This window comes from Lactuca sativa, chromosome 4 (genome assembly GCF_002870075.4).
Source record: "Lactuca sativa cultivar Salinas chromosome 4, Lsat_Salinas_v11, whole genome shotgun sequence".
In the NCBI taxonomy this organism is placed as follows: Eukaryota; Viridiplantae; Streptophyta; class Magnoliopsida; order Asterales; family Asteraceae; genus Lactuca; species Lactuca sativa.
In genome coordinates this window covers 82,490,080-82,562,168 of record NC_056626.2, presented here as the reverse complement: position 1 = coordinate 82,562,168, position 72,089 = coordinate 82,490,080, and the positions used below count along the sequence as shown (strand labels likewise).

At 35.0% G+C, this 72,089-nt stretch overlaps 1 protein-coding gene and 1 non-coding gene across 2 annotated transcripts; both read left to right on the top strand.

The window, feature by feature from the left end:
* Positions 1-17,063: 17,063 nt before the first annotated feature.
* Positions 17,064-17,170, top strand: LOC111895003 (small nucleolar RNA R71). The gene has a single exon (XR_002851392.2). It is a non-coding gene; the product is annotated as a small nucleolar RNA R71 (small nucleolar RNA).
* Positions 17,171-35,506: 18,336 nt separating this feature from the next.
* On the top strand, positions 35,507-51,823 carry LOC111894999 (squamosa promoter-binding protein 1). The gene is made up of 2 exons (XM_023891089.3): positions 35,507-36,048; positions 51,456-51,823. Exons 1-2 carry the CDS (start codon positions 35,708-35,710, stop codon positions 51,568-51,570), a joined length of 456 nt encoding a protein of 151 aa, XP_023746857.1. The 5' UTR covers positions 35,507-35,707; the 3' UTR covers positions 51,571-51,823.
* The last annotated feature ends 20,266 nt before the right edge of the window (positions 51,824-72,089 follow it).

The window sequence follows — 72,089 nt, the reverse complement described above, 5'->3', positions numbered from 1 at the left end:
CTGATTTTCTAATGTTTTTTTTTGAAAATTTTCTAATCTTTGTTTTGTTTTTATTTCTCCCCCTAAATTTGTGCATAGGAGAGAAACGAAAGTAAATGCGCAAATTTACACTATCATAAAACAAAAATTAGTCTTTAAAGTGAATCAGCTTAAGAAAAACTCAGGAGTATAGAGAAGAAAACTCAAACCGTAAGTCACCGATTGAATTTGCATCCAGAAGGTCTGAGAGCAGCACGCGTAAACTCAAAGCAGATCCAAAAATTCTTCATGTCATTAAGCACTAACCCCGTTTGTGATCTCTTCCTTTCTTCCTTTCCCGCAAAGGACACATTCCCCAAACAATGTTCTGAGTGTTGGACAGTTTCCTGGAACAGCTACTACCAACAAACCGAAGTCTGATGATATGCCTCCATAGTTGCTCCGACACAGATCGGGATCAGTTGGTCTTTGGAACCCAGTCCATTTTGAATCTGGGTCGACCTTTGTCATCCTTGCACGGTACTCTCTCCCATGACATATCCTGTTTATCACAAACAGAAGATGAAGAAATATTAGAGCCATTAGTTGATTTGGGAGAGTGAGCCTTTGGAACCCATTTGTAGTTGGGTTTAACCCATTTCTTTTTCGATCTGATGGGTGACTCAGTACTTGCTTTGGAACTTGATGTCGGCCATTGAGATGACTTTGATTTTGGCTTCACGGGAGCATCTCTTTGATTTGGCTTCTTGGCCGACAGTCCCTTCTGGCCCTTGGGATTCTGATTCTTGTCCTTTGGAGTTGAATTCTTGGCCTTCTTGGCATTCCAGTCGTCAATGTCTGATCGTGATCTCGAGGGGTATCTTTTGGAGTGTCTCCCTCTTGGCGCGTTCTGCCAGCCTTGCGCGTAATAAAGAACATATGTGCGATTTGGACAATTTCAAGCAATGTGACCAGGTGTTCTACAGTGAAAACATGTCTTTTTCTTCACTGTGAAGTTGTTTCTTTCTGCCCCTGGTGGCGTATCTTTGCCTTGTCTCTTGTTGTTCCCACATGCACACTTGCAACAAGAAGTCTGCTGCGTTGGAATTGGTGGCCTGTATTTCTCAACGGCATGTTGATCAGAAGCAGTTGAGTTCGAAGCAACAGATTCAAAGTTCAAGGAGTCATTGGTTTGTTCAGTAGTGCTCTCCTTGTTCTCATCCTCTGTTACTTTGCCTGCACAACAAGTAGCAACATTAGTATCTTTAGTATTAATAACTCCTCCTTACACAAATTCAGCTGGTTTGCCATATCGAAGATGTGCCTCCCTGTCAATTTCTTCATGTGTCATAGGGATGGATGTGTAGTTATGATTGAAAGGTGGAGGAACACTATCATACCCAAAGACCCTTGTTTTGATTTTCTTTGAATTTTAATTGGGTTTCATATAAGGAACACTATCATACCCTGACATCTGTTTTTCCACACTTAATTTTTAAAGCGTCAACTTCTTCAATTACAGCAGCAAGATGTCTCTTAATATAATCATAATTTTCACACTTGTTGCTATGCTCTTCCTGAAGTTTCCTAAAGTCCTTGGTTTTTGCTTCTAATTCAGCCTTCAGGGGTTTCTGTCCTTTCCTGAGTTGATATCCTTCATATCTCAGGTCCTCAACTTCTCTTTTAAATAAATCAATTTGTTGCCGAAGAAATTTAATCATGGCTTCACAAGCTGGAGTACATGTAACTTCAGTGACCTGAATGTTTTCAGAACTCATTGTTTTTCTACACTTCAAAGCATCAAGTTCTACAATTACATCAACAAGACTAAGATGATTGAGATCTTTTGTGTTCTTGATGATAGCCACGTTCATATCCCACGATTTCGGAAGTGAATTCAGCAGCTTTTTGTTTATCTCGGACTTAGTCAAGAAGATCCCGGCTATATTCATCTCAGTAGTGAGTGTAGTAAATCGCTGCAACTGAGTTTCGAGGGTTTCTCCAGGGATGTAATCGAACATGTTGAAGTTTTGTCTTAACATCTCCTGACGACTCTCTTTTATGTTTTCCATTCCCTCGTAAACTTCAAAAAATGGCTAGCCGAGATGGTAAGGCACTTGGTTTGAGAGTTGGAGGTCGCGGGTTCGAAACCCAGCACCCTCAAAATCGCGTCTTATTTTTTTAATGAAGCCCTGATGCGAAGCTTGCTGCTGAGCCAAGCCATCCAAGCCGAGCCGCACACGTTCGATCCGCAAGCCGATCACCGAGTCGTACCAAGCCGCAATCCGCCGACCACCGAGCTGAGGCCGCAAACTCCGGCGACACATTTCCGGCCGTAAACACCGACGACCTGTTTCCGGCCGTAAACTCCGACAACCTTTCAAAGACAGTAAACTCTCCTTCAAAGACCGTAAACTCTTCAGAAATCGTTGTTCTTGACGAAAAACATCGTTTTTTCACCCTTTTTGCTCCAAAACTCGATCAAAAACTCGTTTTTAGGAAAAACGCGAAGAACAAACCCCCCTTATTTTTGCGAGATCTATCCAGAAACGCAAAAATCTATTCAAAATAAGATCAAATAAGCTCCAAATCTGAAAAAAAAATGATTGATACAACCAAGCTCTGATACCAATTGTATGTCCCTAATTTTCCTGTGTATCAATCAGATCCGTTTGATGGTGCGGAATCCCAATCAAACGGATGATGTCAGATCAGATAGAAGAGAAGGAGAATAAGAAGAAGATTAATCTATGATGTATTTAATGAAATGATTGAAGCTCCATACACATAGTTCACACACACACTCTTCTCTCTCTAGTTTCTCTCATACCTTAGAATGCACACACTTAAGCTCCTTGGTGTTCATCCCATTTTTCCTCACACCCCTCACCCCTATATACATACACTTGGGCCGCAAACTGGGTTTACGGTTGTAAATACTGGGTTTATGGCTGTAAACTCTGTTTACGGTCGTAAACACACTTCCTGACCGTAAACTCATAAAATATTACAGAAAATTACAATCTCCTAGAAAAGCAAAGTATAAACCAAAATATTGACCCAACAAATACATACCTTGTTAATGTAGCTTGACTCCATGAAGCTTGAGAGCCTAGTGCCCCAAATGTGACACCTTAAATGGTTCCCACAACATCACCAACACATGGAATAACCATGAGAAGAAGACACATGAACTCTAGAAATCGGCTTGCCCTCTTGAGTATACACTAGTGCCAATTTCACCAACCAATGGGGTATTTATATAGTGTGGCTATTAGGGTTACACCATGTAACTCATGACTTTACCCATTCCTTATGCTCCATGGGTTTTAACCTCCATGGAGTATCCATGGTTCACCACATGGGTTAAACACAACATAACGAATCTTGGATCATAAGCCCACATATATAAGAATTAATGATTCACACAATCAATCCCCATATATTTAATTAGTCTCTTTTGATCACTAAATTAAGTCCAAATTACTAATTAAATAACATGATTTCATTATAATATATTAATATGTCACAAATGTCCTCTTCTCACAAATGGTCTATCTAAATGTTCCGATGCCATGCAACCCAAATTGACCATGCCGAGTCGGGTCAAGTACATGCCAATTATAGTTATGGACTTAGACACTAATCCAACAAAAATGTGGTAAAGATGAGGAAGGAACCAATGGTAAGAATAGAATCGATAGTAAGGATGGGGAAGGAAGCAATGGTATGAAGGGCACAAATGGTAATGATGGGGAAGAAAGCAGTGGTAAGAAGAGAATGGATGGTGAATATGGGAAACGAATAAGAGCTAAGAAGGTAATTATCAAGGAAAGAAATAATTCTGAAAAAATTATCAAGAAAAAACTAGCTACAAGGGTTGAGGGTAAGAATGGGGAAGGCAACACTAGTGACAAGCCAATGGAACTTGACTAGGAATTAAATTCGAATGTCTTTCATTATGTACTTGTTTTGTTAGGATCAAATTGTGATGCTTCGAACGAAGTTTAGACGTTTGGTGTTATGATTCAACTAGTAGTTATTCCAAGCATACGAGTCGAAGTTTATCCATTCCTTTTACCTCATAAGGATAAAAGCGATATATGTGGGCCCCTCGATGATTTAGTGATGACACCCCTAAGTGCTTCGCCAAGCCTGGACTGATTTGATTTGTTCAATTAGTCAGTTGTCATAAATCGAAAATCGGGAAACAACAAATGGACAGAGAGAATGATTATAATCCATGTCTCAATCCATATGATATCTAGAATGGAGGAATATATGATCACTTATCTAATGGACGTGTCATTCATTTGTTCAGAGTTCGACAACGAATTTTTAGAGCTACGATTGTTGGTCGGGTTATGAAGTCGTACTTGCAATAATAGTTATTACACTTATCCAAGTGGGAGAATGTTGGATTAGTGTTTGAGTCCATAACTATAATTGGTATATACTTGACCCGACCCGACATGGTCCATTTGGGTTGCATGGCATCGGAACATTTGGATAGACCTTTTGTGAGAAAATGATATTTGTGACATATTAATATATTATAAGTTCTAATATATTAATATGAAATCATATTATTTAATTAGTATTGATCAAGAATTAATTTGAAATTAATTTTGTGATCAAAAGAGACTAATTAAATATGTGGGGATTGATTATGTAAATTATTCTTTCTTATATATTTGGGCTTATGATCCATGATTCCTTATGTTAGGCTACATCCATGGGGTGACCCATAAAACCCATGGAGCATAAGGAATGTGTAAAGACATGGGTTACATGGTGTAACCCCAATGTGCACACTATATAAAGACCCCATTAGTTGGTGAAATGGGCACTAGTGTATACACAAGAGGGCAAGCCGATTTCTAAAAGCCAAGTATCTCTTCTCATGGTTATTCCAAATGTTTATGATGTTGTGTGAACCATTTGAGATGTCACACTTGGGGCACTAGGCTCTTAAGCTCCATGGAATCCAGCTACAACAAAGAGGTATGTATTCTATCTAGTTTTGTTATCCTAGTACATATGATTGTATGCTAGTTAGGGTAATACCTTGGAAAATTGATATTTGCATGTATAATAGAGAAAACATAGATCCAATGTATTTAGGGTTGCATGTACACCTTAGGAGTGTTAGAATGCTCACAACCCAACAATATCAAGGACCCAAGAATTAGTATGTGTTGAGTTATTAGACAGTATAGTGTAAATACCTGCATGTGTGGGTTTTACTTTCCCATCCTTAACATCATGCAAGTACTTGGGGCAGCTTCGCTTCTAGTGCCCCTTATCATGACAATAGAAGCATTCAACTTCTTTAGGGTAGGAAGAGGGAGTAGCAGGACCACCTTTGGTTCCACTTGAAGTGTAACCATCAAGAGACTTTCCTTTGTGACCCTTTGAAAGGGTATTCCTCTTCTTCCCTTTACCTTTCTCAATTGCCAGGATAGGGGTGGTGGTAGGAGTAGGAGTGGTAACAACCGACTTACCTTTGAGACCACTTTTGGCGATCTTAAAAAGTCCTTGAAGCTTGCAGGGTGTGACCTCCTCCTTGTTCATATGATAGGTCATTTGGAACTGATCATAACATCGAGGTAAGGAATGTAGTATGATGTAAATAGCCAACTCCTCAGGGAAGTTCACATTTAACTTTAGCAAACAGTCCACAAACCTTTGCATTTTCTGCATGTGGCTCGTGATGGGTTCACCATCCTTCATTCAAGTTGTTATCACGGAAGAGATGATTTCATACCTCTTTTGACGAGCACTCTGATGGTATCTATCCATCAAGTCCATGTGTATCTCAAAAGGGTAAAAGTCCTCATAGGACTTTTGGAGTTCAACTGTCATTGTGGCCGACATGATACATCCGAACTTGATGGCATCTCTCTCATGAGTCCTAAAGTTAACGATCTCATGTGGGGTAGCAGAAGACTCATCAATTTCCTTCAGCTCCTTGTCGAAGACGTATTCCTTGTCCTCGTAACGTGTGACCATCCTGATGTTCCTGATCCAATCATTAAAGTTGGAACCATCAAAGATGACTCTCCCACAAAGATTCATTATAGAGAAGGAGTCGGTAGGGTTTGATCCAGAAGCCTTGTTGGAAGACATCTGAAAAGAAGAAAAGACAAGTTTAGATTAGATAAAGAGTCCTTAATAAGACACCCAAATGAAATATTAAGGCTAGGACCCAACACAATATTTTATAACTTGGAAGAGGGATGCCGTAATCCAAGCTATAATATATTTGAAGGTAGGCGAATGACGATTTACCAATTTCCACCATGAAAAACGAAATAAGTTATTAGGTTTTAATTGGATTGAAACTCCTAGATCTTTTTAGATTCATTGAACTTTTCAATGGCATGTTTAAATCTCGATTGTGCCCTTCAAGTTTGTGACTGGGATGCCGAGGATCACAAAACAAGTTGTGAATAACCATGCAAATTAACTTGGTACCTTAATTTTATCACCTAATCGATGTGCCGGTTAACCACACGCACTCCACCAATCTATGATAAACATTAAGTTACCCTTTGCCACTCTTACTAGGAGTAAGTCCATCTTAGTGTGCCGGTTAACCACACACGCTCCATTAATGACTTGGTAAGGTAAAAAATGTAATTTCATGGGTTAGCACCAAATTCAAATTTTCCTAAAGTAACTAAGATTGGGAATTTATAAAATGTTTAGTTACTTTATATTTATCATTATACTTTTAATGATAATTATAGTCCTTGTCCTACCTATTCGATTAACGACCCTCCACCAGTCAAGGAAGCGGTGGATGAGAGTGGACACCCATTAAGCTGCCATTTTATAGACAACAACCTTATACCCCCCTTATAGAGCAGCTTCATGAAAGAGGCCTACTAACGATAAGACTAACTAGATCTTATATATATATATATATATATATATATATATATATATATATATATATATATATATATATATATATATATAGTATAAGGGTTGAATTCCGGGAAACTTCGTTTCTAATTCCCTTTCTCGTGGCAGTAGAAGCAAGTAGCCTCTTTAGGATCAAAGGTAGGGTGAGCGTCAGAACTGGCTTTTCCTTTGGGTCTATTGCTTGAGGACCGAGCTTGAGACTTTCCCTTCCAATTCTGTTTTAGAGGATCTTTCCTCTTCTTCCCTTTTCCTTGCCCAATGGCCAAGACAGAAGCAGCAGCATGGGTGGAGGCAACAATTTTTCCCTTCATTCCTACTTCAGCAGTTGGCAGGAGGTTCTGAAGTTGGGTGAATGTGGTATCTTGGTTGTTTAGATGATAAGTTAAGATAAAATAATCATAATAAATGGGCAATGACTGCAAGACTATATCAATAGCCTATTCCTCATCAAAGTTCACATTGAGCTTTAGAAAGCGCTCCACGTATCATTGCATTCTTTGCACGTGGCTATTGATGGACTCTCCATCTTTCATCTTTCTAGTGATGAGGGACTTTACTACCTCATACTTTTCTTTATGATCTCGTTGATGGTACTTTTCCATCAATTCCTTGTTCATCTCGTATGGCCAGTAATCCTCGTAGAACCCTTGTACCTTAGGAGTCATATTCGCTACCATGATGCATGCCACTTTGGTTGCATCATTGTAGTGTTTCTTATACTCAGCTAGTTCTACGACAGTAGCTTTGGTTTCATCAATCTCGAGAAGTTCCTTTTCGAGCATATATTCTTTGTCCTTGAAATGAAGAGCCATTTTGATATTACGCATCCAATCATTATAATTGGTGACATCAAAAGTAACTCTCAAGCAGATGTTCAAAAACAAGAAGTAGTTGTTGGAGGAGTTGTTGTTTTTGGAGGAGGAACCAGTAACATCGTTGGGAATAGACATCTGAAAGACAAGAAGGACAAGTTTTAGGCTAGGATCCAACTAGATAATTCACAAATTAGAAAAGGTATGTCGTAATCTAATTTTGAATTAAATCAAGGTAGGTAAATGACGATTTACCAATTTCACCACAAAATGAAATTTTGAACGAATTAAGTTTTTAATGAAATTCCTAGATTTTTTAGATTCATTGAACTATTCAATGGCATGTTTAATCTCGATTATGCTCTTCCATTTGTGACCGGGATGCCGAAGATCACAAACAAGATGTGAATAACCATACAAATTAGCTTGATACTCTCGATTTCATTTTAAAGTGTCAGTTAACAACATGCGCTCCATTAATCAATGATAATTTATGAGACACCCATTACCATTATTTATTAGTCTCATATTAGTGTGTCGGTTAGCCACATACGTTCCACTAACGACTTATAAAGTTTAATGTGCAATTTCATGGATTAGAATCAAATTCACATTTTCCTAAAGTAACTAAGATTGATAATTTAATAAAAGAATTTAGTTAATTTATAATTCATTATACTTATTAATGAGAATTATTTTTCCTATCAAACCCATTGGGCTAACGACCCTCCACCAATCAAGGAAGCGGTGGGTGAGAGTGGACACCCATTCAACTACCATTTTATAGACAGTTTCCTTATACCCCCTTATAGATCGGCTTCGTGAATGAGGTGTAGTAGCGGCTCGACTGACTTGGTCTTATATGTATAGTAAATATTAAACATTTAATTTCACATATAGTATAAGGTGTATTTTAAATATTTCAAAATACTAGGTTTAATTACTAAATTTCAAAAATTAAACGTTTAATTTAAATTTAAAATTGAACCATATAATTTAATAATTTTCCATTAATTAAAACTTTAATTAATCTATTAAACCAATTTGAGGATTACCCAATTAAATTAGTCAAGATAATTTAACATAATTATCTCCCTCGAAATTTTGAAAATCATGGGAGGATAAATCAAATTTTATAATTAGCCGATTAATCAAATAAGGAGATAATTACCAAAAATAAGATAACCCTACCGTAAACCCTAATTTTCAAAAATTTGCTTATCTTGGGGAGGAAGCAAGGATTTCAATCCTTCCAATTTTAAAATTCATGAGGGTTAAGGAAACCCTAATTTCAAAATTTCTAGGGCAAGGGAAAACGTTTAAACCCTTTCCAAATTTTCGAAACCTAGGGTTCCAGAAACCCTAATTTCGAAAATCCCTAAGTCCAAAAGGGTTTAATTGCCATAAACGCTAATTGATCAAATTCAAACAATGGTAATCAAATTCAATAGAAAACAAGCAAAGGCTCTGAAACCACTGAAGGGTTTTGAGCATAACAAACAAAAACCTATGTGTGCATGCAACCCTAATTCAAGATCTATGTTTTCTCTAATTGAACATACAACTTTTGAACATCAAATGGAAAACCCTAATAGTACTAGTATATTTTTGAAATCTATAAAATAGGGTTAGGAAAGCATACCTTGATTGTTATATAGCAATAACAATGAAATCCTAGTCTTCTTTGAACTTTGAGAGCAAGTGTCACAAGTATCACGCCTCTAGTGGTTCACACCCAAACAAGCATGAGGATGAGAGAGGAGAAAGGAGAGGGAGGGCTAGGAATTTTGGATATTCCTCTAGGGTTTCAGATGGCTGAAATTTCTCAGGCTTATGGGTCTATTTATAGTGTAGATAGGATGTCCTAGATAACCCTGATTTGAATATAATATTATTGATTCAAATTAGGTAATTATCCACCTCCTTAATTATCCACATGGGATATTCTAGAAACCTTAGAATATCCTTAGGAAACCGCCCAAGCCTTCCTTAGGAAGGTTCTGGAACCTCTTTGTCAACTATTGAACAATTGTATTTTAGCCCCTACACTTTTAATTACTTCTTTTAATCCCAAAATTACTTCCAATTAATTTTTGATTAGATATTAATTAAATATTACTATTTATAATATATTATTCTCATAATATTAACAAATTACTTATATCAATTTATTAATCAAATAATAAATTCAACCTCTCTCCAAATATCATCCTGTCTAGTTGCTAGTTGTGAGGGCAACCTAAAAGGACTATGTTACTATCAATTCAAGTATATACCAAATATAGTTATCGGCTTAGACACCTAATCCAACAAAAACATCCAAAACAACTTACTCTATTAATTTCTTAACCCTTAAGTACAGAGCTCTGATGTGCACAAAAGTACTCACTAATTTTAATATTTATAACCTAACAAACTTAACTATGCACTTATAGGCAGTGTACCTAGTCAGATTACAGTATAGCTTGGGTAAGTCGGGTGTCGATCACAGGGAACGGTGTTCTAATTAATTTACGTACTATTAAATTAACCTAATTTATTAACAAGTTTAATAAGGGTTTTTATCTGGTTTTACAAGATCAGATGAACTTAATTCAAATTCAATAAATAAAAACACACTCTTGTTTAGTTTTGAATCCATTTCTCTCTTATGGCTAGCTAATGATTACGGATTATTAAGTTGGTTTTTAGTTGTATTAGTAATTTAGTTCTATCTTACCAATAATTAACTAATTCATGTCAAACCATGTATGTTCACACATAATTAAACACAGAACTAATTATGAATGTAAATATGCTATGTAAGATTTGTTGTATAAACGCAATTATGGTCACAATACACGTTCTCTAGCACAGCTAAGCTTTATTTATTCTAATTGCTAACTAAGATTGGTCAATCCTAGCTCTAACAATTCAATGTTCACTAAATTATTAGGTAAACATGTTCATGCAGTTTAATGGTCACTAAGCTACACAGAACATGCAATCAAGCAATTGGATAAACGAGTAATAGCATGCTAGGCTATACAAATCAAACACAAGCAATTTCTTTACCAACTAAATTCAATCCATAAACATATAACTATTCATAAGTTCAAAGCTTCATCTAGCTAAACAAGAGTAGCTAGATTCAGCTGCTCATCATAGCAGATAAATCAACACAGCTAAAACTAATGAAAGACATGTTCTTATTTAACTAAAATATAAACCTTTAATTCTTTTGGTGTTGAAAACCCTCTTCCAGAACCTTTCTTTCGTTCTTATTCGTCTCCTGGAACTCTTTTTCTTCTGCCAAAAGCTTCTCTTTTCGTAATAATCAGGAGGACTTATATAATCCTCAAAAACCCGCGCCACATCGTGGCCAGATGTGCTACGTCGTGGGCTTCAAGCAATCCGTATCCTTCAAGGAAATCCTCCGCGTCGCGATGTTTATCTTTTGGAACACCCATGCCACGTCGTGGGCTTGATTGCCACGTCGTGAACTGAGTGTTTATCGTGAATTTATTCTTTTCTTGTCTTTCAAGCCTCCCATGTTCCACATTTTGGCACTTTTGGTCCCTTTCTTCGAAAATCCTTTATATTGACTGAAAATAACAATTTAAAGTCATAAGTATCATTATTCTAAACAAAAATGTACTTAAATATTGCCTAAAAATAAGTATAAATATGGCAATATCAAAATACCCCACACTTAGGCTTTGCTTGCCCTTAAGCAAATTTCAACTTAATTCTTAATTACTAGCACCACATAAAACAATCCGACTCTAGTTCAGCCATTATGCCAAGACCTTAACGCATGCTTTTGTGTCTAAAATTTTCCTAAAGTACCCCCCCCATACTTTAAATACTCACAATCTTCATAAACACTCGCCCACTTTTTCCGAACAATGCTCATTTTATGCAACCCTCCGAATCCATCCTCAGAAAACCTCATTATCCTCAAGGTATTTTTAGTTGAGCAACCTAAGCATACATAATCTAGAATTACAATCATTGATACCACTATGGAGCTCTTTTGGAATTCTTCATTTCTTTGACATTTGATCTCTTTGAATTCACCACCTTATTTGATTTGATTTCTGGTATCTTCAACTTTTGAATTTCTTGGAATTTTGATCTTTTGATCTTCACTTTATTTGCTCCAAAATTCTTCAAACTTTACTCGTAATTCTCTTTCTCTCTTTTTTTTTTATATGTAACTCACTTTTTTTCCACTCATAACCTACATGCTTAAGCAGAGGCGCTCAACCTCAACCTTTATTGGCTAATGATAATAATTTTCCTGGATACATTTCAGGTTTAGGCTGCTAAACATATTGCATCCCTCAAACCAAGCAGGGTTGTGTTTTTGTTCCATGATTTCACTAAAATAAGGGAGGCCACAAATGCACTATAACGTGTATTGGCTCAACTAAACATTTGAACTTTCATCGGATCATCCCACATAATACTAGCAATTATAGCTCTACTTAATATTACTAGATTCAATTATTCAAAATTTTCAAAATTTTCTAGCAATTTACTTTTTCTACCCCTACCCCACACTTATTTGATACAATGTCCTCATTGTATTCATAAAAATAAATAAAAATTAAAGAAACGGGAGAAAAAGGAACAGACTCCCTGGGATAGTGGTGTGAGCATCTCCAAAAGTGTGGAAAACGTGCATCTTGAATATGGACTCCAAAAATAGAAACTTGGTGTAGAACTGGTTGAATACGTAAATAAACCTCGAACATGACTCGAAACTTCAATTCTTCAAAGTGGGTCACGTCGTGGCAGGTAACTGGCCACGTCGTGATATGGGTTGAAACCGCGAACACCAAAATGCTGAATTTCTTCAAACTGTAAGAGTGCCACGACGTGGCACAAGGATTCCACGTCGTGGAAACTGGGCATCAGCAGAAAATGGCTTATTTGTTCTAGTGACTCTAGCAACTTTGACCAATGGCTAACTGGTTTCAGACGCTTCTATGCAAATATATTTCCCAACTACACCCCACACTTATCTTGAACTGTGGGTTTCGACTCACGACTCTAAGCTTCCTTGACTAGACAAACACGAATTGGAAGTTAACCTTTTATGCTCCTTAGAATTCCAATGCCAATCTGAAAAAAATGGACAACCCAAAAGAAAGAAAAAGTAACATCATAGTTTAATAATGTTTTACATCACACACCAAATTCATCATAAAAAAAACTACTTAAAAACAAAACAAATGAAATAAAATCAATCATCATCTTGATCTTGTGCTCCACTTGGCCCTGCCCCATCATTCTGCGGACGCCATAGCTCCTCCCATGTCGGAAAATAGGGATACTGTGGTGGCATAGAAGGTGGTCGGGTCACACCCAAATGCGAATAAATACCCTCAGTAAGCTGGGTATGGTAAATGGCATGCCCCCGTAGATTATCTAAATACGTTCCCACCCGACTCTGAAAAGGGTCGGTGGGCACTCCTTGCACATACTACGAAGCAGTACGCTCTCGCTCGACTTCACCTCTAGCCCGTACATTCCGACGTCGCGGTCTGGCTGGTGGTTGCTGTCCCGGCTGCACCTCCTCCTGCTCGTCATCTATTGGCGGTATAACAAAATGACCCCTGATATTCACCACCACTCGCATCACACCCAAGACTTGAATGGTCAAGTCTGTGTCCGGGAATCGAGTAAGATTCCTCACAAAGTCATGGGTCAAAATATGATATGACCTAGCCAGGCGAGTAACCAAATGCCCCCCAGTAATCGGGCTCCGAGGCCTAGAATTGGCCGCTTTCTTTCCCATAAACCTCGCCAACATATAAGGTAAATCACAGCAAACTCCCGGGGTAATAAGAGTCCATAAATAAAATAGATTCTGAATGGGGACCTTATCACCATGATGCTTGTGATTTATTGAAAAAGTGATAAGGCGGTGCAAAAATCGGAAAACGGGATTCCGAATTTATGACTCACTCGAGTCACGAGTGTTGTACTCATGGTTAGAAATGCCCCGCCAAAACTGTACATCCAAAGTACCCGGAGCAAAATCCCGCACACATCCAAGCAAGAACGGAATGAAAAACGAAGATTGCGTCTCGACTTCCGTATAGAGCCCCATACGCCAAGCAAATTCCCGAAGACTACACTCTCGATATACACCACCCAAACGAAACACAAGTTCCCGGTTGTAGGTGAAATCAAGGGTGCGTTCCTCGAAGCATACGGTAGAGAAAAACTCTACCGATAATTCCCGGTACACGGGTTCTTGAATGGCAAATAAATTCCTCCACCCATGACAAGTGAAAGAAAATTGGTCCCCTTCATAAGTCTTCGACCAATAGCGTGTCAACTCTGCAACCATTCCCACTCCACCAAGCCATCCCCAATCGATAATTGGAGCTATTTCAAACTCCCTATTATATAACCATCCAAACCGATTCTCGTAGGTAGTTAACAACGGTCGGGGAATGTTTTGAGGAAACTGGTATAAGGGATGTATGCTTGCTACATCTATCGGGTTTTCCTCCTGTTGAACAGCTCGTCGTGGTCCCATTTCTGCAAACAAAAGAAAACCAAAGCAGCAAACAACCAACACATTAAACAATTTAAAACTATTTCACAGAAGTCACGACATGGCCAGGCTGCGCCACGTCGTGGGTCGCGTTGGTCACAGATTCAAGATCGGACTATATGCATGTTGTATCTACCAAAATCAATAGTTGGGGTTTGTTCCTATGACCATTTAAGGGATATTTAATCTAAAATTAACCACAATATTCAACCAATTTTGTAAATCATATCAATCCTAATCATGAATACTTGAAATTGGAAGAAGTAACTATAAAATAATGAGTAAAACACATACCAAGTAGATTAATTGGCAAGATCTTGTAAGGAAATTGGAAGTAGAATAAGAAATTGGTTGTAGGGTTATGATGTTCCCGTTCGTTCGGCAGTCTCCAAATGGGGAGTGACAATTATCGGTCAAAGGGTTTTAAGGAATTGGCCCCCCCTGATTTTTAAAGGCCACGACGTGGCTGTCTATGCCCACGTCGTGGACCTTAAGTCTGCTTCAGAATCGTGTGTTTTCATTTCAACCCACGACGTGGCTGGCTATGCCCACGTCGTGGAAACTACCAGATGCAAAATTTTAATAAACTCTAACATATTAACTAATTACTTTGCATATCATTCATTATTTAAAGGTCCCCACAACTTATTCTTTACTAATTACTAGTTATTAGATGATGAGTTGATGTTTTTACTAAATAAAAGCTAAGAAAGAAAAGAAAGAAAAGAGAAAAAATTTAAAAGGAAAATGCAAACCAAACTCGGGTTGCCTCCCGAGAAGCGCTTCTTTTTCTTGGAGTCTTGAGCTGGACTCTGTGCCTCCTACGTTGAATCTTCGGAAGAGTCTACCACCAGAATCTTTTGTTCCTTAAATCGTTGTTTGTACGCTTGAACTCTCCTTTTATACGCCTTCTTTGAATTTTCCTTTTTAGCTTTTCCATCTTCTTCAAGCTTGCGTTTTGTGCCCTTCATTTGTTCCTTGCATTCCATAGCATTCTCCTCCTCTTTCACCATCGGCTTTGTTACTCTTGAAGTGACTTCCTCTTCATCACTTGTCATTTCCTCGTCCTCTTCGCTTACCCAAGAAGGCGGGCTCTTGTAAGCTATGACTTCAATCACATACGGAACAGATGCCCTTGGTTTGGTCCTCTTGACTTGATGAACTACCTTTATCTCTTCTTCCATAAGCTTTCCCAGTTCTTCTAGTTCATTCTCTTCATTAATTGTGAACACCTCTTCTTTATTTTCTTGAAAGTCATCTTTTATCCCAAAGACTTCTTGTTCATCTCCAACCCTCAAAATGAGCTTGGACTCGCGGATATCGACTAGGGCTCCAGCAGTGTTAAGCAATGGCCTGCCAAGGATTATTGGAACATCCGGATCTTCTTTCATGTCCAAGACTACAAAGTCTATTGGAAAAACAAATTTTCCAATTTTTACCAAAATATCCTCCACGATGCCGCGAGGTTGTGTCACCGAACGATTTGCCATGTGAATCTTCATTTTTGTAGCCTTCATCTTCTGAATCTCCAATTTTTGATAAAATGAAAAAGGCATTAGATTAATGCTAGCCCCAAAATCGGTTAAAGCATTAACCTTCATTTTGTTCCCAAACTCACATGGAAGAGTGAGGCGTCCAGGATCCCCCATCTTTTCTGGTGTTTCTCCCAACACAGCTTTTGAAGTTTGTTCACTTAGAATCACTGTAGACTGCTTCTTTAACTGATTTCGCGTATCTATCAAGTCTTGCAGTAATTTCTAGTTCTCAGGGGCTTTGGATAAAGACTCGACAAAGGGGTATTAATTGGGATCCCTTTCACATGCTTTACGAACTCCAAATGCTCATTCTCCAGTTGACTGAGGGTAGCTCGGGTGGGAAATAACAGAGGTGGATGATAAGTTGGACTGGGCTCAAAGGATTTTTTATCAGACTTGCGCCACGTCGTGGCCAGAGGAGTGTCACGTCGTGGCGAGTCTGGTTCAGCACTTTCTCCATTTTCGATCCTTGATTTCTTGGGCTGCTGCGATTCTTCTTCCAATGCCTCTAGGAACTCAGATATTGCATCTTCTTCAGTATCGATGGCCATTACATGAGATTTGGTCTTTACTTCGGGATTCTTCGGGGACAATTTTTCATGGACTAGAGTGGCTAGTTGACCAAATTGTACTTCAAGGTTATGAATGGAGGCTTGCTGGTTCTTTATCAAAGTTTGTTGCTCCATGATAGCGGAATCAGTGGCATCGTGTCTCTTTTCTGAAGCCTCCATAAACTTCATCAAAATGGTCTCTAGGTCGGGTTTCTTCTCGGCCGGTGACTGCTGCTTTTGATAAAGGCCTCGACCTGTCTGCCTATATTTCTCTTCTTTTTGCTTCTTATACTCTTCATATGGCAGCCACTCCTTCTTCGGTTTCCTCCAGTCCTCATCAAATTTATCCCCACTAGAATAGCACACTTGAGCTCTTCTGTTCCCAAACTCATCTATATTGCAGTCCTTGGTCAAGTGTGGACCACTGCATCTCTCGCACCCCACTCTTATGGCATGTATTGACTGGTCCATTTGTGTTATCCTGCGATCCATGTTATTGAGCATGGCCATGACAGTTGCAATTTCTTCAGTTTGGGCCCCTCCACAGCCTTTGATTCCATCTTGCCTTGGGTTGTGGTATTCGCGAGAGTGTTTCGCGAATTCTTCAATTAGCTCCTTAACCTCCCTTGGATTTTTCTTTGTCAACAGTCCTTGAGAATCAAGGAGTTGTCTTGTCATCACATTGACCCCATCATAAAAGATTGACATCTCTTGCTGCACATTTAGGTCATGTTGAGGGCAATTTCTGAGCAAGCCCTTGTACCGCTCCCATGCTTCGTATAGTGACTCCCCCGGCTGTTGCTCAAAGTTAGCTATTGCCTTCTTGAGTTTCGCTATCTTGGATGGCGGGCAAAACTGGTCCAGGAATTGCTCACGCATTTGAGCCCAAGTGGTGATTGTACCCGGTGGGAGTGCTTTCAACCACTCCTTAGCAGCTCCTTTGAAAGTGATGGGAAGCATCCTAAGCAAGACTGTGTTTCTGTTGACATTTGGGACATTGAAGTAATCCGCAATGTCATTGACTTCATCTAGATGCTTAAAAGCATCCTCATGATCTTTCCCGAAAAATGGGATGTCCTTCAGTGCGGTCAATATGTGTCCCTTCAGCTCGAATGTGGCAGTGGCAGGTATTGCGGGTTGGACTAAACCGGGACCCATATCCTCTCGGATCCGCTTCTTGTAAGCTCCCATGGACATTTCTTCAATCGCTGCCATCTCGTTCCTTGGCTCGTTCTTGGGTTCGTTTGTGTGTTCTTCAAATTCTGGCTCGGTCTCGCTTTCGAACTCGGTCTGGACGGGATCTTCCAGTGGTGGCACCAAGTGTGTGTTTGAGCTTCTGGTCATCAACTCCTGCAACTTGCTAAACTAAAAACGTAAAACTGAACTAAAATAAGAAAAACTAACTTCAAACTAAAAAATCTAGTTTTTAACTGTCCACGTCGTGGCCAAAGTAGTGCCACGTCGTGGATTCTGTGAATAACAGAAAAAAAATTATTTTGCTGAAAAATTAACTTTTTGTGGGTTTTTACTCCACAAGAAGGATCGATCAATTTAATGCAAATAAATAAGCTAAAAACTAAGCCGTTCCCCGGCAACGGTGCCAAAAACTTGATGTGCACAAAAGTACTCACTAATTTTAATATTTATAACCTAACAAACTTAACTAACTATGCACTTATAGGCAGTGTACCTTGTCAAATTACAGTATAGCTTGGGTAAGTCGGGTGTCGATCACAGGGAACGGTGTTCTAATTAATTTACTTACTATTAAATTAACCTAATTTATTAACAAGTTTAATAAGGGTTTTTATCTGGTTTTACAAGATCAGATGAACTTAATTCAAATTCAATAAATAAAAGCACACTCTTGTTTAGTTTTGAATCCACTTCTCTCTTATGGCTAGCTAATGATTACGGATTATTAAGTTGGTTTTTAGTTGTATTAGTAATTTAGTTCTATCTTACCAATAATTAACTAATTCATGTCAAACCATGTATGTTCACACATAATTAAACACAGAACTAATTATGAATGTAAATATGCTATGTAAGATTTGTTGTATAAACGCAATTATGGTCACAATACACGTTCTCTAGCACAGCTAAGCTTTATTTATTCTAATTGCTAACTAAGATTGGTCAATCCTAGCTCTAACAATTCAATGTTCACTAAATTATTAGGTAAACATGTTCATGCAGTTTAATGGTCACTAAGCTACACAGAACATGCAATCAAGCAATTGGATAAACGAGTAATAGCATGCTAGGCTATACAAATCAAACACAAGCAATTTCTTTACCAACTAAATTCAATCCATAAACATATAACTATTCATAAGTTCAAAGCTTCATCTAGCTAAACAAGAGTAGCTAGATTCAGCTGCTCATCATAGCAGATAAATCAACACAGCTAAAACTAATGAAAGACATGTTCTTATTTAACTAAAATATAAACCTTTAATTCTTTTGGTGTTGAAAACCCTCTTCCAGAACCTTTCTTTCGTTCTTATTCGTCTCCTGGAACTCTTTTTCTTCTGCCAAAAGCTTCTCTTTTCGTAATAATCAGGAGGACTTATATAATCCTCAAAAACCCGCGCCACATCGTGGCCAGATGTGCTACGTCGTGGGCTTCAAGCAATCCGTATCCTTCAAGGAAATCCTCCGCGTCGCGATGTTTATCTTTTGGAACACCCATGCCACGTCGTGGGCTTGATTGCCACGTCGTGAACTGAGTGTTTATCGTGAATTTATTCTTTTCTTGTCTTTCAAGCCTCCCATGTTCCACATTTTGGCACTTTTGGTCCCTTTCTTCGAAAATCCTTTATATTGACTGAAAATAACAATTTAAAGTCATAAGTATCATTATTCTAAACAAAAATGTACTTAAATATTGCCTAAAAATAAGTATAAATATGGCAATATCAAGCTCTAAATATCAGATGTAGATAACAGTGATGTCTTAATGGATAAAATTTCCAACTTTATCCATTGAAACATATCAAATCAACCAGATCTAAAACCCTAGTTTCATAGAAGTCCAAAATCCCACTTTCTTCATGTATGGCGTAAAGAGAGCCCTTGCATGCACTCTCTACTCCATCATTACTATAGATTTGAAGTAGAATACCATCTAAAGATCATGGAGTTGTCCAAACGCCATAGATCAAACCATCTAACAGACTAAAACATCAAATAAAGCACTAAAAGTCCAATAAGTCTTAAATCCAAAGGTAAAATACCAAAAAACAAGGAACTTTATGAGTTACAAAGGTCCACAAACTAGATGAAGGATGATCTCTTCAAAACCATGTATTTGAAGAATACCACACTCAAAAGCCACAAAACACCATAAAAATAGATGAGAGGAGAGAAAATGAGCTCAATCTATGAAAAGAGAGGCTATGGTTTGCTTGTAAAGAGCTCTTGATGATATGGAGGCTGAAAAATGACCTAAAACATGGAATAATGCCTTTAAATACGGAGCAAAAACCTTATTTTATGGTTTTGGGTTGCACAACTCACCGCGTTGTGGTGACATGTTTCCAAATTCCATTCTTGCTTAAAACAATCATAACTTCTTCGTCCTAAACTAGTTTTCAGTGATCTTTATATGCACACGAAGGTTTTAACAATCCCCATAATTCTATCAAATTACTTTTGACTTAATGAATACCAAATTTAATTCATTAATACATGAAAAAAAAAGTCTAAAATACCACTTTTCCCATTCTACCCTTTTTAGGCTCAAATACAAACCAACATTATCAATATCTAATAAGGTCTAAACTTTATTCCCTTGAAGCCCAATACCACTACTCAATTAAATTACAGTCTGCTATCCTGAAATTAGAAACATCCCAAAACTGGATGTTGCAATATGGTATATACAAATAAAAGTATTTATAGAGAGGTAAATTGTGGGCTAATTGGAATAAGTAGATTCTTTTTAAGTTTATCTATAGTAATAATATTTTCTTATCAAGGCAATATAATACCCAAGACCGAAATTGGTAAAATTAGTCAATGAGTGAATTCCTTACTTGACTAAGTAGAAATTTTAGATTACATTGGAAAAGTGGATCTATATTATAAGCATTGATCATGTAAGAGACTTTTGAGTTTAAGACTGAAATAAAACTTCAGTAAATTTAAGTTCGAAAAGACGGGACCTTTAGTTCTTGATGATTTTGTTGACGTAGTCATTCCTAAGGGGTTGGTCATTGCAACGTCCTCAAATTAAGCATAGATTTTTTGATTTATTAAAATGAAAATAATATTTTTTGAAAAATAAAAGAAAGTAAAACAATTGATTAAACAAGAAAAATAATTAAAATAATAAAATTTAAGAGTTCTAAATTATTTAATGATGAAATATTGAATCATAATTTTTTTTTGGACTATAATTCTATATGACATAACCTGATGGCTTTCTCATAGTTACAAAGAAAATATGGTATACAAGTTGAAGAAAAATATGTATAGGTTGAAGCAACCTCCAAGGTAGTGGTACTTAAAGTTTGATCACTTCATGCACATGAACTAGTACATGAGATGTGAAATGGATCATTGTTGTTACGTGAAGAAGTCAGACTCCTCATATATCATTCTCTTATTAATTGTTGATGAAATGTTGATTGGTAGATCAGACATGTATAACATCAAAATACCGAATAAAGTAGTTGTTAAGAGAATTCGAGATGAAGGACCGAGGGGCTGCCAACCTGTCAACCACATATTGGGCATGTGCATATACATAAATATAGTTTCAGGTACTTTGTAGCTTTCTCAAGCAAAGTACATCAAGAAAGGTCTATATATATTCAACATGACATATTTTAAATCCAAAAGTACACATTTGGGAGATAATCGGCATGCGCATAGGCATAGACATAACTCCAGGTACTTTGTAACTTTCTCAAGAAAAGTACAACAAAAAAGTTTTATAGGAATTCAAAATGACAGATTTTAAACCCAAGAATACACCTTTGGGAGTCAGTTGAGAATTTAAAAGAAATAGTTGATGGGTTTTGAGCATTCTAACACTTCCTAAGTGTACATGCAACCCTAATAACCTTGGATCTATGTTTGTCTAATTATCATGCAAAGTTGAATTTCCAAGGTTATATTCCTATCTAGCATACATGGGGAATAATTTTAACTTGAATGAAAGATAGAATAACTTACCTTGTTGTTGCTTATGTTCCTTGAAACCTTGTGAGCCTAGCACCCCAAGTGTGATGCCTCAAATGCTTCACACAACACCAAATGCTCTTAGAAAGACTTTTGAGAGAATACACACTTCTTAAAATCGGCCAAGCCCTCTAGTTTCTTATGTGTGTCCGATTTTGTGGAGAATGGGACTCTTATATAGTGTTGACACATCTAGGGTTACACCGTGTAAACCCTAATATGTCATGACTCTTCATTTCCATGACCCATGGGTTTGTAACTCCCATGGAGCATCCATGGAGCATCCTATGGGTGGAACCCAACTTGATAATCCATGGAGCCTCTTAGCCCACTATACAAGATATGAAAGATTTACATAATCAACCCATATATTTAATTAGTTATCCTTTGATCACTTAATTAATTCTAAATTAATTCTTGATCAAACTAATCAAATAATATTATTAATATATTAGAACTTATAATATATTAATAATCTCCAAGTGTTATTACTCTCATTTAGTCTATCCAATTGCATGGTGCCATGCAACCCAAATGGACCATGCCGGGTCGGGTCAAGTACTGACCCGAAATAGTTATGGACTTAGACACCTTATCCAACAGTCTCCCACTTGGATAAGTCTAATAACTATAACTCCAGTACTTCAGGAACCGACCGGCAATCGTAGCTCTTTCAAGGTCTCTCGGAACTGAGAAGATGATGGTACGTCATTTAAGATAAGGGATCATACAATCCTCTGTTCTAGATATCAGCCGGACAAATATATGGAACAATGTCTTACTTATTGTCCAGCAGTTTGTTTCTCGATTTCTGATTTGTTTGACAGAGAACTTAATTGAACACATCAATTTAGTTCTGACCGGGCCCGGTACATAGGTCAAAACAAAATCATCGAGGGGCCCAGATATCAGCTTCTAATCCAAGAAGGAACAGATAAACTTCGACTCATATGTTTGTTCTACCACTCATTGAATTACACACAAAAGCACGTTTTATAACATCGAGTTACCAATGCGTTTTCGTACAATCAATGCATAACCAACTTGTAAGTAACAAATCATATCTCTAGGTTTGAAGACTTATATGATATTACCGTCTCACGATCACTCGAGATAGAATTCCATGAAGTGATTCCAGTGAGCGTGGGTTGAGTCCAATGCTCAGAACTTATGAGCACTCATGATTGTTGTAGCCTTGTCCAACACCTTAGACCTCTGCAACCAATCATGACAGTCTTGATTCATACCTACTTCTGACATATGACCGACTGTGGAGGTTTGAATAATATGTTATACCAAACAAAATTATTCTGGAAGTCAAAACATGCAAAAGAAATATAGTAAACGATCGACAAGAGATAGCAACACTTTACTCATAAATAAAACACATTTTATTCATCATCTAATGTCAATTACACTTTACAAATTTCTGGGTTGTCTAACTACTAAATCTAATATCATCCTTCAGCCCTATGCTCCGAGCATGCTGGAGATGCTTAACCCGAGTCAGTCCCTTCGTGAGGGGATCTGCTGGGTTCTCATCCGATGATACCCTCTTTGCCACGAGGAGTCCTTCTTCTATTCGATGTCTGATAAAATGGCATTTTCTGTCGATGTGTCTGGATCTCCCATGATCCCTTGGTTCCTTGGCTAAGGCAACAGCACTTTCACTATCACAGAAAATTTCCATTGGCTCTTTAATAGCTGGTACAACTCCAAGGTCTCCAATGAAGTTCTTCAGCCATATCGCCTCCTTTGCCGCCTTGCTAGCTGCAATATACTCTGATTCACAAGTTGAATCATCCACTGTCTCTTGCTTGGAACTCTTCCAAGAAATTTCTCCTCCATTTAGGGTAAAGACCCAGCCCCAGCCCGGAATTTCAGGTATTTCTTTAAATTATTTTTTGGGGCACATTTAGGAGGGGACTCGGCGAGTTGGTGCACGACTCGCCGAGTAGGGCCATGGTCTTGGTCGCAGACGCGCGACTGGACTCGACGAGTCCAATAAGGGACTCGGCGAGTCGACGCTGTTCAGCTGAACCCTAGCCGTTTCGATTCTGAACCGTATATAATGATATTATGGCCGTCATGTCGTGTCTTTTGGCCGATTGAAGATCCCCTGGGAGTGTGTGAGCATCTGAAGCAAGAGAGAGGACTTGAGAAGGCTTGAAGAGATCGTTAGACAAGGAGGAGCAAGGTGGTGATCAAAGGAATTGAGTGTTGGAGGTTTGGAGACACAGGAAACACGTTTCCAGGTAATTTTCGGATTGAAATCTGTAACTTTTACGTTGTATGCGAGTTAGGGTTTAGGAAACCCAATTAAGGGTTAGTTAGATTATATTGTTGTTATAAGTGTTTAAAAACCCCTGTAATAGTATATGTGAAAGTCCAGGAAGCCCTATATCTATATACTTCGAAATCATGCGAAATACAGGAGGCAGCGGGTTGACTGCATGGCGGGGACTCGCCGAGTCCAATGATCAGACTCGGCGAGTAGCTTGAAGATTCACTAGAACTCGCCGAGTTGTTCTTCGGACTCGGCGAGTAGCTTGAAGGTTCACTAGGACTCGTCGAGTTGTTCTTCTGACTCGGCGAGTAGCTTGAAGATCTACTGGAACTCGTCGAGTCGTTCTTCAGACTCGGCGAGTGGTGTCAGGATGTCTATACTCGTCGAGTTACCCTTTGCACTCGACGAGTCCGGTCAAAATTGACCGTTGACCTGCATATATCTTAGAGGGGTCAGTTGGCTTGTTTGATAAGATCATTAACTAAGGCTGTGGTATTATAGGGAACCTGCGGACTAGCGGATTGTGTGTGAGTAGCTCGAGGAGGTTATAGCCTGCGTACTACGAGGTGAGTTTTCTCACTATACTTCACCCGGAAGGGTTTGACTGTTAGACCGGAAGGTCGTGTGTGTTACATTCATGCTATGTCTAGAGAGATAGATGCTTATTATGCGATGTGTGCTTATATGTGTTGTATGATTATACGGGCCGGAAGGCGAGACTTAATGTGTTAGAAAGAACGGTATGATATATGTGCTTTATGTGTTAGAGTATTTGAATTATGTGTTATATATGTGTATGGGCCGGAAGGCAGTTATCTTGTGGATCGAAAGATCCGGGCCGGAAGGCAATGTTATGTGGATCGAAAGATCCGGGCCGGAAGGCAACGTTACGTGGACCGAAAGGTCCGGGCCGGAAGGCAATATTATGTGGACCGAAAGGTCCGGGCCGGAAGGCGTATGTGGGTAAGTCGTATACTGGGGAACTCACTAAGCATTTATGCTTACTAGTTGTGTTTATGTTTTTCAGGTACTAGTGACGACCGTGGGAAGGCGCCGGCATGACACGTACACACTGCCACTGTTGGAGATCCTGGAGATTTATTATTTTTATTTTGAAATAAACTTGGAATAAACCCTTTTGTCGAATAATGATGTTTTATTTTTAACGAAAAAATTTAATTGAGAATTTGAGCTGTTACACCGACTGAGAGCGGAAGTTATCCCTATCAGTCTAGAAACTAGCATCACTATACCCTACAACTCTCAAGTCATCACTCCCACCAAGGGTAAGGACCCAGTCCTTAGTCCTCCGTAGGTACTTGAGGATATTCTTTACCGCAGTCCAGTGTGCCTTGCCAGGGTTCGCCTGATACCTGCTACCCATGCTCAGGGAAAAGGCTACATCAGGTCGAGTACACGTCATAGCATACATGATCGATCCTATAGCCGAAGCATAAGGTATTCGACTCATTTCTGCTATCTCAGCCTCAGTGCTAGGGCTTTGTGTCTTACTCAATCTGGTGTTACTCTAGATGGGTAACTCTCCTTTCCTGGAGTCCTGCATGCTGAATCTCTTCAGCACCTTATCCAAGTAGGTACTCTGACTAAGTCCAATTAGTCTTTTACTCCGATCTCTCAAGATCCTTATCCCTAGAATATAGGTAGCTTCTCCTAGGTCCTTCATAGAGAAACACTTCCCAAGCCAGGACTTAACTTCCTGCAGGGTTGGGATGTCATTTCCTATGAGTAGTATGTCATCCACATACAATACCAAAAAGCTAACTATACTCCCACTAGCCTTGACATACACGCAAGACTCATCTTCACTCCTAGAAAAGCCAAATTCCTTGACCTTTTCATCAAAGCAAAGATTCCATCTGCGAGGTGCTTGCTTCAATCCATAAATGGATTTCTCAAGCTTACACACTCTATTCGGGTACTCGTTGCTGACAAAACCCTCTGGCTGACTCATGTAAACATCTTCAGCCAACTTTCCATTAAGGAAAGCGGTTTTGACATCCATTTTCCATATTTCATAGTCATGAAATGCAGCTATGGCTAACAGAACCCGAATAGAATTAATTTTGGCTACTGGAGAAAAGGTCTCATCATATTCCACTCCAGGAATTTGAGAGAAACCCTTTGCAACCAGTCTAGCCTTATATGTGTGTACATTACCATCCATGTCGGTCTTCTTCTTGAAGACCCATTTGCACCCTACTGTCTTACGACCTGGTACATTCTCAACCAAGTTCCAAACTTGATTGTCATACATGGACTATATTTCGCTGTCCATTGCCTCTTTCCACTTGGCTGACTCAGGGCCTGCCATGGCTTCCGCGTAACTGCTAGGTTCATCCAGACCTATCAGTGTCTCATCACTGATAAGTGTATCCCCTTCTGCAGTAATATGGAATCCATAGTAATGCTCAGGAGCATTCCTAACCCTTGTGGATTGCCTCAGAGGTACAGACTTGTCAATTGGCTCAACAGGAGTTTCCTCCTCAAGTTGAGTGCTAGGGTTTGAAGTTCCTTCACCGCTTGACTCTTGAATTTCTTCAAGATCAACTTGCCTCCCACTGTTTCCTTGGCTTATGAACTCTCTCTTTCTCTAAATAAAGCCCTCTAGCTACAAAGACCACATTTTCACTAGGTCTGTAGAAGAGGTAACCAAAGGATTGTTGTGGGTAGCCGATGAAAATACACCTCTCGCTTCGGGGTTCGAGCTTATCATGAGTCTCGCGTCTCACGAAAGCCTCGCAACCCCAAATCTTGATGTGGTCTAGTTTAGGTACTTTACCAGTCCACATCTCGTGAGGAGTTTTGACAACTTTCTTTGTAGGGACTAGATTAAGGATATGGGCAGCAGTCTCTAAGGCATACCCCCATAATGAGATTGGTAGCGAAGCTCGACTCATCATGGAACGAACCATATCTAACAAGGTTCAATTACGCCTCTCAACTACACCATTCAACTGTGGTGTCCTGGGACGTGTCAATTATGAGACTATCCCACATTCCCTTAGATAGTCGAGGAACTCTGAACTAAGATACTCACCACCACGATCGGATCGAAGCATCTTAATGTTCCTGCCCAATTGATTCTCGACTTCCTGTTTAAATTCCTTAAACCTTTTGAAAGTCTCTGACTTATGGTTGATCAAGTAGACATATCCATATCTACTGTAATCATCAGTAAAAGTCAAATAATAATGATTAGCATCCCTTGTGGCATGTTTGAATGGTCCACACACATATGTGTGTACAAGGTCCAACAAACCTTCACCCCTCTCACAAGAACCTGTGAAGGGTGACTTTGTCATCTTTCCAAGTAAGCATGATTCGCAACTATCATCTGACTTTAGGTCAAATGACTCCAAGACTCCATCCTTTTGGAGTTCGCCTATGTGTTTCTTGCTTACATGTCCAAGACGACAATGTCATAATGATGCTTTATCCAAGTTATTATTATTAATAGAATCAATACACAAAACATTATTTCCTAAGTTATCTATAACAGATATAGCTTCATACACACCATCAGAAGGTAATGCTTTAAAATAAAGAACATTATTAAAGAAAGCATCAATAGAACCAACTTCATTATTAAATGAAAAGGTAAACCCTTGTTTGTACAAAGCATGAAAGGAAATAATATTTCTTGCCATTCCTGGCGAATAACAACATTTATTCAAATCTAAATTAAACCCACTACTTAGCGATAAAGTATAAACTCCAATCTTGGTAACAGGTAAAGCTTTCCTATTCCCCATGATTAAGTTTATTCTTCCTTGCTCCACATTCTCACTTCTTCTTAGTCCCTGCAAGTCACAACAAATATGAATACCACAACCGGTATCAAGGACCCAAGATTTAGAATGGGGTGACTTATTAGAAATGATAGTGTAAATACCTGCATGGTTGGGTTTAACTTTCCCATCCTTCATATCTTGCTGGTATTTTGGGTAGTTCCGCTTCCAATGTGATTTTTCATGGCAATAGAAGCATTCAGCCTCTTTTTGGGTCAGAAGAAGGAGTGATGAAACCTTTCTTGGTTCCACTTGAAGAAGAGCCATCAAGGGTCCGAGCCTTGGTACCCTTAGAAGAGCTCTTTCTCTTCTTCCCTCGACTTTTCCGGATTGCCAAAACCGGAGTAGATTTTGGAGTAGGAGTGTTAACAACCGACTTCCCCTTAAGACCTGTTTCTGCAGTCTTGAGAAGTCCCTGAAGTTTGCTGAGTGTGACCTCTTCCTTATTCATGTGATATGTCATGCGGAATTGATCATAGCACGATGGTAAGGAGTGCAAAATGATATCTATTGCAAGCTCCTCAGGGAAGTTCACATTAAGCTTCAGCAAACGATCCACATACCTTTGCTTTTTCTGCATGTGGCTCGTGACGGATTCCCCGTCCTTCATCATGGTTGTTATCATGGAGCAGATGATTTCATACCTCTCTTTTCGTGCACTTTGATGGTATCTTTCCATCAAATCCTGGTGCATTTCATAAGGGTAGAAATCCTCATAAGACTTTTGGAGTTCCGCTGTCATCGTGGCCATCATGATGCATGCCACTTTCGTAGCATCCCTTTCATGTGCCTGAAAGTCAGCGATCTCCTGAGGAGTTGCAGTGGTCTCATCAATCTCCTTAAGCTCCTTGTCAAAGACATATTCTTTGTCCTCGTAGCGGGTAATCATCCTGATGTTTCTGATCCACTCATTGAAGTTGGATCCATCAAAAGTGACTTTCCCACACAAGTTCATAAGGGTAAAGGAGCTATTAGGGTTAGAGCCAGAAGCAGCATTGTTTGAAGACATCTGAAAGAAATGGACAAGATTAGTTTAGATATTAGGAGAGTCCTTAATAAAACACCCAAATGTAATATTAAGGCTAGGATCCAATCACAATATATTATAACTTGGAAGAGGTATGTCGTAATCCAAGCTATAACATATTTGAAAGGTAGGTGAATGACGATTCACCAATTTCCACCACGAAAACCAAAATATTAGATATTAGGTTTTTGATTGGTTCTTAGAAATTCCTAGATTCTTTGAGATTCAATGAACTTTTCAAAGACATGTTTCAATCTCGAGTGTGCCCTCCAAGTTTTGTGATTGGGATACCGAGGATCACAAAACGAGGTGTGAAGTAACCATGCAAATCACTTGGTACCCTTAAAGTTTATCACTCAATCGATGTGCCGGTAAACCACACACGCTCCATCGATACTATAATAAACCTTAAGTCACCCTTTACCTACCTTGTTAAGTCCAAGTTAGTGTGCCGGTTAACCACACACGCTCCACCAACGACTTACACAAAGTGTAAAGTGTAATTTCATGGATTAGCACCTTATTCACATTTTTCCTAAAGTAACTAAGATTGGGAATTTAATAAAACATTTAGTTACTTTATAATATTCATCATACTTTTAATGAGAATTTGTAAGTCCTTGTCTTACCCGTTCGGCTAACGACCCTCCACCGGTCAAGCAAGCGGTGGGTGAGAGTGGACACCCATTAAGTTGCCATTTTATAGGCAACAACCTTATACCCACCTTATAGACTGGTTTCGTGAATGAGGCGTACTAGCGGTAAGAAGACTTTGTTCTTATACATATATATATATATATATATATATATATATATATATATATATATATATATATATATATATATATATATATATATAATTATTTAATCATAATAATGTAAGTATAAGGGTTGAATTTTAACTTTTAAAATTCTAAGGGTTGGAACTAAAGGTTTAACTTGACTTTACTTGTTCCAAAACTTGAGGGAAAGTTTTGTAAACTTTCAAAACTTTTCATTTCTTGTAACTTATGAGTTTAATAGAGTAATAAAATGAAGACTCTTCATTTTTCTAACTCTTGTGTTCTTTTAATGGTTTTTAACTCAAGTGACTTTTGGTTTTTCCATAACTTGAGGACAAGTTATGGATACCATTAAAACACATTATGATCAAGAATTAAACTACCACATAGGTTACAAATAATTCCTATGATCATCTAAACATCATAAGATCAAGAACATGAACATAAGCACTTTCATGAATCAAAACTACACTTAAAACTTTTATAATTTTGATAACTAGTTGTTGTAAATGAATTAGCAAGACATTACACCATCTAAAACAAGTTTTCAAGTACCAAAACAGTTTAGGGTAATGTTTCTAATCCATTTTCAGCAACTAAAGTCGAAAATCTGCACTCTGTCGACCCTACTCGCCGAGTGCATTAACCTACTCGACGAGTAGGTTGAAGATACAAGTGAACTCGACGAGTCCAGCAGTCAGACAGCAAGTTTTTCGACTTTCTTCAACTTTTTAGCACAAATAACAAACAAACAAGTCTAGGCTCTGATACCACTGATGGGTTTTGAGCATTCTAACACTTCCTAAGTGTACATGCAACCCTAATAACCTTGGATCTATGTTTGTCTAATTATCATGCAAAGTTGAATTTCCAAGGTTATATTCCTATCTAGCATACATGGGGAACAATTTTAACTTGAATGAAAGATAGAATAACTTACCTTGTTGTTGCTTATGTTCCTTGAAACCTTGTGAGCCTAGCACCCCAAGTGTGATGCCTCAAATGCTTCACACAACACCAAATGCTCTTGGAAAGACTTTTGAGAGAATACACACTTCTTAAAATCGGCCAAGCCCTCTAGTTTCTTATGTGTGTCTGATTTTGTGGAGAATGGGACTCTTATATAGTGTTGACACATCTAGGGTTACACCATGTAAACCCTAATATGTCATGACTCTTCATTTCCATGACCCATGGGTTTGTAACTCCCATGGAGCATCCATGGAGCATCCTATGGGTGGAACCCAACTTGATAATCCATGGAGCCTCTTAGCCCACTATACAAGATATGAATGATTTACATAATCAACCCATATATTTAATTAGTTATCCTTTGATCACTTAATTAATTCTTGATCAAACTAATCAAATAATATTATTAATATATTAGAACTTATAATATATTAATAATCTCCAAGTGTTATTACTCTCATTTACTCTATCCAATTGCATGGTGCCATGCAACTCAAATGGACCATGCCGGGTCGGGTCAAGTACTGACCCGAAATAGTTATGGACTTAGAAACCTTATCCAACAATAGTCCCCAAGAATGAAGAGGCAAATAAAAGATGGCCAAGTTTCCTTATGTTTCAACAGTTGGTAGCTTGATGTACGTTACGATATGCACCAGACTAGATAATACTTATGTAGTTGGAATTTTGAGTCGTTTTATGTCTAACCTAGAGAGAGAGAGAGAGAGAGAGAGAGAGAGAGAGAGATAGAGCACTAGGAAGATGTCAAGTGGTTGTTGCACTACTTAAAAGGTACTTCCGAATCGTTCTTATGTTTATGAAGAAAAAGAGTAGTTTTGCAAAGTTTTGCTGATGTTGATTTGGGGGTTATATGGATTTGGGAAATAGCACAACCAGTTATGTGTTCATGATTGGAGATACGTCAATCAGTTGAATGTACATGTGACAAAAGAGTAGTTATACAAAACACATTCATATGAAGTATCACTCTATCTGAGAACAGATAAGTAACAAGACTCTGAATTTGAAGAATTCTTTGGTACAAAGAATCCAATAGACATGTATACCAAGATGGTAACTATAGAGAAGTTGAAGATGCATATTGATTCAACCGACCTTCCATATACTTGATGAGAATGCGTGAACTCGAAAGAGAGATTGAGGTTATGAAGTTCTAGAATGGATGTCAGCGATTTGTTCATCAACCTCCAAGTGGGAGATTGTTAAGTTGTGGAGACTAATTCACCTTTTTGACCCTATAGTCGTTAAAGAGACAATTCATGAGACCTCTCCCCCAAAAGAGTGGGTGGGGGTCAAGGGGGGGCCACCCGTTGTGGGGGTCGGGGGTTGCGACCCAGGAAGAAATTTTTCGTGGACTGGTTCTTATATCAAATTCGTTTTCAATTTTTTCATGGGTAAGTTTTTTGTCAGAGTTTCTAGGTTTGGCTTTATTAATAGTTTTAGGTTAACTAAGTAGTAAGTAGTTGATCATTCTGATCGTGTGGACAAACGTAAATTGATTGTACTAGCTCTTGTTTTTCATTTTGGATTTATTACTCTTGTGTAAAATCATTTGTTATTTGTTGAAGTGGTTAAACGCTATCATATTCCTACACCTAAATGGGGATCATGGCTTTTAATATAGGTTACAAATAGTATAATATGAACCAAGTCTACCTCTACCTCTCCTAATAAACGAATCTAAAAAATGTCATGTGGCATACTTCAAAGACATCTTTTTATATCCTCCCGTCCATATTAATTCAATCTACTTATTTTGATAACAATATCAATTCCGGTTCAAATTTTGAAACAAAAATTCTATCCTAATTTGAAAATGGTAATCCATGTTATCTAACAATTCAAAAACATTTAAATAGGCTAAAGTTATGTTGTATCCCCATCAATCACCAATTCTTGTGATCTCTGACTCCCAATACATTTGCAACCTATTGATAACCTACATGTTCCTTTTATTTTGGTTTAAGCCAACAACTCTTTCGTGTATCTGAATATTAATAAGTCCGTAAATTAATATTTTTATTAGGTTTGATTTTTAACTTTTTAGGATTTTATTTGGTTGCATTATTATAAAAATGATAATATTATACTTGATTTATTTTTTTATCCAGATGTTTATGAATTAAATCTGTAGAAATGAGCTTCTCTTACATCACACAAGATGTTTGATATGTATTTCTAATATATCCATCCACATTATTTAGTTGTATATTTTATTAAATCCTTCTTATCACCTTTGTTTTTTTTTTCATGGGTTCGCTTCATCTTATAAATATGCTCTAAAATCCGAGGATTTATTACATGAACAGTTTTAGCTATTATTCGATTTGTGTTTATAAATTAATCAAACATTTTTTCTATTGAATTTTATCTTTTCTATTTGTTTAGAAAATGTGGCTTGATAAAGTAATTTTGTTGTATATCAATTTATAAATATAACCAATATATTTTATGTATATGCATATTTTAAAATATAAGTTCGTATAATAAATATGACGATTTAGTTGAAAATGTTTTATTTTATTTTAATCAACCCTTATAATACAAACACATGTTTGTAAATTTATGATTAATTACTATGTTTTTGTTATTATCCATTTTATTTGGATTTCGCAACCATGTAATGCACCGAAAATTAAGTCATTAATTCAAGAAATAAACGATCGTCTATATTCATTGTTTCTAGGAGAAGAAAAAATGCATGGGTTGTATGCCAATCAAAGTTTCTTTGATGAGACTTTATACTCACATGATGTTTTAAATAGACTTAAAACCTCCGATTTGTCAAACAATAAGTTAATTTTAAAACGTGATGTTTTAGCTATGTTACTAAGAAACACTGCCAAGAAAAATGTCTTATGTAATAAGACTAGACTTCAGATAGTATCATTAAGTAATCACGTCTTAGAAACAACGGTCATAACTGGAAGCAATCTTTATTTTAAGATTGTCAATGGCTTCGGACAACAAAAATTCATTCAAATTCAAAAGGAGATAATTTTTTTTGTTTATTTGTTTTGCTATGACTATAAATAAAAGTCATAACCAATCATTGTCAAATGTTGGTATTTTTTGCGAGAACTAATTTTTACACACGTATGTAGAGTAAATAACAAAGAATGATTGGAGTTATTGATTTTAGATAAAGATGTAATTTAAGCAATAAAACTCTAAATGTTATATACAAAAAAGTGTTTCAAAATCTATGTTAAAGTATTATATTTATTTTACTTATCACGATATTTTATGTTTACTTACAATCCAAAATAAACTGCATTTTTTGTTGACATTTAATATTTTTTTCTCAATATAATAATTTTAAACATACAAATCGTGATTTCCATGTGTTATAACATGATATAATATAAACAAAATAATGATAAACGAGTTAAGATATTTGTTTTTATATTGTAATATATTTTACGACATTTCCACACCTAAAAGGAGGCAACAACTTTTTCCCGTGAATTCAATTATTTTTGGTAAACTTTACAAAATACGTAGGAAATTGTATATTGCTCTCTTATTTCACCATTAAAAGAGAAAATGATGGTTAAAGATTCCTACAATGTATACAACCATTTGGGGATAAAATACCTTATTTGTGATATAAGGTACAAGCTATTTCAGCAATCTAAAATATAAGGTACACATAACTTAACATGATAATTTTAATGTCATAATAATTGCGATGTGGAGGAAGAACCTCCATTTGGGACCACGCTACATACTTGGACTGTACAATTTAATCCCAATTTGATGCTAAAATGTAGTACTATAACTATCATCACAACAAAAGCTAGTTGGCCACAGTTCACTAAATTTATTGACCATAAATAATATCATCCCCTTTTAAAAGAAAAATCCCCATTATATTTGGGTATTGACAAAATAACTTACTATTTGTCATCAAGAAAATAATCAAAAATCACATCTCAAAACAAAAAAGGTTTTTGATGAATGTATGATGTTTCATCATTAATGTAATGAAAAGATATTTTATGTCGCAGTGTTTTACCACTTTTGAAGGCATGATTTTCGACTTATCTCATTTTAATGGGATTCCCGAAGTATGTTGTTTTAGCCGTTGGTGTTATTGTATGATGCTTGGTCAGCATTGGTGCAAATTATGGAGCTGCGTAAAAAATACATTTCTAAATACAAATTCCCTGTCTTTTCCATTTCTTTAAGAATGATTTGTTTTTTTTTTGTGGGACAGAGGAGTTTGTGAATTTCGAATATAAAGTTTGTGACAAAAGTACACACGTGTCACCCCTATATTAGACAACTCCATGGGATCGTTTGGACCATTCACAAAGTTTTCACCTTTCATCATTTAATCATAGCACCTAAATTTAGCAGGAAGCATCTTCTGTGGAAAGAGACTACCATGAGAGGCATATAGACTTCCAAAATTTTGAATCATGGAATTATAGTACCCTCAAAATTGATTTGTGTATTTATGTAAATAGAGTTATTTTTCTAGCAACTCTCCTTTTAGAAGATGCACCAATTGACATATAAATAAAGTAAACAATCCCTAGGTAGATGATAGTGTACACAAAATGTTCGATCTATATTGGAATTGAAACTCCCATTGTTAAGATTGTAGCTGGATTGAATGCAGTTCGTCTAGACTGAACGAATTGTTTTGGCTATCTCCGATGATTAGATGAAGATGACATCTATGTCTTTTACATTGAGAGAGAGATATAGAGTGTGTCCCCATTGGACATTGTCCCATCGTTTTTGTTGGGAAATTTTTCAAAATTAGCGGTGATCTTAGTTTCAATGCATAAAGAAAATACATAATTGACTATAATGTCATGTCATAGACTCATAGAGAAACAAAACGACAAAAATGTACATAGGGACAAATATTAATGCTTGTGTTTGCAAAAGGATGCATGGCCTTCAATTCACCGCTACATAATAATTAACAACCACAATTATACAATAAATTTCATCGATATAAACATCCATATTAAACTTCAAACACTATGAAATATTCTTGATAAGAAGTTCATTGTACATTTATAAGGAACACAAGTTTAAAAAAAATATTTTTTCGGTGTAAAGTAATGTTCATTATGCTCACAAAAAACGGCTCCGATAATTGGCTTAATTAATTAACTACTTTGTATTAAAAACCTCTAGGTGTGTATATATAGTTATATACTTCCTGTGGTCCTCACACACTCTTGTTTTATATCCATCTCCTCACCTTTTCCATTCTCTTCCTTCTTTCTATATACTGTATCCACTCTTTCTTTTTTATATATGGAAACAACAAAATCTGGAAGGGTAGTCAGAAGCATGAACGATATGTTGAAAAATGAGATGATTGAATATGGGGAAGAAGAAGAAGAAGAAGGAGGAGAAGAAGAAGATGATGATGAGAACTTCGGAGAGGGTAGTAGGAAGAAGAAGGTAATGAGAAGGAGGGGTTCTGGTAGCGGAGGAGGTTCCGTACAACCTTGTTGTCAGGTGGAAGGTTGCACTGCTGATATGAGTAACTGCAAGACATACCACCGGCGGCATAAAGTCTGTGAGCTTCATTCCAAGGCTCCAGTTGTTATAACTGGTGGATATCAACAGCGGTTTTGTCAGCAATGCAGCAGGTAAGTAAACTTAATGTTTCGAATGTTGAAAGATTATGGTACAGAATACAATATTATAGTGAATCTGCTCATAAAATATCAGAGTAAATTCCTTTGACTACTAGACAAACTAAATATGAAAAGCGTTCAACAAAACATGTAAATCTTAGTTCAAAAATCTTTATAGTGATTGTCTAGTGTCGTATTGTGAAGATAAGTCTGGTTAGATGGAATGACCAAATGAAAAAAGGAAATAGACGCGAAATAAGTTATAGCGTTCTTGATGAGGTTTAATCGGTTTGTAGAAATGAAATGAATTGTCATATAATATTATAAATTATATGTATGTACAAAATATAATTTTAACTCTATTATACATATTATTTAATTATGTTTGGTTGATATAGTTTTCAAATAAATATTTGAGGAAGTTTTTCAAGACACACTCTCCAAATCAGCTCATTAATTACCCATTAAATAAAATTATTCCACTTAAAAAGTCTATGAATCTAATTCGTACACAACAAGTTTCTGTCATACACTACAGTTTATATTTAAAAAAAAATGTACAATATGCTAAAAAAACATGACATTATTATGTAACGATTTTTATGTACGGATGAACTCCATATTTAAAAGTGCTCCTTTGCTTATCACCATTCTCAAATATGAAGCTCAGAATTTTCGAGATTTATTAAACTCCCATGTACACTCACTTGTCTTCCTTGTCAAAAAGCATAATTGCATTGAATAAAAAGACTAAGTAAGAAAATTCATCAATTTTATGTTTCTCTTAAAACACTAATCTATTTCTAGAGTATAGATAACCACTTTTTGGATGTTGAATATCTAGTATGGTCAATCCAACTGCATCAAAATGCCCTTATATCATATCGAGGAATGACATAGAAGTCAATTCAAAAGTATTTGTCCTTTGTCCTTTCCAGATACCCTAGTACTCTACTGACTACCTTGACTACCTTTTGGTGCTCTGTACTTGCTTGATAGAATACTCACTTAGTTTGCTTATAGAGAACACGATATCAGGTCGAGTGAAATTCATGACATTAATTATGCTACCAATTGCACTCACATACTCTAGTTGAGCCACTGCTTGACCATACATCATATTAACTTTCATATTTAAACCAAATGAGTGTTAAATTCCTTAATGTTCAAGTGTTAAATCTTTGTCTGAGTTTTCTATATGTAATGAGATTGGCCAAGAAAAGTTGACTATCTATCCTTTTCACAATGATACCAAGAATGATATCTACTTATCTTATATCTTTTACGTTAAGGTTCAAGGATTTGTATTTCTTCATCAAAATATACCTTCTAAGTAAGCATTTAGCGATCAACATGTCACTTATATAAAGATAGATAATGATTATGTATTCAAGCATCCCTTTGGTATAAATCCACATGTTAGCACCATTTTGCTGAAAAGCAAAAGAGGTCATAGTGATATCAAATTGCTAAAGTCATTATGAACTTTTTTCAAATCATACAAGGATTTAAAAAGTATATACACATTCTCTTCTTCTCATCGTATCACAAAACCTTTAGGTTGCTCCTAATAAATCTCTTCATAGAGATAATCGTTTGTAAAGCTTTTCTTCACATTTATATGTTAAATATACAACCCTTTCCAGGTTGATATTGGTATAAGAGTTCTAATATAATAATCCTAGCAAACATAACATATGTATCAAAGGATTTGATTCTTGCTATATAAATATATCCTTCATAAACTAATCTTCTTTTATTTATATCCTCATCAAGATTTCCATTCAACGAGGTTTTATTTACAATTATTTGATGAACGCATAGTCCTTTCAAGGAAGAGATAGCTATAAAAGTTCGGTAGAACTAATATTATAAAACATAACATATATATATATATATATATATATATATATATATATATATATATAGGTATCGAAGTATTCAATTTCTTCTATCTATTTTATCCTCTAAAACCTAATTTTGCTTTATAGACATATATGGATTCGTCTGGATGATACATTCTTTTGAAAATTCATTTGGACACTAATGATTTCTTCTCCTTGGGTAGATTAACTACTCTTAATTTATATTTATTATAATATAATCCATATCATTATTGATATTTTCCTTCATGGAAAAAGAGCATCCCCAAACGGCATGGTTTCATTAGCAGTGTTAGGATTACCATCCAAGTTAATGTAAAAGAATGACCTAACTTGTTACTTTTTTTAGTCACTTCAACCAAATATAAGAGAAAATCATATCCTAGTTTTTTTCTCCTTTTTATCCATTATACTTCTTATTGTATCTTCTATAATTTGAGAAAGTCCAATATTATCTTGAGAATTACTAGAACTGTTTTAGGTTTAGAACTTTCATCATATTTAGAAACTTGTCCTCAAATACTTCTACACCTATAGATTCAACTATGACACCTAATTCTTCATCTAATAGTTAGTGATCATTTATATTTAGAGCATGTCTAATGAATATACTCTTTATAGCTTGGGCTCTTAATTTGGATCACTTAAGTTCGAGTGTATGACTATTAGATAATCTAAGTTAGGTTTTCTTTCCTCCAAAACTCATAAGGGCTCGGAGGAATCATATTAATAGGGATCCTATTTTGTACATAGAACATAATCAATAGTGTTTCACCTATATATTATTTGGTAAACATAACTGAGTCAACATCTAGTTGTTCATTTCAACTAGGGTTCGATTCTTTTTTAATCTAAAAAAGTTATGATGGGGAGTAAAGGGTAAAGTTCTTTCATGTTTTATGTAACGACCTGGATTTTCTATACACCTAATCTAAGGGAAATGTAAAAGTTTTAATCTACATTGTGGAATTCTAAACAATTAAAAACCTTTACTTCCCAGGAAAAATCATAGGTCTACAATAAAATATTACATACAAAATTAAACAACAAGGAAATACAATAATAGCATCCAACTATCTATTTTTTGACCTTGTGCTCCTGTCTTATCTTCTGGTACCATGGCTGCTATTACCTGAATATGCAAAACATAAAATTCTACAACATCAGACACAATGTGTCTAGTGAGTTATTCTTTCTATCATACTTTTTTCTTTATCATACTTTGTCATATAACTCTTTCTCTAATAGCATACAATGCTATTATTTCCTCTTCATCTATCTCCTCTTATTTATCTTTCTTCTGTAATCTTTTCCTTTTACTCTTTATCGTATCATCTAACTCTTTGTATGTCATCTACTCTATTTCTCATACTCTTCTCTTAGCCTTTTAATAGGTTCTTCTCATACTCTACACATACTCTAACTATGTATATGGCTCTATCTCTTCTCGGCTCTTCTTTATCTATTCTCTATCTCTTCTTTATTTTCTAACGCTTATCATGCCTTCACATGCTCTGCTTACTCTTCACCTTTTTTTTAATTCTCAACTCTAATGCGCCAGCATTATGTTCCCATCTAGACCCAACAGTCACATCTCATACTCTGATCTCATATATACTCTATGGGAAACAACATCCAACTTTCATTGTCGGGTGAACACATCTGGACTTACTCTTCTCTTTTATGATCCCTTGTGGATCCTTACTCTTTCTTTTTTACTCTTAAATCCCTCACTGATTCCTTATACTTAACCCCTCTTGGGTTACATCTAAGTCCGTATAAAGGACTCACTTTTCTTGTTCCTTTCAAAGAACCTTTTTCTCTATATTCTCCAACCATACCAATTTGGATTCTTACGAGAATCGTCTATCTACACCCCCCCCCCCCCAAAGGGGATCCTCTATCTATGTTCCCTAAGGAACCATCATCTCATTCATGTAGGAATCATACTCTTGTCCTCGTATGAACCATACTCTTATTCCCGAAGTAATCATACTCTAGTTCCCGTAGGAATCATACTCTTGTCCCCGAAGAAATCTTCTATTTCGTGTCCCCATAGGAACCATACTCTTGTCCCCGAAGGAACCTTCTATCTCTTGTCCCTATAGGAACCATATTGTTGTCCCCGAAGGAACCTTCTATCCCTTGTCCCTGAAGGAACCATACTCTTGTCCCTGGAGGAACCTTCTATCTCTTGTCCTCTAAGGAACCATTCTCTTGTTCCCGAAGGAACCTCCATCTTGTTCCCTTAGGAACCTCTATCTCTATATCTCCATATTTCTTATGTGACTCATCTCATAGCACTAGTCCCTTGGACAATCTATCTCTTTGTCTCATCAAGGGACCTTCTAAGCTTTCTTTTCTAGTACTTAGCCTATTAAGTACTTAATCTATATCTATGTCTAATAACATAATGGCATTCTACAATACCATTAATGTCTAGACATACTTACATACTCTTATGATTATACTGCATATAATCATCTTCTGATTCTTTCTTCTATCTCTAAGGTATTTAATAAATACCATTCTCATCTAAACCCACATACTCTTGTATACATACATGATCTACTTCATGTATCTTGTGTGTACCTCTTACATACTCTTAATATGTATACATGCTCTAATACATGTTCTTACACACATATTCTTCATCTATCGTCATCTCATTTCTTAGGTATATTCACTTAGTGTCCCAAGCTCCAACATACATGTATATGTGTAAAAACATAAAATACATAATCTAAAGAGAGAGTGAGTGTGATAACTCACCTTATCAGTTACTAAAGACTAATTGTTCCATCTTCCTCTACTCTGCCATTGATGCATCTTAGACCCATCTTGTTTGCTCTTAGACCTAATCATACATATACACAAGCATCTTAATACTTGTCTAGCCTATTAAGAGCTTTTGACTCTCTAAGTCAACATCACCACTTAACGGATCAAATTTCTATCTTTTCATTCTAGATCTCTTAATCTCATCCAGTTAATGAATTAAGTGTCCTATACTACTCAATTCATTATATTCTATCCTCTATTAAATCAATTCATACATAATCACTAGTTAGGGTTACAAACTCTAACTCTCATTGGATTGATCCCAATCATGGGAATCATTTTCTAAGTTTGGTTAAAGCTTCTAGACACTATCAATAACATCATACTTAATCTATATGCTAATCAAACCAAACAATCAAAACACCATTAAAGCGCTACTAGCTTAAAAATTGAGAAGATGATTACCTTACAAGATTTACAACTTCAATCCAATCCATATGCACCCAAGACCACCTTTTGTCCCTTCTTCCTTCTCCAAATCATCAGAGCATCATATGGGAGGGTTTAAGAGTGCAAAATGATGAGAATGATGGCTTATCAGCCTCCTGTTCTAATACGTAACCACACAATAGTTACTTGTCTACCATGCCATAGTGACCATTTGACCTCAGTCATTAGACTTGCATTTTCTTCCCACACAACGTCATTCTTCTTGCCGTATTGTGGTACTTTATCTCCACTAGCAACCTACTTTGGTCATAACGCTGTGACACCCATATACCGTGTCGCGGGAGAAAGTATGATGCCTTTCTTTCTTATAATTAACTCTCTTCGCACCATGGCAACCTATCTACCGCGCTATAGTTCTGGCTTGACAGCAACCCCTTAGGTTGATTCCATTCCGACTTTGGGAGATTTATGTCTCAACTTCTATCCTTCATAACTTCTTCATTTTTAACCGTTTTCTATGAACTTTATATCCATATGCAGGTGGGAACATACTCTACAATATTTTTAAGTCATATCTTACTAACCTAATATGGATGTTAATTTATTAAGTCACAAATTGACCCAAAATCATAAAATATCTATTTTACCATTTTGACCAAAATGCATATTCTGATGCATTCTTTCTCTTAAACTTAATCATCTAATCTCATTTTTGTGACTTCAACTCTTATTGGTTGTTTTCATGAAGTCACTCCATTTTCTCATCTCTGTCTCTTAATTGACCATTTTTTCTTTTTGTTCGATATTTGACTAAAAGTCAACTTTCGCTAAATTTCAGGTTCTTACATTTTATAATATTCTCTTCATAGAATATGTCAAACTATTATATGAAATATTTCCTACTTCTAACCAACAAAAGAATCTTTATGTTTTTCTAATGTTGATTTTCCACTTTAGCCTTATAATGTTTAAATACATCAACAACTTCATCTTTTGATCATAACAAATAAACATGTAAATAATGGCTCGTGTCTTTGCATAAAGTAATGAAACATCTATTTCCTCCTCAAGTAGATATTTCATTTAGATTACAAATATCTCAATGAGACAAATCTACAATGTAGTAAATCGATTTGTAAACTTCGATTTTATAAAGTTTCACATTTGTATAATTCTTTATCGTTTAATTTTAGCATACCTTCGGCTCTCAGTTTTTTCTATATTGCTAATATTTGTGGGTGCTTAACATTTTTTCTATAAATAAATTAAAAAGGCATATAGCAGAAAACATTCTTTCATTCAATTTGGAAACAACTTCATCATTCATATCATAAGCATTAGTACTTTATTTATATTGCGAGTATCATCACTAACACTAAAATCAATATCTATTATAGAAACACCAGGCCTAGATCCTCCATGATCGATATGTCTTTTAATAAAATCACAACACTAGTCATCGGATTGTTTTTTTGTCAAGTCTAAATTACTACAATCTTAAAGGTTTTTATTTGATTAAGAGTAAATTACATGAAAGGTCCCTATGGTTTGAGGTAATTTTCGCTCTTGGTCCCTAACTTATTTTTTTAACTCGGAAGGTCTCTATTGTTTGTTTTTGTTACACGCTTGGTCCCTACTATTTGTTTTTGTTATGCGATCGGTCTCTATCTTACCTAAAAAGACTATTATTTAAATAAGGAAAATGGTAGGGTAGGTAAGGGAAAACTAGTATTTTTAGGTAAGACAGAGAAAAATGGTAGGGTAGGTAAGGGAAAATAGTCTTTTTAGGAAAGACAAGGACCAAATGTGTAACGAAAACAAATAATAGGGACCTTTCTAGTTAAAAAAATAAGTTAGGGACCAAACATGCAAATTACGCTAAACCATAGGGACCATTCGTGTAATTTACTCTTTGATTAAATTTTAGACAAATGGACATCATAATATCTTCCTCGAACCTCGTCACCTTGAATTATGAGTTTGTCAAACTAGAGCACTTTAATGGTTAGAATTACACTTTTGGGCTAATAAGGTTACATTTTTTCTTTATTGTGTTGAAGCTTTGTTTTGTTGTGGACCCTCAATTGGTCCTTAACCCAGTTGATCATGTATCCAAAGTTGGAAATAAACCATACCAAAAATAACTTTTATGATATAGACAAGTCGACGTCCCTTAGAAGCGAGTTAGAGAACTTATGTCTTGGTCTCATAAATAATTCCCTTTCTAAACACCTTTATCCAAGTACTTACACTTCCAAATGGTCTACGAAAGACCAATATTAGTGAATATGCAAGAGCTCAAGATCTTATCCAACAAGCTGACCAAGCTTTCTATGTCCTTACCGAAGCTCTTCTAAGTGGGTGCAAATATTTAAAAGGTGACACCCTCTTATAAATACTTCTCAAAGGGGATGATGCACAAGTTTAAGGATTACTCGTTCTATGGTTTGTTGAAGCACTTCATAGTTAAGGATAAAATTAGAAACATGGAAGAATATGTTGAAGTCAAATCAAGTATGAACCACTTATTAGATAGGGTTCTGGACAAAAGCGTAAAATTGGGTTCAATAATAGGAAATTCTTAGAGCCTGAAAATAGGAGTTCAATAATCCAAATCATTAACAACAACCAACCAACCAACCAACAACAAACCAAAGTGAGCTCAAAAGTGAAATGTATACAGAGAGACATGTCACTATGTACGGGAGTTCCTCTTGTACAAATATGGTCGTATATATAGCTCTATAAACATAGTTGAAGATACTGCCCACTTGGCAGTCTGAGCTTAGTTTATGGATTCTGGTGCTACTATAGTGAGACAGGTGTCCAAAACCTATGGCTCTTTAAGAGAAGGGATGGTGGTGGTATGCATTCATGGCCATATAATAAGCTTCATTGGCACGATGTAATTAAAGTTTAGGAATAGTGAAAGAATCACCCTTCGAGATGTGTTTCACATTCCCATGATCTCAAAATGGACTTGTATTGTCATAAAAGGTTGACAAGAATATGTATAGGATGGTAATTGAGAATGTTTAAATGGAGCTCAATAGAAACATCTTAGAAGAACCGATAAATGCAAAGCTAACCTAGAAACACACAAAAACAATGGATCTAGAAGAACATAGTTTTTTAATACATAGAAAAATAAGATAACATAAGAGATCTTGTTCTTTTGTGTGAAATAAATGGTACCTAAGATATCTTATTTAAACATGTTAGAAACCCTAGGATGCCTTAAAAAAGTGGTGCAATGATTGTCGTCAACCACTCATAGTCTGCCATATGGAAGACAAAGAGCCTAAGTTTAGACCTATTTACAATGTATTTCTTTCTAAGATTATCTAATATCAAAGAAGGCTTATTAGTTGTGGAACTGATGGTTATATCTAATTGTTTGACTGGATCGGTTAGAGGTGGCCATAACTTTAACTGTTTAATAAGATCAATTAATCAACGCCCATTATAAATAAAGTCTTCTAGCAATGATGAGGCATGCTGAGTACAAAGTGTGCCTAAAATACATCATTTCCCAAATTTTGCAACTTGCACTCATAACTCAGTTATGTGTGTGTATGGATTTGATCCATTTTTACCCCACTAAATATTTTAAGACTAAACGCAAGGAAATCCTTATAAACCCACCAAATTTTCTTCCTATGACATATGTAGGGCAAGGAAACTATCCAACTTGCTACCTCCTTCATAATTTCCAGCACTTTAATCCTTGAAATGTCAAATCATTTCCCATTAAGGCATTTAAATTTTGGTTGTATATTTAATCCAAAACCAAACTTAGAAGTCAAACTATCGATAATATTTTACGAGATATTTGATAACAATACCCATTGTCTACAATTTCTAGCTAGAAACATAGTCAGATGCAATGATCTTATTGTGTTTTGTAACTAAACATCTTTACAATAGGTTTAACTTCCACTCTAAAGTTAGATCATGTTGCAATGATATTTCTTTAACGGTACCAAGAGTCATTGATTTATGTTTTGATTCGACATTATTGCAATAAATAGATTTTTATGCTCTTGTAAGTGATACAATTTCCATATTAGCGATATATCTCACAAATCATTATTTAGTTGTGTAAATCTTTTAAAATAGAAAAATAGTTATTTAGTATACGTCATTTCCTATTTTATTAAACATTATTGTATTATCTACTGTCATCAATATATCTCTCACATGTATGATGAACTTAATGAATTACAGGTGATTCCCTTCATCTGGATGTGAGGAATTGCTTAATTGACTTTTCTATCAAACATTAATTAGATTCAAACCCTACATGGTATCAGCCTAAATATTAATATTTTAGTGTTCTTGTCACTAATCTCTTCCATAACGGTTGTAGCTATTGCACAACCGGTTCATCTCCACTCTTGTTACTTGAATTACTACATTTGTTAACCAAGTTATTCCTCTCATGCCTTATTAAAAGATTTTTGGCTAAAATGAGGTAACAATTAACCCTATTCCATTGATCATCATTATGAATGGTATCTCTTCTCTTACTCATGCGTTCTTTAATAGGAATAAAGTTAATGAGATTATCTTTATTTTGATTTGGTCCTCACCTGCTAAAGCAAAAGTGGACAAATATGTTTAAATAAAACATTATGTAATGCATGTTATGATATAGAATTATCCTACAACCACAAATCAATTGAAAAAATAAAAAAATTCTACAATTCTCTACACCAACTTTAGAAATGTATTTCTTTTTTTATGAGCATGGTTGGAAATTTAGACTCCTCTACAACCAACTATCTATCATTTACCATTTCGTCGATTATATTGATAAGTCTCACTAGTTTGTCTGTGACCTAATCCCCTAATTCGGAAATTTATCTACCACTCACCAAGCTGTCAAACTGTCAACATCATTTTGCAATTTTCTTTACAAATTATTTATAAAATTTGAGCATGGATCTACCATCCACCAAACTGCATTTATTTCTCACCACAATCGGTGCTCTCAATCTCCTCTGATCGTGGTTCTTCAGGAGCATAACAAAAAATTGAGATCGTAGTTCTAGTAGTCATGGACGTGGTCACCATCCTCCTCATTGCCAATGTTTGTCTAAAGATGGCTACTAGGCCCATAGATATCTAGATCTTACCTTTTTACCGAATCAAACACGCTCACTCGATTCAAATTTTGAAAATGCCTTTCATTCTTAGTGTCATGTAAATGACAATTTCACTTATTGGTATGTTGTTTCCTAGGAGGCTAAACATATAAATCCATTGTTTCCTTCATTAAGTGGGGAGAATGCTATTGACTCCACTACCTATCTAGATTTTTACTCCAAATATAGATTGCATCTTCTTCTCACTCTATTTTCTCTCACAGTTTTTATCTATTCATTTATTTGTGTATCATTTATCTATCTAACAAGTGACCAGAGCTACCATACTTATCATTCTACATACATTGGGGATATATAGTTATTTCTATTAATTTCATAATGTTAAACTTGTCAAATTATTGACAGGTACATTCAAGACATATAGGGCAAAAAATCACATACTATCGATGCCCAAGAAAACAACTAAAGTACTCTCTATCAAATCCTTATACTCATCTAGAGTGTTATGATGAATGACCCTCTTGAACACCTATAGTACCCATTTTGAAAATTTTCCAAGATCTACTAAAAATTAAAAACATTCACATTAATTTATTTATATAATGAAAGTTTGTCAAATTTTAGCTTTATGAATATATTTTGTATAGTTGGTTGTCACATTTGATTCAAACTCTATAAGAAGTATGTACATATTTACCAAGGTTCTAAATAATATTAGGCGTGAGTCGACGGTAGTGTCAAACCTCAAGATTTTACGAACCGTGACGAGCTACGTTGTTTGTAAGGCGTGACTTAAGGCGATAATTTTATATATAATTTATAATTCTATAGATATTTTCTACTATTATTTATTTTTATATAAATATATGAATTAAGGCGACATTTTGTTAAAATGCGGCGTCAAGTACAAGCCTTGGAGCCATGGCGCCATGACAAGCTTTTTAATTAGAACATTGGTATTTACTGACACCAATATGGAAAACGACTAGTTGGGCTATCACTTCTCTATAAATGTTAATTCCTATAAAAGTGTCTCGAAGGACTAAATACTATCTTCATCATATATAACAACCTAGTTCTTATGCATATTTGGAATACATAACAACCGCTTGTAAATGAGATAATTACTTTTCCTTGTGAGATACATAATAGAGCATAACAATACCTTTTGTGTAAAAACGTTGTATACATAGATAGAGTCTAAAGTACTAAAAATAGAACATTCATAAGAGTACAATCTATAAGGCACTTTATCTATTCCTTATTGAAGCCTCATACTTGCTTCTTACAAGATAATTGTTTTATGGTGCAAAGAACCCATCAACCACCATGGATTTATGTGTACACAAATAATTTCCATACTAGTAGGACAATTTAGTTCCAATATAAGTTGAACAACATATCATCCATATCAATGGGCCCATAACCCCTATAAAAGTTGGGAATAGATCATCCCCCAAATAAATGCTCCACATTAGCAGGACAATATTAGGGCGTGTTTGACACAAAGCATTTGAAAGCTTCTAGTGCTTGACAAAACGCTCCATTTTGAGTAAAAGGTCTCGTTTGGCACTACAAGATTTTAGCATTTAGTTTAAACAAAATGCTCCAAATCTAAAAGTTATCTCACGTTGCGTTTAACAAAATGCTACGAACTATCAGCTGCCTGGTACCCATTATCCACTACCAGTTAGTTTCACTGAACATGACCTTAACATGATTAAATCACGAGAGTGTATTCAATATAACAAGCCTAATTATACATGTAAATCCATAGTTAAGTTGATATGAAGTCATATGGTGGGGGAGTGTGTTTAATGAACTTGTTCTTGTTTATTGATATATCTTGACTCCCACAACTGCCATTCTCAAGTAGAAGCATCCCTTTGATATCACAACCATCTTAACGAACTAACTCTTCCTTTCTGTGTCATTTTTTCTTACTAAGGAAGTTGAATATATTAGGTTTAGTTCAACTATGGATTCTACTCGTAACACAACTAATTACAGTAGTTAGTTTAGTATCCAAACGCCAAACCTCTATCATTCTTTACACGGACTTTAAAATGGTACGTCATTTGTTTCTGAACATGGTTGAATTTTAGAACCCTCTATGACTAACTATTTTCCATTTTCTATTCTATCGATGGTATTAATAAATCTTACTAGTTTTTTATGGCCTCAACCCTCCTACAAAAACTTTGTATACCATTCACGAGGGTGTCAAAACGCCACCATCATCTTGTGATCTTCTTAATTGAATTAAACACCACAAAATTTTCATAAAAATATGCATGGATCCAACATCCAACAAACTGTATTTATTTCTCAAAAAGATTAGTGCTCCCACACCTCCTTCGACCGTGGTTCTTCATGGGCATAACAACAAAAATTAAGGCGGTGGTTCTAGTGGTTGGGACATGGTTACCTTTTCATTGCCAACATTCTAAAAAAATGGCCACTTTCCCACCAATGTCAGACGTTCGCCTTATTTCGAATCAGACATAGTCACTTTATTCTAATTTAGTAAATGCACTTCATTCTTAGTGTCATCTGGACAACAATCAACATCCTCCTGATTGGTATGTTGATTCCTAGGATGTTGAACATATAACTCCAATGTTCTCTTCCTACGGCGTGGAGAATTCCATTGACTCTACCACATGTCTAGATTTCCCCTCCTAACTCAGGCTCCATCCGCTTCTCGCTCACTTTTCTCTCATAGTTCTTATCTATTTGTTTATCGATCTAACTAGTCACCCAAGCTACCATACTTATCATTCTACATCGATCCATAAGGAAGTAAAGAGATTTTTCTTAATTCCATAATTTTAAAATTATTCAAGGATTTACAAGTATATTCAAGACATATGAGCGAAGCCAAAGAAAACAATTAAGGTATCATTTATCAAATCTATAGAGTCCATTGGAGTGTTATGATAAAATACCTTTGGAACACATGTACCACCCATTTTGAAAATTTTCTAAGATTAGATAAAAATTATAAACTTTCACATTACAGTGTTTATACAACAACATTTGATCAACTTTTAACTTTACACATATATATTTCATAGTTGGCTGTCACATTCAAATCAAAATCTATAGGAAGTACTTAAATAATTTACCCACACTAATACAACAAATGACTAACTCAAGGAATCATGAACACATAAACACATACCTTTAATTGTGTTAGATGGTGATTAAAGCTTGATATATGAGGTCAAAGGCCTTCCAAAGATGATATTTATCACTGAAAATTGGCCCTCAGTTTTCTATTACTACTATGGGCTGGGAGAATATGAAGAGAATATAACATATAGGGGCTTTTATCATATAACCAACTTTTCATGTGCTTATGTTGTTCTAAACTATCTTGTATCGGGCCATAATTGTCCTAGGATTTAGCTAGAGAGCACTTGAATATGCCCATGATAAATATTAAATTTGCCATTTTAAGTGTAACCTTCTCCTTTGATTCTTTTTTCTTTGCTTTACATTTTTAACTTAGGTACATGACTGTACAACAACAGAGCATCATTTCTTCCACTAATAACATTCTACTTTGAGAATTTTTTTTCCTTGACATAAAAACACACTACTACCATCTGGAACACCCCTTGTCCCCTTTCTGGAATCCAATTTATGGGGACTTGGGGACCAACATCTAGAGTTAACTCCTTGTAAACATCATCTGGAATAGACATACAAGTGCTTACCGACTTCAGAAGTCAAGATTTATCTCTACCAGATACGAAAATACCAGTTGATACTTTTGATGAAAGTTGTGGCATTGAGTTTTTGATATGTTAAATGTGAGAAGACGATTATTTTTTGATGAAACTGTGGGTTGTGGCGCGATATTGGATGTGATCTACAGGAGGTTGAGGAATCTTGAGCAATATCGATGATTTAGATGTATGAAGAAGACATAGAGAGACATATTTTCTGATGGAGACATTGAGAGCCTATGGCAGCAGGAAAAAAAGTCTTTTACAATGATGAAATTCATAATAATATTTATTTTCAAAGTCTCCTAGTGGCAGCATATATATATATATATATATATATATATATATATATATATATATATATATATATATATATATATATATATATATATATATTATAGGTTCAGGTTCATTTGAGACCATTCTAATTATGTGAGACCGTGAGACCAAATCTAAAAATAATTTTAAAATGCAAAATAAATGGAAAAATCCAAAAATTCTTTTTTTAAATATTATTTTCGGAACTTGAATTAACTAAAAAAATTTAAAAAAAAATAAAAATAAATCCCGTTTTTTTTTTTTTTTTTGAAAAATACGTGAAATATTCTAAATAGAATATTACACTGACATATTCTAAAAAATAATTTTAAAATGCAAAATAAATGGAAAATCTAAAAATTCTTTTTTTAAATATTATTTTCGGAACTTGAATTAACTAAAAAAAATATAAAAAATATAAAAAATTCTATTTTTTTTGAAAAATACGTGAAATATTCTAAATAAATACTACACTGTACATATTCTAAAAATAATTTTAAAATGCAAAATAAATGGAAAAATCAAAAAATTCTTTTTTTAAATATTATTTTCGGAACTTGAATTAACTAAAAAAAATAATAAATAAATAAATAAAATAAATAAAATAAAAAAAAGTGCGTCTTACGGTCTCACAAAATTAAGCCGTCTCACATGAACCTAACACTATATGGGTTTCTTACCAAATTGCGTGATTTTTGGGATCCTAATTAAACATAACTTCTATAATATTTCCACAAGTAGTTTTCTATCCCATATATATGGAAAAAATGTCACGAATTATTCATGGCTCTTAGATTCATTATGTTACTAGTAACCAGCCAGGATTTGATGTAAAGCTAATGATTTCTGAAAAGGTTAATAAAAAAGACTAGAGAAACAATATGGCCCCCAACAAAGTAAAATGGTATTTAAGTGGAGAAAATATTCATAAAGTACCCATCCACGCTAACAAAAATGATAACCAAACTTCAGGTCATCTTGAAATTTAATGGTTGTGTACATGTACAATATTTTGCACACTTGAGTTTGTGTTTTTTAATCTACACAAGAAATGCAATATAAGGTACACAAATTTTGACTTACGGGTTCTTATATTATTCATCACAGGAATAACATTGGTTTTGCTTTTTTGGTTTTTTCTGCAGGTTCCATGACCTAATAGAATTTGATAATGCCAAGAGAAGTTGTCGTAGGCGTTTAGCTGGGCATAATGAGCGCCGACGTAAAAGCTCCTTTGAAACTTATGGAGACGGTTCCTGATCATTTAAGGAAAAGCGGATTGTTAGTCCCTCATCAACTCCTAATAAAATAAGACTTATATAACTATATTGATGGCTATGATGCTCTCTCTCTTCTGTCATTCTGTAAACTTTATTATCAAGAAGTGTTGTAGTATAAGTAAATATATATGAGGAATTCATAAGGTAATTAGTAAATGAATTGTGATGTTGTACTAGCAAATCATACGCTATTTATGATAACTTTCTAATGAAAGTAAATATATGATTCTATATGCTAATAATTTTTAAGGCTTCGAAAATAGATCATCCCACACCTCTACGGTAGAACAATACATGACACATTAGATGAATAAAGAAACTTGAAAACATTTGTACCTTGTAGGTCATTGTCCCTATTTTGCTATCACTTGGGTACATGGTTCCCTAATTGACCCGATATGTTGTCTAGAAGGCTATAATATCATAAACATTCTATTAGTAATCACCAACCTCAAGTTAAATTATTAAAATGCCTACCTAAAGTCGATCCCATTTGAGCCAGCTTGTTCACGATTGTGAGCTATAGGGGAGACCATAACGACATGTATTTAGCCATGGTGACAATTAAACGGGCAGCCGTGTCGTGTATTTAGATGAACCAACATAACTTAAAACATTTTTATATAACACGAAAACAACTTGAAACCATGTCCTATTTGTTTGAGTAACACGAAAACGACTCAATTAAAACATGATAAAAATGACTAATACGACAAACTCGAAACAATAAAATAAAATAAACCTTTAGTTAATTGAATTCAAAATTAATCTTATAATACACGAAAAACACATAATAATGTCATGCTCGACATAACATGACGTGATGTTATTTACAATTGACATGAATACGATATGAACACAAATTAGAATTTCAAATAATTTAGGCATTTGGGATTTTGGACTATTTTAGAAATATTGATTTTTGAATATATTTTTTTGCCAAAAACATTAAGATAGATCTTAATATATATATATATATATATATATATATATATATATATATATATATATATATATATATATATATATATATATATATATATATATATATATATATATATATAGTAGTGGGGTACCCGCACGATACAGCGACAACTATTTGTTTCGTTTCGTCGATTAGTTCTTGGGCGACAATTGGTTGAAGATTTGCTACAAATTGTTTCCTTTTGATGTTAGTTTTGGGTACACACGTAATACGACAGACAATATATGTTTGATTTTTGGTAGGTTGATTTCTTTAACTCTCTAATAATAAAGTGGGTGGATATTTTATTTAATCAAGATAAAATAAAATAAACATGATGATTATCATAAATTATGTGTTATAGTTTATGGTATTTTTTAATTAAAATAACAGAATACTAACGATATTTATGAAGTAGTTATTATTTATATTTTTAATATTTAATTATTTTATTTTTTTAGACATAAAATTTATTTGTTCACATTAAATTAGCATTTTAAATACACATTCAAGGTTTTTTTTTACTATATTAACTTAACAATGTGGTTTTACTATAAAACTATAATGACATGTAGTTTTAAACTAAAAATCATTTTTGTGCTTATAGTATAGTTACATGACAAATAAAATACTTTTTTTTAAATATTGGTTTGTATATTTGAAAATAATATTTGTGTGTTAATACATAAATTGTCTAAATGTTTTTTTATAACTTTACCATGTATTCAAATCTCGGGACAGAAAAATTAAAATCAAAGTTAAAAGTTTTGAATAACCTAATTGCATATTAATATTTTAATTTTAATAATTTCTGAACGTTGTTTGATAAAAAAAAACAAAATATTATCATATTTTTCATCGTGTAAAAGTTTCTAAACTGAATATTATCATATTCAATCAATTTGAATAATTGAACTCTTGATTTCGGTAACTTCCGGTTCATAAGCTTCATCTATTTTAACGATGCTTCTTTGACTTGGCTAAGATGAGCACCAATGTATTTGTTTCCGTTAAAGTTTTTTTTAAATACAATGGTTTATAAGTTTCTCCCAACCCGGTTTTTTTAACCATTTTAGACCAGCTTCTAACCCTAACAAAGACAGTTTTAAATCAACGTCAATTATTTTTTAAAGACCAAAACCGGTTTGACCCAAGACAGATGTGTTTAGGGACCTTTCTGCCCATGAACACCTCTGCCAAACACTTCCTACGACCTCTACAACCACTCATAACATGATTAAAAAAAAAAGGCAAGGTGGTTCAATAGAAGCCCAAAATCAAAGGAATTTAACATTTTCTTATAATCAAAACAAAATTTTTTAATATGTTGTTACCAGAACATTAATAGATATCGTATAACAAACACAACACAAATAAAGTGAAATATTTGAAGAACTGGTTTAGTCAAAATTGAAAACAACATTAACAGAGATATTGAAAATTTCTAAATTCATATATTATTCTAAATCTATAAGAAATACTACACTACAAAGAAAAAAAAACTTGAATTTTGGAGAAACCAAAACCATTTGGTCAACACCAGCTAAATGAACAATAAACAAAGATGTACAAATAAATCTCCATGAAATTGTAGAAGTACATTAAACTTTGACTCTATCCACAACTTAGCAGGCTACCCACCCAGTACCATTAACCAGATAAAAATCAAGATTGGATCATAAAATCAAGAGTCTATAAGCCACTATCAACCTTCAGCCTTTAGCCTTGAGCTTAGAAATATATCTGTTAACTTGAAAATCATAAAATCGACAAAAAAATGTTAATACAATTTTTAGACTACAAACAAAAAAAATCTATAAAAAAGAATGACTATCAGATCTCATTAACTACACTTTCTTGATTTCTTTTTTCAAATTTACCATGAGATTCAATAACTACCAACAAAAGTTTAACAAAACAAATAAACAAGAACAGAAAATGGAAAACAAAGCAACATAACATCTACACCAGGTATAGCCTTCACATGTGTGTACAAATCGGATGGATGAACAAGCACAATTATCTCATATACAAGAAATACAAGTTACAATGATAACTTTAGTATTTAGAAAAAATGAAAACACATGATAATTAGAAAATAATTTTAGATGTATTAGAAAAACAATTTTTATTTTATCAAGCACATACAGGGAGGCTCATATCATTTAAAGTTGAAAGGTTTCCCTATATACAAGCACACCATAAAAACAAACCAACCCTAGAAAATCAAATTATAGAACTTGAATCAAAGAAAGCAGAAAAACAGAACAGAAGGAAATACAAAGCCAAAAAGAACCGAATAAATACTAAAGATAACAAAGGAAGAACATTTTGTCAATTTTGGTACATCAAACCTGAAATCAATCTTGGTCTATCGACACAAAGATCAACATAAGTGACATATATTCATTAGTTGATTAAAGTTTAAAAAACACAAACACATACATAATAGACCAAACACATACACAAACAGTTTAGCAAACACACTTACATATAACACATAGCCTTAAGATTCAAATACTCATACATAAAGATTGGTTGTAATATTTGTAAAAAAAAGAATGTAAGCTTAGTGTAAAATGAACTACTTAACCCAACCAACAGTTCTAGATCTTAATATATAAATCTGAAAGATCTTACTATTGTTGGGTTCAGATGTGGTGGTGAGGGAATAGAGTGACTGACACCGATGACCAGATGGTTTAGATCTGGGGTTGACAGAGTACCAATGGTCGTGAGTGATGGAGATAACGTTGGTGGTGAAGTGGACAACAAACGCATATATACAAAGATCTAACTCAAATCCATAAATCCATCTCTTTTGTTCAATCATAAACTCATATCGGTAAGGCGGGAACAGAAGTTAAAGAAACTGGTATTGTAGATAATAGCTTATATGAGGATGGTGTTTAGATTTAGGGTGGTTTACGTTTATAGAGAAGGTAGTGAGTAACGGTGAGGATGGTGTTGTGTGAGGGTTTTGTGGTGCTGGTGATGATGCTGCCAATAGTGTTGGCAAGGATGCTTACAGAGAGGAAAAACAATAATAAAAGATACACTACTTTAAAAAGAGGGGATTTTAAATACATCCGATTTTAAAGTCAACAAAAAACCACTTTGACCGTAAGTAACCCAATTTGATGGGATTTTAGATAATGATTACTAATTAAATTGACATATTCTATTATGTTTATATAATCGAGACATAGTGAAGTGACGGTGTTGTTATACCAATTTATTAAAACTTTCATTTATAACCTTCTAACATATACTAAATTTATAATTTATACCTTTAACTATTAATAAAATATTTTATACTAGGAATTAACATATAATACCTCCATTTCATTTTGTATACCTTTGTATAATTACATAATCAAATTTATTTTGTATAATTACATAATCAATTTTACTATAGGGATTTTCATATAATATTTTAATTTTAAATTTTTCTTTAAAATTTAATATTAATGTTATCAATCGGGCTGCAAAACGTATCTAACGAACATGAATAGATATTTGTTCATCTTTGTTCATTTAACCTTAAATGGTAAATAAATATCACGAACAATTAAACAAACAATAAAAAAAAACATAATATGATATTTTTTCACAACTATAATAAATAAAATTATAATTTTTATTTACCACCGTTTTGTCAAACACTATCATATTTAAATTTTATTAATTATCAGCGACATCAACTACATGAATATTACAGTTTTTACTTGGTGCATTCGGTGGAATATATATGCATTAAGTTGAGCATTATATAATATTTCTCATCAGACAGAACGTTTTGATATGTTGTGATGCCAAAGTAGCAAAACTGTAGGCATTGGATAAAAATGTCAGAGTACAAATCCCAAGAACATCATAGTGCGGAAAATAGTAGTGTGATGCGCTGCAGTCAAGCCGGCTCCTTTCCCTTCAAAGAAAAGGTACCTGAAACCAAAACTGTAAACCGTAAGCATGAAGCTTAGAGAGTTCTCCATCGTACCACATACCATACAAATAACATACTGTCAGGCATACCGGGGTGCCCGACCTACCCCTACCAGGTATATCTGGGTGCTTGATCTACCCTATTGAGCATACCGAGGTGCTCAACATACCCCTTTCAGACATACCAGAGTGTCCGACCTACCCCTCCGGTTTATCTCAACCGGTTCCGGTGACTATTTCACCGTTTACCACTATCATATAATAACATGTCATAAACATACTACTAGACATGCATGGGTATTGTCTACCCCTTCAGGATCTCTCAAGTGGCATCCAGCGACTATTTCACCCATACTACTACTAACACATATATCATAGCATCCTAGCACATAAAACATATCAGATAGTGGCAAACCAAACAGTTATCACAAAGACAATCATCTCAAACATAATCAACTACTGTTTGGGCCGACATTGGTGCCTTAGACCCACCTCTACTGGAAGGTAACTCACTTCTCTCGGTTGAAATGAGCTGCAAATGGTCAACTTCGAGTTTTCCATCTCAACTTAGGGTTTCATTTTCCAACTCGTACTCGTCGAGTTGAGGTCATCAACTCGACGTGTTTTAAGTCAAAAATGTCATTTTTATGCAAAATTCAAATACCTAGGAGTCAAGGCGTTATAGAACTGGTATGGTGACCGGTTCCCGTTTCAGTTTGTTTAACGGTTTGACTGTCAATTCAACCAGGTATCTAAACTTTTCTTGTTTTTCTTTAATTTCCTATACACATAAACACACGATTTCAAACATTACAATACACAGAAAAACAACTCCAAACATTAAAATATATATATATATATATATATATATATATATATATATATATATATATATATATATATATAAACAAGTTGTAAATCCCACCAAATACATTAAAAAAAATATATAACCATAAGTTTTACATCAATTCACATACATAAAAAAGTATAGTATTGAATCAAAGTATAGTTTTAACTAAATATACACGCTTCATAACATTTATCATGTGATTTTATTCAATTTAAAAGAAGTCTAAATCGATATTAAAAGACCACCTAAATTATTTATGCAAAATACTTTATTTTCGTGTGGTTTTATTCAACTTATGTAACACCGTGAATTTTCAAATAAAATTTTCATTTAGAATTACAAAATTCTCATAACACATTTCACAAAAGTCTCATTTATTTAATTTACAAATCGCCACTCCATAATTGTTTGATTTAAAATCCAGGATTCTCAAAACATAACTCTTTCGCTGATGTGTACAATCAAGCTGGTGTCTTCCCGTGATCCTGAGAAAACCTGAAAAATATAACGCATAACACGGTAAGTACGAAGCTTAGTGAGTTTCCCAAAATATCACACACGTCTCATTAGCCACTCGAGGCTAACTCGAAATGATCCTCAGGTCTATGTGTTTCAATAGAGACTCACTCTATAATTCTTCAAAAATTAAACATGCACCAATGTACCTGATAGTCCTGATGTTACAACTTAACCGGTTGAACCGACTCAATTTAATTGATTTAACCATTTTTTTTTGTAAAAGAACAACCGGTTCGTTCTGGTCCAAAAATATGCATAAAACCGTTAGTTGAATCACTCATCTACCAGTTTCCCTATCAATCGGCCGATTCAAACTATCTTTTAAAAAATTGAGAATAACAATCTATCGTCGCTTGGTCATCAACTCTCAAACATTATGCTTTGATTTTCTAATTTATGTTTTATTAAATATAATAGTATTTAGAAATAAATAACAAAAATAATAAGAAGAAAATTATTGAATATCAACTCTCAAACATTATGCTTTGATTTTCTAATTTATGTTTTATTAAATATAATAGTATTTAGAAATAAATAACAAAAATAATAAGAAGAAAATTATTGAATATAAATTCACAGCTAACGTGATACTTTATTTCTATATTACCTGTGTCTATTTTTTTTAATTACACTTTTTTGTTCTCGATAATTTTATACGTTTTGTAACTTTTTCACTAACTGAAGTAAATAGAAACATTATAATTTTAAAAAAAAAAAGGCGTGAGAAGGAAAGGTTGAGGAGGGGAGGGGAGATGTCATCTTAACTTGGGGTTTTAAGTGAAAGTGGTTTTGCTTTTTGTAAAATGGTTTTGACTTTGTGTAATTCGGGTGTGATTAGCAATAGTCACTGAGAATTACGGTAGAGGTGGTCACCGTGGTTAGGGTTTTAGAGGAAGTGACGGAGGAGGCGTCGGTTGAAGTTTGAAATTGGGTTTTTTAGGGTTTTGAAAAAAATAGTGGTAGAGAGAAAGTTATTATTTTAACATAAATATACACTAATCAATAGTATTTATAGTATAAATATTTGGTTTTGATTGGCTTAAACTTATTCACATGGATCACCACTACATAATGAATCCATACCATTCAAATAAAATCTAAGATTCATATTTCATCTCCTTATTTTTAAGACTTTGGTCTTAAAAGCTTTTGGGCTCCTATTATGCATGCATTATAAATTAGTGTATATATATACATAGTACATGTGTTCTCGCTCAAAGCGGCGGTGAAAAATAACTCTTTTGGCGAGTAGTTTTCTTACGGGGAAATAATTATTAAATTTTATTATTAGTTATTATGTAAAAACTTACATTTTTAAATAAAATATTTATGTTTAGACCATATATTTATATTGTATTTTATATAGTTAATGTAAAGTAATTAATACCAGTGTCTTTTTTTTTAACAGTAAAAAAATAATACCGGTGTGTAGTTTAAAAAATTTAAATTAATTTATATAAATGAATTTAATATTTTAATATTATCATTTTGTTCCAAATTAAATTTCTTAATAACTTTCCTTAATTCAAGTCTTCAAAATTTTGGCAAGTATTAATAATATTTATGCATAATTGATTTATACAAAAGCTTTCTAATTTATACCTCTTAAAATTTATGATATAACGAATATGCTTTATAATAGAGTATAAGATATATATATATATATATATATATATATATATATATATATATATATATATATATATATATATATATATATATATATATATATATATTACTATTTTTTTAGGTGTCCATCGACCATCTTCTTTAGCTTTAGCCTCGCCTCTATTTATAAGAAATCAAAATACCAATATTATCATAAGTCCATATGGATTAATTCTTAAATATAAACCAAAGTTGTGAAAATTTCAAATTTTGATGTCGAAAAAGGCTTTCTCGTCATATCTCAAGAGTTAGCTTACTGTCGATCTTAATCACCTTGATTTTGCCTTGGCAAATTACATCTCTAATGTAATGATTGTTGGATTGAATGTCTAAGCTCATAACTATAATTGGTATAAACTTGAATTGATAGTAGCATAATCCTTTTGGGTTTCCCTCAAATCTAGCAATCGGACATGATGTCTTTTAAACAGAGAGAGAGAGAGAGAGAGATTAATTTATTATATGAACAATAAATTAAATAAATGGTGTGTTAGTGTATTATGAAAATAATATATTAATTAGAAATCATATTATTCAATTAATAATTAATCAGAAATTAATTGGAATTAATTTTGGGATTAATTGGATTAATTTAAAGTGCAGTGACGGTTTGGTTATTTATTGAAAGTTGACGAAGGAAGGCATAAGGACCTCATTAGATGAGATGGATGAAAGTCACTTGGGCAAGCCCAAAGAGTTTTTGTCCAAGCCCCTTGGATAATGGGAATGGGCTGTTTGGTCACCAAGCAAATGAATTTAGGGTTTCCTCCTTAAACCCTATCTTTGGCACCAAGCTACCTCTGCTATATAAAGGACCTAGACATTCACATTTTCATGCACTCCTTCCCTCAAGAAGCCTTGGACGAATTTGGCTATCCCTTCTCAGCTTTCTATATTCATCCTCTTGCTAGCCTGGGTGTGATTCCATTAGAGGAACGAAAATAGTGGTGCTTGCTTCCAAGAGATCAACAAGAAGATGTTCATTGTTATTTGCTACAATAACAATCAAGGTATGTAATCCTTAACCCTAATTTGGTATTTTCCAAAATAGCCTAGTGTTCTAATGTTTTCCTTTTGATGTTCATAGTTATAGATTCAATAGAGAAAACATAGATCTTTATTAGGGTTGCATGCACACTTAAGAGTTTAAGTTTTGTTTGCTTTGCATAAAACCCATCAGTGATGTCATATGTATGTGTGCTTCATTCTCTTACAATGTGCTTCATGCTCTTACAAAACATAAAATCATTCGTGGGGCATATAACACTTTAACTATCACAAAAATATGTACAATATATAATCATCACATAATTTACTATACAAACCTCCTTAAGAAGTAGTTTCTTTACATTGATTTGGACCAACCATTTACTCAACTTGTATAGTACAAAAGCAATAGAAAATTGTACTATAATCTCCAATAATAAAGATACAACATGCGAGTGATCTTCTACTGACAAAATCACATGTATAATATAAATCCACATAACTATACCTTATGCCAATTTCCCAAATCAAAGATTGTTTAGGAGTACCTTTAAGATACAAGATGATACTATTATAAAACGGACCTTTAATCACATGTGAATTACGACACACACTTGTTTGATGACAAGCAAAATCGTATGTGGTAAATAAATGCCATTATTGTGAAAACAAACATAAAAGCATGTTATGTTTAAATGTCAGAAACAAATAAAAAACACAGGATGCACTTGAAATGACATCTTATAATTTTATTGGATAGATATACACTCCGCTAATCCTACTCGTCGATTAGAACTATAACTAGCTTAATCCCTTTTCTTTCCGGATTAATTTCTCTACATTTCTCTCTCACGATCGAAGGAGTGAAAGAACAAACTTGCAATTTAATTTTTCTGAAATTAATAATTAGTGAAAATGAGTAGGTGCAATAATCGACTAGGGTTACAAACCAAGACACATGAAATTAGGAAAGAAGAGGAACAGGAAACACACATCGTGTGTGAGGTGCAAACACCATAGCTTTCACCTACATAAGATTCGTTGCTTATGTTTGCTTCTCTTAATGTAAGTGTATAATTACATTCTGTTTTCTCCTATTGCAACAATAATTGGAGCCCTGATGTTCAAAATGCTTGATGATATGCATTGGATTTTGTGTACCCTCTATATCTTTGTCGTTTCCATCTATCCAAGCATCCATGATTTAAGCTAACCCTATATGTGTGTTTAATAGTGGAAACGTTTCCCCTTATTAGTTAATGTTAACTTCTCAATTATTTATTGCTTCTATTTGTTTTTTAACCAATAAATATCCTTTAAAAAAAGCACAACTGTAATGTCCCGAAAACAATAATAAAAGTTTTCTTTTAAAAGTTTATCAATTCGTTCTTTAATTGTCGTTTTTAACCCAAGTCATAATATTCAAAACATCAGAGTAGAAATATATCAAATGCAAAAATCATGAGGGGAGGATGATGTGTCATCACGCCATGCCCTTCCCTTTCGAACTAGACGTACCTTAAACCATAAACATAAATTGTAAGCATAAAGCTTAGTGAGTTCCCCAAAGTACCACATACCAAACACACAATTGGGCTTAACCCTAGGATATAATCCAATCCAATATGCACATATGGGCCCTCGCCCTGTGGTGTATTTCAACCCGAACAACACATATAGGCCCCGCCCTGGCGTCTATTTCAACTCGATCATACTGTAGTGGTCCCCCGCCTTGGGGTATATTGTAACGCGTGTTCTAGGTATCATATATTTATCTAAATATTTAGGGTTTTTCACTGGGACATGATGAGTTGGGGAGCTCCAACTCGTCGAGTAGGGATCATTATGGACGCGGGATGGAGGGTCTACTCGACGAGTAGACTCTAGAAAGGGAAACCCTAATTTTCAGGGTTTGTACCTTATATAAAGAACTTATGGCTCATTTGTGGCCTCCCTCATTGTCCTTACAGCCCAGAGAATCCCTAGTTCAAGCCTTATACCTTCTTGAGTGTGTGTGAGAGCTTTGAAGAGTGATTTTGGTGTGGTTGTGAAGGAACTTGGAGCTTGAAGAGGTTCAAGTAAAGGGAGAAGTAGTAGATCTGATATCTACTCTGTCTTGGCAACCATCTTGAGGTATAAAGTTGCTACATTGACCTTTATTTGCTTAGATCTCCTCTTATGAAAGTATGGTAGGGTTTTATGTACTATAACACTCCTATGGTGCACATACAACCCTAATGCTTTGGATCTAAGTTTTCTCTAGTTATACACGCAATAAAATCATCCAAAGCATGAAGCCTACAACTATCATACAATTTGATATTTGAAGCATAAAATCAAGTTTGATGAATACCTCTATATTGTAGCTTGAAGAATTTGGCCTTTCAAGAGCTTAGAACCTCAAGTGTGATGCCTCAAACAAGTCACAAACACCATGAACAATGGGAGGATAATGAGAGAGAGGTCATGAAGCACTAAAATCGGCTAGGGTTCAACTAGGAATCATTAGACAAACTTTAGGTGCATTAGGGGTTACATTTATAGTGCGGAATTCCTAGGGTTTCAACTTGTAAACCCTAATTCACTTCCTTGGGCCTAGAATCCAGCAATCCATATGATAAGCCCTTTGGACTAACTCTTAGTCCATTCTAATCAACATGGATCATTAGCCCAAACTATATGTAATATTGATTTACCTAATCAGTCCCCGTTAATTTAATTAGTCTCATTTGATCACTAAATTAATTCCAAATCAATTCTTGATCAATACTAATTAAACAATATGATTTCTCCATTGATATATTATACTTATAATATATTAATAAATCACAAATAACCTCTTTCTCAAATATCCATCCTATCAAATTGTTCTGGTGAAGGAAACCTGAAATGGACCATGCTACTCTCGGTTCAAGTACATACCAATTCTAGTTATGGGCTTAGACACCTAATCCAACAAGTATATGCTCACTTTTGGTGCATAATGGTGTCATTCTCGGATTTGAACTTGTCATGAGGATATGGTTTGAGATATGGACACCTCTAGGCCTCCATGGACATAAATTTGTCCACTTTATGTAGTCTTGGCCCTCCTCCATGACCTAAACCTTTTATTAAACTTATTTTTAGTGTTTTAGCCTCTTGAGGCCTTGCATGCACGTAAAGTTAGCAACTTTAAGTGATATTTCAGTCCTAAGGGACTAGATCTGTAGGTTAGGGCTTTAGATTTGACTGGAAGGGCTGAATATGTTAAGACAGTGGAAAACTCGACGAGTTGGATCGGGTTTTCCCGTTTTTTGTATGCAAAGTGAACTCGGCGAGTTGATAAGATAACTCGGCGAGTTGGTTAGGGTTTTTCCTCGGTTTTCTGAGCATTGAAGGAACTCGACGAGTTGCTAGATGCACTCGACAAGTTAGGTCAACATGGACTATTGACATTGACTGTTGACTTTGACTTTGACCATAGTTGACCAAGTTTGAATTTGAGGGTATTTTTGGTATTTCGAGATTTTGACAAAGTCGGTCACCTGATGGTTGTAGGCAGTTCATTTGGAGCCGCGCGTTGGGACTTATCTTATCTGTTCAACATTTCTTGAGAGGTGAGTCTCACCATACCAATGGATCGAAGGCACCAAGGTCGACCCATTATTTATTATGTGATATGCTAGTTGGTTATAGGATATGTGGTATACTAGTTATTTGTGATACTTGCATGAAAGACCTCGGGGGGTTCCCGAGGCACTTAGGTGTAAGACCTTGGAGGGTTTCCAAGGCATCCTTAGTAAAGGCCTCGGGGGGTTCCCGAGGCACTTGGGTGTAAAACCTTGGAGGGTTTCCAGGACATCCATGGGATAAGACCTCGGGGGGTTCTCGAGGCACTTAGAGTAAAACCCTGGAGGGTTTTCAGGGCATCCATGGGCTAAGACCTCGGACGGTTCCCGAGGCACCCGGAGTAAGACCCTGGAGGGTATCCAGGGCATCCCTATATGTTGTATGCATGGCTTATGTGGTTTATGTAGCTTATAAAGCAAGTATGGATTATGTAGTTATGTGGATTGTTTAGGGTATGCTCTGGGGACTCACTAAGCATTAGCTTCCAGTTTATTGATTGTTTCAGGTACTTCTGAGCCTAAAGGCAAGGCTTGATGGTGTTGTTGGGTTTTATGTACTAAAACACTCCTATGACGCACATGCAACCCTAATATCTTTGGATCTAAGTTTTCTCTAGTTATAAATGCAACAAAAATTATCCAGAGCATGAAGCCTACAACTAGCATACAATTTGACATATGAATCATAAAAATAAGTTAGAAGATTACCTCTTGTTGTAACTTGTTGAATTTGTCCTTTCAAGAGCTTAGTACCCCAAGTGTTGTGCCTCTCACAAACATCATGAACAATTGGAACACAAATGAGAGAGGGGTTAGGCACCAAAAATCGTCCATACTCTTGCAATGTCACTCTTAGGTCGATTTTTGGCTTTAGTGGGTTACATATATAGTGTAGAATTCCAAGAGTTATATGTAACCCTAATTCTTCACTTAGGCTTATGATCCATAATTTATATGGACTAATAATTTATGGACTTTTACATAAGATTAGCCTATTACAAATTAATCATGGATCATTAGCCAAAACCATATGTCTCACTGATTTTCATAATCAGTCCCCGTTAATTTAATTAGTCTCTTTTGATCACTAAATTAATTCCAAATCAATTCTTGATCGATACTAATTAAATAATATGATTTCTAAATTAATATATTATACTTATAATATATTAATAAATCAAAAATAACCTCTTACTCAACTATCCATCCTATCAAATTGTCCTGATGAAGGCAACCCGAAATGGACCATGCTACTCTCGGGTCAAGTACATACCAATTATAGTTATGGGCTTAGACACCTAATCCAACAGTCTCCCACTTGGATAAGTCTAATAACTATAATTGTAAGTACGACTTCAAACCCCAACTAGCAATCGTAGCTCTCAAAATTCGTTGTCGAACTCTGATCAATAATGCACCCATTAGATAAGGGGTCATATATTCCTCCATTCTAGATATCGTATGAACTGGGACATGGATTAGAATCATTCTCTATGTTCATGTGTTGTTTCCCGATTTCCGATTTATGACGACTGACTAATTGAACAAATCAAATCAGTCCAAGCTTGGCCAAGCGCTTAGGGTTGTCAAGACTAAATCACCGAGGGGCCCATAAATATCGCTTTTATCCCTATTAGGATAAAAGGAATGGATAAAACTCGACTCGTGTGCTTGATCTATTTACTCATCAAATCACACACAACAATATGTTTTATAACACCAAGTTACTGGTGCGTTTACATATGTCAATGTGCAACCGACTTGTAAACTACAACTCACATGTCTTGGTTTCAAGAATATAAGATATTATCTTCTCATGATCACTCGTGATAAAATCCATGAAGTGATTCAAATGAGCGTGGGTTTAGTCCAATACTCAAATTTTATTACAAGAGTACTCATGAATACTGCAGCAAACTTGTGCTATGTCTAAACACCTTTAGACAATCTACAGACCCATTCATGACAGTCTAGCTTCAATACCTACTTCAAAAGTATGATCGACCGTGGAGAGTTTGAATAATCTAGTTATTCGGGAAGTCAAAACATGCAAAGTGAAACACAAGAATAATCGAATTCAATATAGTCTCAAAACTTTTGAATATAAATAAAATGCCTTTTATTTAATCACCATATTGCTTACACATTATTCATTGTATAATGTTTTGATTTATCAACTTAATACTTGAATAAAAAAAATAGTTATCCCATGTTCCAAGCATGCACACTATGTTTATCTATGGTCCTTACTATGTGAAATAGATCAATCGAAAACATTTCAATGATGCTCATTTCACAATTCCAAATCCTTATTGCAAAGTGTAAGAATATCAAATTCTTGTCACTGCTAGAATGTGTTAGATTCTAAACTATCATGCGATATAACCTTTTGAAATGTCATGGTACTAAAGTCACAGACTCTTTGCCAACAATATTACAAAGTATTCCTTTGGAGATTGTTACAAAACAATTCCATGGAAGCGAAGTCTCGATTTCAAAGTACATTCCTTTGAACATTCTTCTTGCATAAAAGTTTATAACTTCCACATAGATTCCTAATATCCAACTCCCAATATGGAAACATTTCCATATTTTCCATACGACAACTCTTAAGTAATAGAATCTTGTCTATTCATAATAATTTCAATATGGTCCATTCATTACTATACTTCCAATTACAAGCGACCAATCCTTAGTGAACCTTAGATCGTCCTTGATAGTTGTTTAATTACTTTAGTCATACTTGGTTCTGGTCCTATTTCCCTCTTAATACCCTTGGCATTCAAAAAATTCAGAACACATGAATATTATACTATATGCAATCGATCCTATACCAGAAGCATATGGGATACGATTCATAATATCTTACATAAAGACATGATACTTTACCATTCTTTTGCTATAATATTTCCATACATGGAATTTCCAATGTTGAATCATTCCGACATGGTATTGATATATACACACACACACACACACACACACACATATATATATATATATATATATTCCTCTCCTTAATTATAGCAAAACAACTTTTCAAATTTTGCAACTTTGCGAATTGAAACTTTTGCTTTCTATAATTAACATTGCTAAATTGCAACACTTATCATAATGATTATGCTCCCACTAGCATAACAATTATTTTTACTAGCATAACAATTATGTTCCCACTAGCTTTGACATGTATTCAGAAATCAGCTAGACTTGTAGAAATCAATACTTATTGACTTTCTTTCTAAAGTTAAGATTTCTGATACGAGATGCTTCGACAAGCCTTTATCTTAGCTCATACACCTTTTATAAGAAAGTTCATATGTGTATCTAAAATATTTCAAAACTTACAGCAATAAGCTCCGAATGTTCGGACTATTTGCCATTTCTCACCATTCGAACTATGAAGAGGCATGTCGTAATCATAATTGAATTTGAGAATGCAATTAACACAAATGATATCTCCTCAAAATCTTCTTAGTGAAAATGCTTCCTCACAATCATTTTCATGAAGCGGGGAGAAACCTTTGTTACTTTGATTAATGGTGTATGTGTTCCTATCCATGTGAATTTGTCATAACCATAATCACAAGACAGGGTAACTGACAAATCCAAACTCATATGGAATGAACTCGTTCAATCTTAATTTCTTGCCACTTGGCAGCACAAGGTCCTACCATTGCTTATAGGTTGTTATGCAAACAATTAAGCACTCATAGAACTCACATGCATTGTACTTCAACTGGAATGAGCACGGAAACAAGAATATGTCAACACGATAGGTTTCAAACCTCAAGTCATGTGCTAGTGTTTAACAACAAGTTTATTCATGATTAGTTCTTGAAACTTTTCCAAGATCTTTAAGACTCCCATTGACCTCTTGACATATAAGATTCTCTTGTCAAGAAACATTCGCTGACAAACAAATATTCAAGAGTTAGTGTGGATTCTTATCAAGAATGACACTGCATATAATCGGTCTTAGTTGGTATTTGACTTATCCAAGACATCACAACCACCAAATAAAATGTGTTATAGACCTACTTAAGATATGTCACTCAAGGAATAATCTTGGAGTATGACTCTAAGACTTGATTTTGGAACGAAGTATGACTCACCTTAATTGATTTAACCATTTCAACAATTCCTGATTCCTCTTCTTTACCATACAAGTGTACTAAGGTGTCCTAAGATGAGCTTGTGATATGGTTTTCACAATCATTAAGATGATCATAAAACACGATACTAAAGTACTCTCCTTTCCTTTCAGATTGGAGAAACGTTTATCTTCCTGCCTAATTTGATTCTTCTTATTTGTTCTGCTATACCTTGAAATTTTTTCAATGCTTCAGACTTACACTTAAACTTGTAAGCATAACCATATTTATTAAACTTTTAGTAAATCATGACGAATAGTCTTGTCGATCTTGGCCTGACCAGTGCACAACAAAGTGTACTAGATCCCCTAGTCCTTCACTTAACTCACATCTATATGTGAACAAGGAATTAGTCTTGATTTCCCAAAGATGAAGGTTCTCATTCATTATACAACACAAGTCGCATAATTCCAAGTTTCTGTCCAATTGAAACTTGGGTGATGAGAATCTTTCCTTATTTGGTAAATTTACACACTACCACAAACGAAAGAATCAAATCCATATTGCTAAAAATAGAAACATACAAACATCAATTTTCACAAATGCCATTGCAAGGAAATATAAAATAAGATAAAATCAAAAAAATTCTTTATTTATAAAATTCTGGAAAATTTTGTCCTTACAATGCAATTACAAATGAAAACTATGTTACTACATATTTCTAATCAAACTATCATAACTCCTAAGTAGCAGCTCATAATTCTAATCATCGAATCATGCGATCGAAATCCATCTATTCGCGATCAGACTCAGTCTGCTCTTTCTTTAAGCTTCCTTTCTTTTCTTCGATCCTACAAAACATCAAAATGTAATTACATTACATCATGTATTAAGAATCTCCAAATAGGAACTTAATAGAGTTAGATAGTGGACTTACCTGAAGCAGAGTCAAACATTTTGATTTTACCATCCTTGTGGTCCTTCAGGTAGATACAACAGTTTCGCAACCAATGTCCCTTCTCTTGGAAATAGAAACATATGGACTCTTTAGTAATGGTACACAGGACTATCTCAGACTTAGCCTTTCTCTTTACCATTTGGTCAAATGACTTGACTGTAACGCCCGTAGATTCAGGCTAGTCCATTTAGAGGCAATAAGTGTCGAAAACGACTTTTTGGCAAAAGATTATTTATAATAAATAGTCTTAACAGAGTTGTAGAATAAGTTTCAAGGTTTCCGTACATATAAAGAACGCTAAAATCCGAGTTATAACGAAGAAGTTATGGCCCGTCGAAGTTTTACGGCTAAATCGGCACGACATCGGGGAGCGTAAATAGTAAATTTACGATAAAGAAAATTTTAGCTTTAGTAATCTAAACGAAATTCATAGTATATGTTAAACCGAGAGCGTCCATAAAAAGAACACCCAAATCTGACTTCGTATGAGGAAGTTATGAATTTTCTAAGATTTGGCTTAGCAGTGCACGACCCGAAACTCGAATTTTAGGTCGAGCGGTTTTTCGCTTACGCGACCTAAATGAGAGTTTAAGATCTCCTTAATAGGAACTCAAAGGTAAAAAGAAAGACGAAAACGGAGTCCGTAGGATGGAGTTACGAATTCTCCGCGGTCATTTAACAGTCTAATCTCCTCCTACTGTTAAATTTATGATCGGTCGAGAACTAGCCAACAGAGTCTAAATGAAAGTTTTAGATCTTGTTTTTAGCTACGTGTGGAAAAAAAGAATGTCGAAAACAAAGTTCGTATGCGAAAGTTATGAATTTTTGAAAGTCGGCTAATTTCCACCTTGTGTGCGTCGCCACGTGTCAGGACCAGGCAAAGCCTTGCAGCCTACGCAACACCACGACGTGGTGAAGGTCACCACGACGTGGTGACGCTCCAGGAGCACTATAAATAGAGGTATCGGGGAAACCCTCTACCTCACTCCTTCACCCCTTCTTTCTCTCTCTAGAAACTCTCTCTAAACCTCCCAAATCCCCCCCCCCCAAAAAAAAAGCCTAGGGAACCCCCTAGCACGAGGCGGACGCCCCGGAGCGCCTGACGGCTCCGAAAAGAAGAGCCTTCGGCTCAGAAACTATGCTCCGGCGGAGCCCCGTTTCCAAGGAAACCCGCTGTAAGTGAGCTATACCTACCCTACCTCTAGTATAGCTTATGTTCTAATATAATATCGTTATTAGGAAGTTATAATAATTATTTAGGCTATTATTATGGGTTATTTAAGCGTCATTATAACATCTTTTTAACCACTCGCGGTACGAGGGTTCCGGTTTGGAGGGCCGCTTGGGTTGCTGGATTCAGAAGTGCTTTTATGCCGAAATGATTCTGCCCTCCGGTGTTCCATGTCTGGCCTCGGCTGTATATAGTGGGTGAAAAAAATAGTGACACGCTTATATAATAATAATAATAGTTAGACTATTAATTAGTCGTGGTTAACGTCAGACTAAACCCTAGTGGTTTTTATACTAGGTTTTGTCGAGGGAAAATTGTTTTAAGAGTAACGAAGCGTTGTCCGAGTGCCGAGTCACCACCTAATCAGGTGAGTGCATAGTTACTTTCATCTTACACATAGATATGAAGTATTTTATATAAACTACGTGTTATGTGTGCATACTGTCTGAATACTTGTCTATGCTGGGTGAAAGATTTTTATACACGCTTTAAATGATTTAAACTGTATATGTATTTTATATCTACAAATATGTTGGGATAAAACATGGGTAGATGAAATAGTTGGTGTGTGATGAAATAAAATGATGAGAGATATGTGATGATAGGAAGGTGATGACAGTTAGGTGAGGATAGATAGGTGATGATGAATCGGTGATGTAGCACACCAAAACCTTGTCCAGCAATATGGAGATGTAGTAATCTACCAGAGTATAGATGGCGAGCACGGACTATTCTAGACAACCCGTGGAAACACCAGCAGGTGATGAATTATGAGTCCAGGTGATGTTGTGACTGCATATTCATGTGATGATACTCTTACCATGAATTACGAGTTGAGGCGATGTTGTAACTATGTATTCATGCCTTAGGAACGAACATATAAGGGAATGCGATGTAAAGAGATGAGAGGTAAATACGATATAGCAGATGACCCTTATGATAATTCTTTAGGGTAGAATAAAGAAGAAAATGGGGAAGGGTAATTGGGTTGATTGTTTAATTGTTTGAACATAATAATTATATTATTGTGGGTTGAAAACCCTATGTACTCACCAGGTTTCCGAACCTGACCCACTCCAGCTTATTGTATCACATGTGACGATACGAAGCTACTTACACTGAGAGATTTAAAAGAAATGTAGATCACTAGTGTAACTAAATGTAAGTTCTGTTTATGCTTATGTTTCTGTATTGACGATGACATCCCAAATGTTTTAAAAGGAATAAAAATTCATTTCTTCGGAAATGCTTCGATAACGCAATTAACATGTTCTTCTGGGAACAAATTGCGCAACATTTTTTATTAAAAGAAGTACTCTGATTTTTATAAAGCATAAACAAAATCGGTCTTTTTTGGCCGTGAAAATGGGGATGTCACAGTTGGTATCAGAGCATTAGTTTAAGCGAACTAGGAATATGTATTTATTTCTACACTTAAACTTAAAATGCTAAGCAATGATTGTGAGGAGTGTGTCTAATAAAATTTAGGTAATACACCAGAATAGACACAAGCACTAGCTTATTTAGGGAAAATTCCTAACTTGCTTTTTATGTGGTAAATGATTTATGATGTTTTATGATGCTAAATGTCTGAATGGATCGATGGTCTGTTGCCGACCGGATCTGGGAAATTTTATGTGTTCAGATTTCTAAACGTTTAATTACGGTATTAGAA

Coding starts and splice junctions, on each gene's coding strand:
- LOC111894999 (XM_023891089.3), top strand. CDS start 35,708: ATGGAAACAACAAAATCTGGAAGGGTAGTCAGAAGCATGAACGATATG. Junction 36,049..51,455: donor TTTTGTCAGCAATGCAGCAG/GTAAGTAAACTT, acceptor TTTTTTCTGCAG/GTTCCATGACCTAATAGAAT.